The sequence below is a fragment of the Bos indicus x Bos taurus genome, chromosome 13, assembly GCF_003369695.1.
Source record: "Bos indicus x Bos taurus breed Angus x Brahman F1 hybrid chromosome 13, Bos_hybrid_MaternalHap_v2.0, whole genome shotgun sequence".
Taxonomy (NCBI): Eukaryota; Metazoa; Chordata; class Mammalia; order Artiodactyla; family Bovidae; genus Bos; species Bos indicus x Bos taurus.
The window spans coordinates 3,491,279-3,562,756 of record NC_040088.1 but is presented as its reverse complement, the minus strand read 5'-3'; the positions used below and the strand labels follow the sequence as shown (position 1 = coordinate 3,562,756).

At 43.5% G+C, this 71,478-nt stretch overlaps 1 long non-coding RNA gene across 1 annotated transcript; it reads right to left on the bottom strand.

Moving 5' to 3' along the window:
- Positions 1-32,823: 32,823 nt before the first annotated feature.
- LOC113902843 lies at positions 32,824-53,669 on the bottom strand. Its single transcript, XR_003513929.1, has 3 exons — positions 53,574-53,669; positions 34,589-34,838; positions 32,824-33,350 (listed from the first exon to the last, which is right to left on the bottom strand). It is a non-coding gene; the product is annotated as an uncharacterized LOC113902843 (long non-coding RNA).
- Between the last annotated feature and the right edge of the window lie 17,809 nt (positions 53,670-71,478).

Genomic DNA, 71,478 nt, shown 5'->3' with positions numbered 1-71,478 from the left:
TCAGGAATGGCTTTCTCTGTCTCTCTGGTCTGATTTAGGAAAAAATTTATTACATCAAGCTAACGTTTTAAGTTTAGTTTTTCATCTGTGTTATTAAGGCACATATATAAAAGAGCTAGATAATTCTGCAAGGCTTGTTATCAATGAGAGTGATCTCCCCACTCCTGTTTCCCAGACCGCAAGGGAACTGCGGTACAATTATGTTTAGACAAATATTCCGTGGTCACAGCTGCACCATAGGATATTCTGATTACCTTTCCTGTTCTGCACAAGCTTTTGTTTTCTTTAGAGTTAAAAGTTTTCCTTTTCTGTCTACTTACTTATCTGTGTATTAATTCATCTGAACGCATTACCACCGGTTGTGTAAACCTCTTCTCAATGAATTCAAACACTTGACAACTCCCATTGATTTTACCCCCCAGAGAAGCTCTTCGGTGCAGACTGGAGCCGCTGAGGAGCTACTGTCTCAGGACGTCTTCACATCATCCCGGGGCTTTGTTACGCTTCTTCTTCGTGAAGAAGATCTTACCGATCTTACGTCTTCACTTCCTGGTTTATTCCCGACCTTCCACTTTTTTCTTTTTTTGGTACAGTAGATTCCTTTGACAAAGTAGAAGCAAAGTACATTTTAAGATCTGTGTATCCTCCTGCTTTATTGACTTGAGTTTAAAATTCTAGGCTGGACAGACCATGACTCAGCAGGGAAAAGGAACAAATGATGGATACGTGTAAGAACTGGGCTGCGTTCTGGGGACTTCCCTGTTGGTCCGGGGGCTAAGGCTCTACACTCCCAACGCAGAGGGCGTGGGCTCCATCCCTGGTCAGGGAACTAGATCCCACACGCCGAAACTAAGAGACTGCGCCCAAACTAAAGATCCCGCGGGCCACAACCAAGAACCATGCGACCACGTAAGGGAACTAGATCCCACACGCCGAAACTAAGAGACTGCGCCCAAACTAAAGATCCCGCGGGCCACAACCAAGAACCATGCGACCACGTAAGTAAATAAATATTAAATGGAAAAAAACAAACGTGGGTGAATCCCTAGGACACTGGTTGAGTGAAGGAAGCCAGTCTCAAAATGTTACATGTTACAGGAGTCCATTTATATGACACCCTCTAAAAAACAAAACAGATCAGCGAGCGCCAGGGTTTAGGACGGGAAGCTGTGAGTAAAAACAGGCAACGCCATGGCGATTTAGAGGGGGATGGGAATATCCGGTATCCTGATTGTGGCGCTGCTCACCGAAGTCTATAGATGTGTTAAAACTCATAGGCCTGGACTTTCCTGGTGGTGCAGGGGACGAGAATCTGTCTGTCAAGGTAGGGCACCTGGGTTTGACCCCTGGTCTGGGAAGATCCCGCATGCCACAGGGCAGTGAGCCCATGCGCCGCAGCGCCAGGGCCTGTGTTCCACAGCGAGGAAGGCCCCTGCAATGAGAAGCCTGAGCACAGCCACAGAGCACCCCCCGCGAGCACAGAAAGCACACGCAGAGCAGCGAGGACCCGGCACGGCCAACAGCAGATAAATAAGTCCACAGAACTGCACCCGGACGGAAAAAAGTCATTGTCTATATTATAAAGCAAAAACAAAAGAAACATTCTAAGCTATGATTCTAATTGATTCTTGTTGTTGGAGGTGGTGTGTCCTGCAGTCACCATGACCACCAAATTAGCAAATACCGAACCCCTGCTTCTAGGAGAAACACAGAGTTAGGTTCCCTTCAGCCCCTAGCCGTGATAGTGTCATCAACACATCAATACATAACTTTATTTTATGTGTTTCTATTGAAAGACAGCTTATGCATTATTTTTGCGTTACCGCTGAACTCTGCCAACTGTTAATTGTGCGTGTATGCATGCTGAGTCGCTTCAGTCATGTCCAACTCTGTGATATTATGGACTGCAGCCCACCAGGCTCCTCTGACCCTGGGATTCTCCAGGCAAGAATACTGGAGTGGGGAGCCTTTTCCTTCTCCAGGGGATCTTCCCCACCCAGGGATCAAACCCAGGTCTCCGGCATTGCAGGCGGATTCTTTACCCTCTGAGCCACCAGGGAAGCCCAGGTAAAGCTTACACACCACACCGATGTTAGGCGCAGGCTCAAGGCGGCCCCTGCCCTTGGGCTTCCCATGCTGATGATCGTGTGTCTGGACCATTGTGATAGTTGTATTTTTAGATGAAAATTTTGTATTTTTTTCCCACCAGCTTTCAGCTACCTTTCCCTGTCCCTTTGTAATCTGAATTTTAATGATGATATTTATTGTTTGGGTCTATTTCTACCCACTGCATGGATCTTGGCTGTCTAATTACTGAGTGACTCCTGTCCTCTGGATTTTTCCTGTCCCCACCGTCTCCTCTGCTCTTGCCCTGTGCCCCCCAGCGTCTGGCGTTGGAACTCCTGCCCTGCACCTCTCCTTTTCTGTTTTCTTTTAAATTATTTATCTCTTTATGTTTAAAATTTGGTTTTGCTGTGGCTTTGTTGCCTGGAAAATCCCATGGACAGAGGAGCCTGGTGGGCTACAGTCCACGGAGCCGTGAGGAGGTGGACGTGAGTGAGCACACACACGAGGATCCTCACAAAAGGCAGAATCACGACTCCTTCTGGGTCCTGACTGTGGTGGCGGTTATACAGATTTACATGTGAGATACCATTTATAGCATTGTACATTTAACAAAAAAACATCAAGTTACCTGTATTTTAAATTAAAAAAATGAATTAGTGAATAATTTAAGGGAAGGCTTCTGTTCAGTTCAGTTCAGTTGCTCAGTCGTGTCCAGCTCTTTGCGACCCCATGGACTGCAGCATGCCAGGCCTCCCTGTCCATCAGCATTTCCTAGAGTTTGCCCAAACCCATGTCCATCACGTCAGGGATGCCATCCAGCCATCTCATCCTCTGTCGTCCCCTTCTCCTCCTGCCCTCAATCTTTCCCAGCATCAGGGTCTTTTCAGATGAATCAGTTCTTCGCATCAGGTGGCCAAAGTATTGGAATTTCAGCTTCAGCATCAGTCCTTCCAATGAATATTCGGGACTGATTTCCTTTAGGATGGACTGGTTGGATCTCCTTGCAGTCCCAGGGACTCTCAAGAATCTTCTCCAACACCACAGTTCAAGAGCATCCGTTCTTCAGCACTCAGCTTTCTTTATAGGGAAGGCTTAAAAGGTGTATAATCTGAAGCCCTAGAACCGGGCTCTGTGGGAGTGAGATTGAGGTTCAGAGAGGGTGTATGAGTGTTGATAGAGCTTCCATACACCCTTCCTTCTCTGACACTGCACTGGGGGCAGGTCAGTCTCTAAATTCCCATTTTTCCTCCTGTGTAGTCAGAGTAATGCCCTCCCCTTCCAGGACATCGTTATTCCTGGAAACTGTGGACCTGTTACCTTACTTTGCAGGTGTGATGAAATGAAGGATCTTGAGTTGGGGAGATGACCCTGGACTGTCTGGGTGGGTCCAGTGTAACCACAAGGGTCCTTATATAAGGGAAGTGGGAGGAGATGTGGTGACAGAAGAAGAGGTAGAGAAAGAGAGAGATCTGAAGATGCTACACTACTGGATTTGAAGCTGGAGGAAGGAGCCACGAGCCCAGGAGTGCAGGCAGCCTCTAGAGACTGGAAAAGACCAGGAAATGGATCCTTCCACTGAACCTTCAGAAAGAAAACTGCCCTGCCGACACCTTGGTTCTAGGACTTCTGATCTCCAGAACTGTAAGATAATAAGCCGCTTACGGTTTTTTAAAATTTTCATTTACTTATTTACGGCTGCACTGGGTCTTCTTTGGCTGCATGTGGGCCTTCTCTAGTGGTGGCGAGTTGGAGCTACTCTCTGTTGTGGTGCGTGGGTTTCTCCTTGCAGTGGGTTCTCTTGTTTCAGAGCACAGGCTCTAGGCTCATAGGCTTCAGGAGCTGCAGCACATGGGCTCAGTATCATGGCAGCTCACAGGCTTGGTTGCTCCGTGGCATGGGGATCTTCCGGGACTAGGGATCGAACCCTTGTCCCCCATATTAGCAGGCAGATTCTTAACCACTGGGCCACCAGGGAAGTCCCCACTTAGTGTTCCAAAGCCACTACACGGTGGTGATTTGTTACAGCAGAATTAGGAAACCAGCACATCTCTATTCATACATTCATTCAACATTCCTGGTTTCTTTAGATCCTCCTTTGAACTGGTTCTAGAACAAGGACCCAGACCTGCTAATACCTTGAATTTAGTTCAGTGAGACTGAGTTTGGACTTGTGACCTCCCTGGCTGTGAGATAACACGTTTGTGAGGCTTCCAGCCACTGGGTTTGTGGTCATTTGGTACAGCAGCGAGGGGAAGCTTTCCTCTGCTTCGGGACACAAAGGCAGCGTGAGCGCCAGTGCCTGAGATGGAGAGGTGGGTGTGGAGAAGGGCTTCAACGGCTCACTAAGCTAGTAACTTAAAGCGAGCCCTGCAGCCTGAATTAAAGTAAGCTTCTTCATCAGGATCACTTATGCGGTTTTCAAAATGCATTCAAGCCCCCAAACTCCTTTTACTGTAACAGAAATTCAGCTAGAAGTATGAGAAACAAGGATCTCCTTGGGTCAGCATTTCTGTCTGACCATAGTACATGAAAGGTTCCCGAAAGCTCCTACAGTCATAGGAAACAAAGTTGGCGTTAATGAGGCCACGTCCAGGAGGTGTCAGAGGCAGAAGAGAGTTATACAGGGATGGCCACTGACTTTAATCTCTTTTACCACATTGCAAAGATGACTCGATGGTTGAAACATCACAACTGACTTCCTTTTTGATTTTTACCAGAGATTTCATTGTTCGCTTCGTTTTTTTCGTTGGCAGATATGTGACATAAGTTTTTCCAAAAAACTTATTCAGCACTTCAAGGTGTCATTAGTCTTTGGTCCTGTGTCCTAGCACATTTGGCTCAAGTTTGAAAAAAGGATGACTTGGTGAGTATACTTGGCTGACCAGGCCTAGAGCAAAAGGGGAAAGAAAAGTGAGAACTGACCAAGAAGATTTCAATGAGGTCTCGTAACAGCTCATTTCTGGCACACAATTTTTTTTTTTTCTTAAAGCCTTCCAACCTGGTAATGCTTAAAGAAATACACAGATAACTTAGTTTAGGGCACAGTTTCTATCGTGAGTTGAATTGTGTACCACCCCAAAAGTTATGTGGGTTGAATCTCCGAGAGAGCTCTGGAGACAGTTCACTTCAGTCGCTCAGTCGTGTCTGACTCTTTGCGACCCCATGGATTGCGGCACACCAGGCTTCCCTGTCCATCACCAACTCCCGGAGCTTACTCAAAGTCATGTTTATCGAGTAGGTGATGCCATCCAACCATCTCATCCTCTGTCGTTCCCTTCTCCTCTCGCCTTCAATCTTTCCCAGCATCAGGGTCTTTCCCAATGAGTCAGTTCTTTGCATCAGGTGGCCAAAGTATTGGAGTTTCAGCTTCAGCATCAGTCCTTCCAGTGAATATTCAGGACTGATTTCCTTTAGGATGGACTGGTTTGACTGAAGGCAGTTGGGCTGCTGTAACAAAAATGCTATAGCCTGGGGAGACTTCAACAACATCGGTTTGTCCTTCACACTCTTAGAAGTTGGGATGTCCAAGATCAAGGTGCTGGCCAATATGGTTCCTCGTGAGAGCTGTCTGTCTGGTTTGTATATAAGTAGATGTCTTCTTGCTGACAGAGAGAGAGAGAGAGAAACAGGAAGACACAAGCATTGAGTGCATAATGGCTGTCTAGATCTGTTCTGTTCAAGATGGCAGCCCCGAGCCACATGTGGCCACTGAGCCGTTGAAATGTGGTTAGTCCAAATTGAAATGTACTGTAAGTGTGAAATGCACACTGAATTTTGAACACTTAGTACCAAAAAAAGAATGTGAAATACCTCACTAGTAATTTTTAACATTGACTACATGATGAAATGGTATATTTTTGCTATAACGGACTAAATGAAATGCATAATCAAATTTATTTCCACCTGTTTATTTTTACTTTTGTAAACAGTAGCCAACAGAAAATTTCAAGTGACAGAGATGGGTCGCATTGTGTTTCTATTGGATGAAGCAGGTTTCCATCCTTTTACCTGGTCGTTGGTGAAAGGGATTGGTTCAGGCATTTTTCTGGGTCTGTTAGTCTCTCAGTCGTGTCCAGCTCTCTGTGACCCCATGGACTATAGCCCGGGCAAAAATACTGGTGTGGGTAGCCATTCCCTTCTCCAGGGGATCTTCCTGACCCAGGGATGGAACCCTGGTCTCCTGCACTGCAGGGGGATTCCTTACCATCTCACCCACTAGAGAAGCCCAAGGCGTTTCTAGCTCTGCCTAATCCCAGGCGAAACTGGCTTGGGCAGCTTGAAGTAGAAAGAGCCCAAGTGTGGGGCTGTTAGAAGCAGGTGCCTGTCGGGAGTCTGTGTGCAGGAAACTGGGAAAAAGACGCTCAGGGACACGACATACGCACATCACGTGTTCTCATCTGTGCAGTACTTACACCGTGGCTTAGCTTTATTTTCATTTATAAGAACTTCCTTTAAAACAAAAGTTCACCATGAGCAATACTACTGGGTATCACAGGCTTGGCTCCTTCGTGATATTTCCAGGACACATTAAAATAACAATTAAAATAGAATCATAGTTATCTCCCATCCCACTGAAGGTGCACATTTTGGAACATTCTGGGAGAAACCAAGTTTGCTAATCTTCAGCAAAGGAATTCTTTTGAAAGAATAGTTAGTCATTCTCTGATATATTTAATTATGGCTTTTCTTCTCTTCCATTTTACGAAGCCATTTGAATTCTTCCAATGTGTTACTTTGACACTTAACTCAGTGTTTATGCAACAATCATAAAAATTAATTCTCTTCCTTCTTGAAACTATTTAAAACCTTCATCCTTGGCCTGCCTTATTGACATGTGCACATTAAAGTATGAGTGTGTGACAATAATAATTTCACAACAATGAATAAGTGTCAAATTAATTATGTTAAAATAGTAATTTGCCTGCTTCCTTTCTAATATGTATAATTATTAATTTGGGGGGAAGTGTGAAGGAAATATTAAGTATATTGTCAGAGCTGAGGATCAACCTCTGAAGTGGTGTTTACTTTTTCTTCTGAAATGTATTATGTGGGAGCTTCCTTTTTGTCCAAATATGTTACTTGGTGGTCAATAAGTTCTAGGGAAATTCCAGACAATGTCTTAGGTTTCAAACTAGTGGCTAGGACATGTCAATGGCAATATTATGAGAATTTTCTGTTCATGAAAACTTTGTGGTATTTTTTTCAGTGGGAGAAGGGGCAGTGTTTTTTTTTTTTTTTTCTCCGTCATGATAAAGATTGTACCCTCTTCTAATTTGGTTTGTTTGCTGGAACACTGTTGGGGCTAAACATAGAAAACATGTGCTTCTCTTCATTCTTTAAGTATTACCTTGAACGTATATCCTCAATGAATTCTTCCCAATTTAGTCTTAACACTTTTGATAGTGCACATTGACATCATCTAAAATGATATAAACTGAACCTCTCTCTTGTTTGTGTAATTATACTTAGTTTATAACTTATACACAAATAATTTTTCATGTGTGCATTCCTATCAGTTTGGTTCAGTTTAGCCGCTCAGTCGTGTCTGACTCTTTGCGACCCCATGGACTGCAGCACTCCAGGCCCCCCTGTCCATCACCAACTCCCACAGTTTTCTCAAACTCATGTCCATTGAGTCGGTGATGCCATCCAATCATCTCATCCTCTGTCGTCCCCTTCTCCTCCTGCCTTCAATCTTTCCCAGCATCAGGGTCTTTTCCAATGAGTCAGTTCTTTGCATCAGGTGGCCAAAGTATTGGAGTTTCAGCTTCAGCATCAGTCCTTCCAATGAACATCCAGGACTGATCTCCTTTAGGATGGACTGGTTGGATCTCCTTGCAGTCAAAGGGACTCTCAAGAGTCTTCTCTGACACCACAGTTCAAAAGCATCAATTCTTCGGCGCTCAGCTTTCTTTGTGGTCCAACTCTCACATCCATACATGACCACTGAAAAAACCATAGCTTTGACTAGATGGGCCTTTGTTGGCAAAGTAATGTCTCTGCTTTTTAATAAGCTGTCTAGGTTTGTCATAGCTTTTCTTCCAAGGAGTAAATGTCTTTTAATTTCATGGCTGCAGTCACCATCTGCAGTGATTTTGGAGCCCAAGAAAATAAAGTCTGTCACTGTTTCCACTATTTTCCCATCTATTTCCCATGAAGGGATGGGACTGGATGCCATGATTTTAGTTTTCTGAATGTTGAGTTTTAAGCCAACTTTTCACTCTCCTCTTTCACTTTCATCAAGAGGCTCTTTAGTTCCTCTTCACTTTCTGCCATAAGAGTAGTGTCATCTGCATATCTGAGGTTATTGATATTTCTCCCGGCAATCTTGATTCCAGCTTGTGCTTCCTCCAGCCCAGCGTTTCTCATGATGTCCTCTGCATACAAGTTAAATAAGCAGGGTGACAATTACAGCCTGACGCACTCCTTTCCCGATCTGGAACCATGTTGTTCCGTGTCCAGCTCTACCTGTTGCTTCTTGACCTGAATATAGTTTTCTCAGGAGGCAGGTCAGGTGGTCTGGTATTCCCATCTCTTGAAGAATTTTTTCTTCAGTTTGTTGTGATCCACACAGTGATTTTTCCACAGTTTGTTGTGATCCACACAGTCAGAGACTTTGGTGTAGTCAATAAAGCAGATGTTTTTCTGGAACTCTCACTTTTTTTTTTTTTCTGGAACTGCTCTTGCTTTCTTGATGATCCAATGGATGTTGGCAATTTGATCTCTGGTTCTTCTGCCTTTTCTCAATCCAGCTTGAACATCTGGAAGTTCACGGATCATGTACTGTTGAAGCCTGGCTTGGAGAATTTTGAGCATTACTTTGCTAGCATGTGAGATGAGTGCAGTTATGCAGTAGTTTGGACATGATCTCCTGTAGCATATTGGGCACCTACTGACCTGGGGAGTTCATCTTTCAGTGTCCTATCTTTTTGCCTTTTCATACTGTTCATGGGGTTCTCAAGGCAAGAATACCGAAGTCATTTGCCATTCCCTTCTTCAATGGACCGCATTTTGTCAGAACTCTCCACCATGACCTGTCTGTCTTGGGTGGCCCTACACGGCATGGCTCCTAGTTTCATTGAGTTAGACAAAGCTGTGGTCCATGTGATTAGATTGGTTAGTTTTATGTGATTGTGGTTTTCTTTCTTTCTGCCCTCTGATGGAGAAGAGTAAGAGGCTTATGGAAGCTTCCTGATGGGAGAGACTGACTGAGGGGGAAACTGGGTCTTGTTCTGATGGGCAGAGCCATGCTCAGTAAATCTTTCATCCAGTTTTCTGTTGATGGGTGGGGCTGTGTTCCCTCCCTGTTGTTTGACCTGAGGCCAAACTATGGTGGAGCTAATGAAGACAGCGGTGACCTCCTTCAAAAGTCCCATGGTGCACTGCTGCACTCAGTGTCCCCGACTCTGCAGCAGGCCCCCGCCGACCCACGCCTCCTCCGCAGATTCCTGGACACTCATGGGCAAGTCTGGGTCAGTCCCCTGTGGGGTCACTGCTCCTTTCTCCTGGGTCCTGGTGCACAAGGTTCTGTTGTGCCCTCCAAGAGTCTATTTCCCCCTCCTGTGTAAGTTCTGGAGGCTCTATGGTGGGTTAATGGCAACCTCCTCCAAGAGGGCTTATGCCATACCCAGGTCTGCTGCATCCAGAGCCTCGGCCTCTGTGGCAGACCACTGCTGACCCGAGACACTCAGACACAGTTCTGGCTCAGTCTCGTGGGGTCTCTGGGTCCTGGGGCACACAAGGTATGTTTGAGCCCTCTGAGCGTCTCTGGAGGGGAAGGCGTTTGATTCTAAACACAATGTCGCCCCTCCTACCATCTTGCTGGGGCTTCTCCTTTGCCCTTGGTTGTGGGGGATCCTTTTTTGGTGGGCTCCAACATTCTCCAGTCAATGGTTGTTCAGCAGTGAGTTGTAGTTTTGGAGTTCTCACAGGAGAAGTTGATTGCATGTCCTTCTATTACACCATCTTACACCAAACTCAGGCTTAATTGCTCTGAGCCGAGCCTCCAGAGAGACAGGGCGGGGCCCTGTGGCCCCCTGGGTCCCCACCGCGGCCGCTTTCTGCAGAAAGATGTGTTCCCACAAGACTTCCTAATTGAAGACGGATTTGGTGAAAAACATTGTGGATATAAATGGGGGTCTGTGGATGTAAACAAGGGCCCTGGCAGATTGAAGCTTAGCTCTCAAACTCCTCTCTCCTGTGATATGGTAGTATTCCAAAGTTTCTTACTAGAAATTACAAGGTTGTAACGTTTGGCACGATTTTCCTAAAGGCAAAAAATATTGCATTAAAATCTTATTTATCTTGATTACTGACCTTTTTGTTGCCTCCTTAAGTGTTTTACCTGAGATGAGTGTCTGGCCTCATTCTAAACTTGGCCCTGCTATCTTTCCTGATAACTTGAAGTAAACGCAGCACAGTCTTACCGATTCTTGATAATTCTTAAATGTGGATAATGAGTTTACAGAATGTCAGACTATGGTGTATTTTGAATTTTCCAATAAAACATATAACTTTATAAACATAATACAAATATATGTGCAACAGAAGAGCTTTGTCTTGCTTCACTCATGTATTACACACGTGAAAAATGAAAGTCACTCAGTCGTGTCCGACTCTTTGCGACACCATGGACACCCGCCAGGCTCCTCTGTCCGTGGAATTCTCCAGTCAAGAATACTGGAGTGGGTAGCCGTTTCCTTCTCCAGGGGATCTTCCCAATTCAGGGATCGAACCCAGGTCTCCCACATTGCAGGTGAGTTTTTTACTGTCTGAGTCACCAGGGAAGCTATTATGCATATAAACGTAAGTATTAATTATAACATTTTTTTAAAAGTTCCACATTTATATTGTAAAAATTTGGAAACTATCTTTGCAAGTATAATGAAAAAGATTAAATCTCATCTCTCAGAGGATCCCTGACGCTTTTATATACTGCAGCCTCGTACTTCGCGGCCCCGTGTTTCGCGGCCTCGTGCTTCGCGGCCCCGTGTTTCGCGGCCTCGTGCTTCGCGGCCCCGTGTTTCGCGGCCTCGTGCTTCGCGGCCTTGTATTTTGTACTTTGCGTGTCTGTGTGTGGACTACCCAGGTGTATAAACACACGCCACACCTTCTTTATCCACTCCTCTGTCGATGGGCATTCGGGTTGTTTCCAAGACTCGGCTATTGTAAACAGTGCTGCAGTGAACACTGGGGCACCCCTCCCCACCCCCTTTTTTTAAAAAGATTATTTATTTATTTATTTGGCTATCCAGGGTCTTAGCTGTGGCATGGGGGATCTAGTTTCTTGACCAGAGATCAAACCCAGGCCCCATGCATTGGGAGCACAGAATCTTAGCCACTGGATCACCAGGGAAGTCCAAGGGCACTTTCTTAGCATTAAAAAAAGCTTTTTTTTTTTTTTTTTGCTACACCATGAGACTTGTTCCCCAACCAGGAATTGAACCCACACCCTTGGCAGTGAAAGCATAGAGCCCTAACCACTGGACCGCCAGGGAATTCCAGCATCTTCTACTTTTGCTTATCAATTGATGTCATTAAGCATTCACAGAATGATTAAAAATACCCTCTTTTATGTCTAATGTGTATGTGTTCTAATCATATAAAAAGAAATGTTAATTTTAGAAAATTCTATGTTTACATGTGAATGTGTGGTTCCGAAGAACCATCATACTATAAATACTATGTTGAATTATATATTTTTATGGAGCAAGAAATCGTGAGTATTTTTCCTCGTCAGTGATATTCCATGATCTTTAATGGCTACCTGTATCCCATCGGATGAACACAGATTGATATGCTGGTTAAGAACACAGGTTTTGGCAGCTGATCCCTCCACTCCTCTTAACTGGTCGCAGATCTTAGACAAGTGATGAAACAACTTGTGTCTCTGTTTTCTTACCTGTAAAAGTAGAAAGAAACTGTATATCTTATAGGGTTGTTCTAAGAGCACAGGACAGAATGTTTATTAAGCCCTTGGAACTTAACGGAATAATGCCTGGTTCTAATCCACAGTTCTAATGCCTAGTTCTAATCCATCAACGTACGATGAATAAAAATAATGATAAGCCACCTACTCCTCTCTGCCAGATGTTTAGGCTGCTTCCTGCTCTTTGCTTTTTAAAGCACTGCTGTTGGCATCAACTCTTTTCTTAGGCTAAATTTTTACAAGTTGGAATGTTGGATTTAAGAACACAAATGTTTGTGAAGCTCAAGCTATATGATGTAGACATGCTTTCTGTGAAGGCGATGCCGATTTCTGTTCCTACCATCAGCTGGAATAGTTTAAATACCCTTTTTGCCACGTTGGATGCCATGATTGTTGTTAGTTTACATTTCCTTCATTAGACATCCATGTCTTTTTCCTTCTCTAGTTGCTGATTCTTGCACTGATTTTAATATTATCCCCTTTACCTCACATAAATGAAATTTTTTCCATTGTTTGCTGAACCAGTGCACAGACAAAATGAGTATTGTTTAAAGCAATATGGGGTCTTTTGTTTAAAACGAGTAAAATGGACACAGGTAAAAAAGTGAATGTTTTCTCTCTTGTATCATTCTCACTACAAGAACTATTAACAGGTTTTTTGGTATCCTCTGGGCCCTTCAAATAATCATTTGAAAAATAATAAAGCAAGCAAATAATATATTCTTGCTGTAAAAATGTAAGCAATGTTCAAATATATCTATGAATGCTTATTTAAAAATGACATCTTACTATTCTTATTGAATGTAGAACACTTTTTGCCTTCGACACTAAGTCATGCATAAACTTCCACGCTGGTGTACACAGATCTCCTCAATTTTTCAAAATGTCTGCAAAGCATTCTATATCCCAATTATATGACTCTAATCAATATTTATTAGTCATTCCCTATTGATGGACACTTGTCTCCAGCTTGTTAATATTACATTCTGGTGCATTCAGCATCTTCGTACCTATATTTTTGCTTGTTTGATTGTAGATAAATATCTCAATGTTCAGTTGTTGGGATGATTTTTTAAAAATGCTAAAGCAGTCAGTAAGCAAAGATGGATAAGCTAAGATTTGAGGAAATACAGTTATCTCTTGTTTCCCGCCCCCACCCCCCCAAGGGGTGTCTGAGGTATTCTAACTTAAATAATACGTGTGCTTAATTAGAAAAAACAACAAGTCATTTCTACCCAAATTTCAGTTTTAAATTCTTATTTACAAACCTTAATTTTATCTTATTTCTTCCTGCCTTTGTAGTAAAGCTTAATTTTTACCTGTAACCTAAACAACCTTTAAAACAAATCATTTATCCCAAAGGTTTGTATGTCATAATTGCCTGGTTATTTGGATGATGGATGCGTCATATCCGAAAACACACTAGTTATTGTGTGAAATTTATTTCAACATGCATTATCTAAACCACCAAAGATGAGAACACTGCATGGATAAATATGATAAAAATATGATGGATTTAGAAGCTCAATGCTCAGGTTTAGTATTTAGTCATTTTTATTATATCGTTGTCTCAAAAATGTTAAAGAAGACCAGCAAAGGAAGTGTTAACGCATTTTCAAATTTTTGCCTGTTCTCTTGTCTGGGAAGGAAGTAATTCTAGCCTATGAGCTCTTGAATGCTTTACAAGTAATAGAAACCAAGTGGGAAAAGCAGGTTCTATATTTTAATGCTGACATCCTCATAGGAAAAAAAAATGAAAGATTCAGAATACTTGGCTGTGATTCAGTACCTAAACACTTCCTGGTGTTTTCCAGAATCCCCTGGAGACCCATAAAAGCTTCTGTGTTGGAGGTGCCCATTGTCGCTTACACTTAGGCCAGTTTATCAAACTAACGAGCTCAAGAGTGATGCTATTTCCAGGTTCAACTCCATGAGGGAAGAACAGAGAGAAAACAGAACCAAAATTCACGCAGAAGAGTAATCCTAAGGGCCAGCCCGACAAAAAATTGATTAACTCATACACACCAAATCTTATCCAGAGTAATATTCTTTGTGGAGATTTTACTCAACAAATCTTATGCCAGTTCCTTCAGTCAAAGCTTTATAGATAAAGCACTGCGGTTTTTACACTGGCTGATGTGTATTGATACAGACTTAAAAACAGTACCGTATGGCTTCTTCCACTAGCATGATATTTGCAAACAACTGTAAAATGCATAGAATGTATTTTTCTTTTGTTAGGTGCCTAATGCCTTAAAAAATTAACAGAAGGAGAAGGAAGTCCTACAATTCATTTAGACGAAAAATTTCTCTGCCTTGGAATTTGAATGATGGGTAAAATGGGGGGGGAGAATAGTGAGTTTCTGTATAATTTGTGTTTTCAAAACAACCACTGTATTAGAACGTGAGATACAGTATCAACAGATAATAGAAAATGGAACTTACACAAATGTGTATTTCTTAAAAGCTTTTGTTATCTGTTATTTTCTAACCGTGTAGGCAAAATTTAGTCACATGTGGGATACAATTATGTTGATAGTAACATAACATATAATTTAAATAGTAAGTCCCTCTTACAGTTTTGCTTCATGCAGTGTTGAATCATCTCGAAATTCAACTGGTGTTTGTTAAATGGATCACTCAATGCTGTCAATCAAACATTAACACAAAATTCTGAGGTGACTTACTGCAGTTTGGTTCTAGTGTTGCATTTACGGTGTAACCAAATACGAATTTTCTGAGCTGTACAGTTGTTCTTTTAGCATTATAAATTTGCGTTCTTTTTCACTTTCTTTTTTTCTTCGTTTTCCCTTCCCTCTTCTTCCTTCTTCAATACATTCACGAAGTAGGAGAACTTCTGTATTAACTTTATTGCTTATTTAAAAAAATTTCTGGGACTTCCCTGGTGGTTCAGTGGTTAAGACGCCAAGCTTCTAAGGCAGGGGTGTGGGTTCCATCTCTGGTGGGGGAACTAAGATCTCACATGCCTAATGGTGTGGCCAAGAAATAAAATTAAAAAAAAAATTTCTTTCTGGGATATTTTAACATATCATTCGGATGAAGCATTAAAATTTTTTAATTTGTGCTGCATTTTTTCCTTGTTTTATGGTAGAAAAACAAAACTAGTATATACAGATGATCTGCTAATGTTTCTTAACCTTTATGTATGTGCCCAAGAGAAGACATTTTTTCTTGGAACAGCATTTAAACAAAAAGAGTCAAATATTATGTCTATAACTCTTGCATTCATGGTTATATTTTTTAAACTTTAAAACATTATTATTTACATTAATGTTTGAAGTATTTTCTCTTGAGGAACTACCTGTATTTTTTGCGTAATGGCCTAGTTTCAATAGTAATATTTTGTAAATGATGATGGTAAAATTTATGTTCTTGGACTGTCTGGTCATGATTCACTCTATTTTGAACTTAAAAAAGATTTCTTTCCCAACTGAATGGTCATGCCTCACATTTATCCTACCCCGTGACCTACTATTTTCGCCTTGAAAATGCATGATAATCTGATCATGTTTTTATCATCAGTAGTTTCATACACAAATCACAAAGCCCATGGATTTCCTCACATGTCACATACTCTTATTTATCTTTTTGCTATTTATGGTTGATGCTTTTGGGAGAAGAATTTGGATTTAGTATAAATCAAAGCTTGGTGCCTAGGTTTGCCATTAAGTGTCTGTATTTTTGCTGTAACGCTGGGAACAAGAGTGTGAAGAAGCCCTTGGGGGAGCAGATGCTCCCTCCCCATCGCCCTCTGCCACAAATGCGTAGACAAGGCTTCCACTAAAGCTAAGAAAAATGGAATAACCACCACTTTACATTTCGGTGACCTTTCATGTACTTTCCCAGTACTTTCCCCCTCTTTCGACAGGATCCTGTTTTCAGTTTTAGAAATTATCTTTCCCTCATGAGCATGGTTAATCAAAGCCTTCACACTTCCCACTATAGAGGCCAAAGAGGTAGAAACTTCTTATTATTCCAGGGCAGGCAAGGGTGGGCAAGTGAACTAAGCTCAGTAAATCAGACTCTCTTAACCCTGGACTTTGGATTGTGAGTGAAGCGACTCAGAGACCGAAAGAGTGTCCAAAGGCAGTGAGCCCTGTCTGTGGTTCTGCTTGAGCAGAACCTTTGTTCACGCCCGGTTCTGTAGCCTCCCCATAAATTCTGGAGACTCCCAGATCTCCTTCCAAGTGCATTTCCTTTTTGCTTTTGCTGTCCGAACAACAGTGGCCTATCGGTTTTTGTTGCCACTGAAGAACTCTGAGGGAAAGAGAATATACCTCTCACCGCCCCGCTGGAGTGAGGAGCGGGCATCGCCATCCCCACCCCCAGTTCACAGGCTGGGAGCTGGGGTTCAGGGGCCTGAATGACTCGCCCCAGATCTCACAGTGAGGGCGTGACAGAGCTATCGTTCGTTCCCACAGCGTGGATCTCTACTTCAGAGACACGTCTTTGAGGTTCACCTGAAAGACACTATTTCGAACCCAAAGAGGCTGCATTTAAACCAGAAGAGACAGAGATACCTTAAAAAGCAAGCTTTGATTTTTATTTCTGCGCGTCTTCTCATCCGCCCACCCCACTAACTCCAGGGTTTGTTACAGAAAATAAAGATACATTTTCCCTTGTGCCTCTGAGCACAGCTTGCTGAACGTTATTTTTGTTTACCTCAGTTACGATAACTGCGTGCTTATTTGCGTAAGTATTCAGTTAATGTCTGTCTCACCCTCTTGACTGTCAGCTCCCCAAGGCCGGGGTTGTGTCTGCCTCCCTCTCTATTAGATGAAGGACCGAGTGGCACAAGAGTGAGTGCTCAGTATGTATTTTCTAATTGTCCAACGACTGGCACCCAGCAGTTACTCAGGAACCGAATCTTTCTGCCACCTGATAGAGACTGCTGGCTTCATTTGTCTGAGATTCTGTCAAATAGAAACCTTTATTTTTAATAGGTTAAGAGGAATGACTACTGAAGGACAGTTGAAGAGATATCTACTTAACAAATTAAAAGAGTGAATTTAATTTACTTAAAAATGTATAAATATATGATTTCTAGTATTATCTGTATAGCTAACAAACTTCTACAAGACTTTTTGCCAGGAGTGTGTAAAATGTGTACCATAATTTGTTTTTATTTAATGAGCTCATTTAGAAAAGTACATCTAAATGACTATCTGAGTATCCTCTTTGACATGAATGTCTCTAAAATACACATTTGCTGTGCTAAATTTTTCCTAATACACAAGAAGATAAATGTATACCTAGCAGAGTGCAAAGTCATCTTTTATGTCACTTGAATGTAGCAAGTCCCCTACATATGATTGAGTTCTGGTCCAAGAGTGGGCTCCTAAGTTCAATTTGTTCTCAAATCCGACACAGTTAGCCCAGGTACCCAACTAACCCAATCTGCTATGCAGTACTGTATGTGATAGGTTTGTAACACTTCCCACACAACAGCACACAGAAAACAAACGCAAAGAATAAAGAAACTATTTTTAATCTTATAGAACAGCTTCCCTCGTGGCTCAGATGGTTAAGAATCTGCCTGCAAGGTGGGAGACCTGGGTTCGATCCCCGGGTAGAGAAGAGCCCCTGGAGAAGAGAATGGTAACCCACTCCAGTATTCGTGCCTAGAATCCCATGGACAGAGGAGCCTGGTGGCCGACAATCCATGGGGTTGCAAAGAGTCAGACGTGACTGGGTGACTAACACATACGCCTTGAAAAGCACAGTAGTACCAGCTACATCACCTGTGCTTTAACACTGACTTCTGGACATCCTGGGAGCAGAATAAAGGGAAGGAATAAAGGGAAGGAAATAAAGGGAATGGCAAACGCTATGCGTGTGCTGTGTGTGCTACGTCGCTTCAGTCACGTCTGACTCTTTGAGACCCCACGGACTCCTAGGTCATGGGATTCTCCAGGTAAGAATACTGGAGTGGGCTGCTGTGCCCGCCTGCAGGGGATCTTCCCGACCGGGCATCGAACCCCTGTCTCTCATGGCTCCTGCCCTGGCAGAGGGGCTCTTCACCACCAGCACCACACGGAAGCACAACAACTCGTAGAGGACGCAACACGTGACAATGCGCGCCAGACACGTGGACTGACTTATGTGACTGGACACGTGAGCGTGTGTGCATCTTTTAAAGTTGGCAGCTGGAAGGCTTGTACGCAGCGGACTTACTGTCTGTAATAACCTGGGGAACTCCAGGCGCTGCATTACTAGAGCTGTGTCTTACGGATTGTGCCTACGTGTTACACATAGGAGGCCAGGCTTTCTGGATCCCGAACTGTAGCCCCTTCACAAGGGAAAAGTGGTGGCTGACTAGGGTGAGCAACGGGTCCTGGTTTGCCCAGGACTTTGTGCCGCAAGTTCCACCTTCTGGGGAACTCCTCAGCCCTGGCACCTTCTGGCCGGCACACTTGTAACTGAAAGGCACCATAGTTTAGATTTGGCTCAGTCCAAAGACCTTGGGACAAGGAAGCAATGGCAAAGAGGAGACAAATAACACCATCCTAAAAGAAGTGGAAAAGTGGGCTTAAGAAATGGATTCTATTGCTCATTTCCTACTTAACTGTCTTAACTTGAGTTTTTCCAGTGGTCATGTATGGATGTGAGAGTTGGACTGTGAAGAAAGCTGAGCGCCAAAGAATTGATGCTTTTGAACTGTGGTGTTGGAGAAGACTCTTGAGAGTCCCTTGGACTACAAGGAGATCCAACCAGTCCATTCTAAAGGAGATCAGCCCTGGGATTTCTTTGGAAGGAATGATGCTAAAGCTGAAACTCCAGTACTTTGGCCACCTCATGTGAAGAGTTGACTCATTGGAAAAGACCCTGATGCTGGGAGGGATTGGGGGCAGGAGGAGAAGGGGACGACAGAGGATGAGATGGCTGGATGGCATCACTGACTCGATGGACGTGAGTCTGAGTGAACTCCGGGAGTTGGTGATGGACAGGGAGGCCTGGCATGCTGCGATTCATGGGGTCGTAAAGAGTCGGACACGACTGAGCGACTGAACTGAACTGAACCGTAGCACACCCTGAGATACAGATCCAAGTGCAAGTAGATTATCTGGGGAGTGACCCCAAGAAACATCCATAAAGGAACGGGGCAGTGAGACTAGGATTGAGAACAGCCAATGAAAGATGCGCTGTCAAGCAAGCTGACTTCCCTGGTGGCTCAGTGGTAAAGAACCTGCCTACCAATGCAGGAGACGTGGGTTTCATTCCTGGGTCGGGAAGATATCCTGGAGAAGGAAATGACAACCCACTCCAGTATTCTTGCCTGGGAAATCCCATGGACAGAGGAATCTGGTGGGCTACAGTCTATGAGGTTGCTAAAGAGATGGTCATGGCTAAGCGACTAAGCAACAAGATAAAATAGGTTAGTTCTGTGAGTAACATGAGCCTCATCCCTCGTGGGAACCCTAGGAGCTAGAGCGGACTGCATGCCTGCTGGACAGGAGGGAGAGGGAGCTGGGGTATTTATATACCGGTTCCTGTTGGTCACTGGTTGAGAACTGCCCCTGGGATGTTAATTCTCCAGGACTCCTGGTTCAGCCCTGAGTGCATGAGCAGAGTGGGCTGCCACCCCCCCACCCCGCACCCCGTAGGAGCCCCCAGGCAGAGAGACGGGATGCTAGCAGCGGGAAGCTGCCCTAGAGAGCACTGCGGTGGAAACGCCTGAGGGATTGTGGGCGGGCCCCAGCCAGGCCCGCTCCAACAGCCTTGGGCAAGGCACTTTCCCTTCTTGAGTTTTATTTTCTGTGATCATGTGAGAAGCGAGAGTTTGAAGAATGCCTCCTAAAAATGTGGACATGGACTGCTGCCAGGATGAGAGATGATTTTGGTGCTACATGGACACAGCTTCAGTAACACTGAATCCTGATTTGTTCAGTCCTTCCAGAAACATGGATGAGAGTCTACTTGCGTGTTTCTTTGTCCTAAACACTTATCCTGCAATCTCCTCTTTTTCACTAAGAAGGAAGCAAACCCCAATAGAAAACCCAGTTTCTAGAATGTAATATACTACTCTTTTCTTTTTGTGGTTAGTTTCTATTTATGGTATGTGATCTTGGTCTTTAAATAAGTTAAACAGGTAAGAGCTGTACAGATGGAACATTAATCTGGTAAAAATCGCAAGGGTGCGATACTGAGTAAAATAAACTAAATGCTGTCCAGATTCAAGGTCAGTGTTCCTGCGTTTCCTTGAGGGTTTTTTTTTTGGTGAAACTCCTGTTTCTGATCTTTTGGGTCATATGTTCAACCTTCTCGGCATTTGAGGGCTTAAGCTCTTTTCTGCATTCACGTGTGTGTACCTGATAGGGAAAAACTAGGATAAATGGTTGTATAAAGATGGCCGGTTCAGGCACGTTGCTGAAATGTGCCGTGGCAGGCTTCCTCAGCACCTTTCAATTCTGCCTAAAGAGGGATTTTAATTTGGTTGTTATCATTGTCTGCATCAGGCCATAGGACAGCATCAGCAGATTTGCGCTGAAGGCCAAAGGAGACATGTTTCAAAGAGAGGCAAACATGTCCTCATTGTATACTCACTTGGAATCACGCTTGCAAGGCTCAAGGATTTCTAAACAAAGGAAGGTGTTTTAATAGGAAAAAATGATGGTTTTAAGTCTTGATATGCTTTCAAAGAAAAACAATATATTTTAAAGAATAGCCAATTTCATTTAATAGTTGGAGAGAAGAATTGTGAAATGCAGTGATTTCAAAAAGAATTTTGTGATTTGAAGCAATATATTCTAAGGATAGTCTGTTTTATCCACAGCAAATCTGAGATGCAGTATTTTCTGGAAATAGGTCAAATTCTGAGTTTTTGTACAAACACCATCTCCCACTAGAGGGCGCTCTTTAGTTGCATATTTAACGTTTTTCTTGTAAAAATAATTTGAAAAAATGACTATGGGGCTATGAATTCTGATACAATTCTTGTTGAGCATGTTATGAAATTTTCTCCAAGACATTGTTTTATTTTCAGCTTATGTGTGTGAAATTCTACTTTAAGAAGTATAACACGATCCTGAGTCTTTCAATATGTATAGAATCCCCATGGTATTATGCTGCAATAGAAGCAAAGGTATAAGTTTAAATTATTGCAATCCCACAGGTCTTTTGACTAGTGTTTCTCTATATATGTTACTGCACAAAGAAAATTTATTGTAAATATTAATACTGTCTGCTTGGATCCTTTGTGAAAAGACAGAGCAGCAGTGTGGTCTAGGTGGGTGATTCTGCTGTTTTTTTTCCAGAGTGATTTTTGTTATCTAAGCCAGTTTTCCAGGATATTCTTTTAATTTGTTTTTCAAGATTTCAGTCTGTTCAGCTTGTATTGTCTTAGCTCCCTGATAATCATGGCCTACTTTTTTTCTAGATTCTTTCCCTTTCTCCTTAGATTTGGGCTTCTCAAAGCAAACTGTATGAGATTCTGGTGATTCTGAAACCACACGTTTAAAAATAAATTACGACTCACTCCCCCCGCCCCAATATTCAGAAAAGTAAAATAATCAATAAAAGTTTCTCAATTTAAGTTGTTTCACTGCATTACAGTTTTAACTGCTGCAAATTAAGGCTATAACTTACTATGAGACTGACATAACGCAGACAAGCAAAACGTAGTTATTTAAAGTTTTATAAATTGATTCCCATGGTGTTCTACAGAAGACTTCATCTAAACGTGTTTGGGAATTCTAACTTGTCCTAAAATTACAATTCTTTTTTATTTTTATAATCGCACATATAATGTAGGAGAATACATTTTCATAAAAATGCAAACAATAATCATTTCAGGACATAATTTTTAACATAGAGGTATATGCTGCCATCCCTTTTTATCCCTTCCTGAAAATTCTCTTCCTTCCCCAGAAATAATCACTGTTCACATACCCATGTATAGACTACAGATATCTCCTGTATGTATCTGTCATTTAAAAATAAGCTTTTAGTTTTTACTACTTTTATGGAATTTTAGCCTATGTATTGATGTACTGCTTTCTCTAGTTAACAACGTGTTTTGGTGATCTTTTTACTTCACTATGTGTAGGCTTAACTAACATTGTCTTTATAACCACTGGAGAATATTCCACAGTCTCTGTGGACGTTCTTTCACTTATATTCAGAGATTAAGGCTGAATCCAGTTTTTAGAGTAGTTCACACTACCCTGCACGAGATGTCTTGGTGTGTGTCTCTGGTGCCTGTGTTGGTGGGTATGTTGAGTGGATCTCCGACGGGAGTGGGGGTGGAGTATGGGGGCTTCCAGGATCACCTGAAGCTTGTGAGAATGTGGCAAAGCCTCTGAGCTTCCATGTGTGGATTTTGTGAAAAATCTCAGGCTCTGGTTCTTCAAGGATATGGCTGTGCCCCACCTGGTTCGATTTCTCAGAGAGAAGTGTCATTTGAGACCATTAATCTGATAAGGTAAACCTTTGTTAAAGAAAAAAATGAGAATTCAACTCTGAATACTTGTTGAGTACTTGATCCATGTAAGCTACTGTGCCAGTCATGGCTGGAAAAAATAAACAAACAGAGTTGGTGCTCACAGAGGGCAGCAGTGGCAGGCAGGGTTAACTGAGAACATAGCCAAACCTAATCCCATCGAGGAGAGTGAGAGACAGGGGAGCCGGGGAGAGAGAGAGACTGACTTGAGAGATCACCCAGCTGTGGGGACTCCTGAAGGAGGCGGCGCGGGTCTTGAAAGATGGGCTGGCCTTCCCCCCTGAAGATGAAGAGGAGAGAGGCGAGGGGTTGGAGCAGATGAGCTACTGTGGGAAAATGAAATGCATGCACCTAGTAGACAATTGGGAAAACACAAAGCACCTGAGGAAATCCCGCTAACTTGATCTCCCGAAGACAACCACTGCGCTAATTCTGACATATTTGAGTATTTTTCCCCAATGCGTACTTTGTAATGCGGGGTCTGCTCTTCTCAACTGTGGGTGTCCTTAGTGAGCCTGGCTCAGCCGGCAAGAGCAGATGCAGAGGCCCCTCCTACTATCCTGAGGGCATCTGGGAAGGGCCCGATTGCCTGTTACAAGGAGATGATGCAATTGTAACGCTACGGAACAATATCCTCCTTCCTCAAGCTCAGTCTGGGATATACAAGTGTCTGATCACCATTTCTAGAAGGCACCATCCGGTGTACTGAAGAGAAAGTAAAAAATGTGCGATGTACCTATCAAAACACGCTACATCTTTCTACGCTTGTTGAGATGTCAATCAACACTGTGAGGTGATTTTTCTGCCCAGAGCTCCGACATTCTCGTGCCAGAATGGTGCTAAGGGATAGCCAGGCGGATTCCAGGCTTTCCAGGTCAAGGAAGAAGTTTCTATTTGTTCATTAAGCGAACTTAAAAAATAATATAAGTATTAGGAAGACAGGAATCTCTGTTTTAGGGTGTGTGTTTTAGGGGATCTGTCTTCCATCCTGAAGAAAGTTCTCTTTCTTAGAAGAATGTCTCTCACTCCAAGTGTCTTCTAAATGTAGCAACAAAGAAGCAGAGGACAAGTTGTTTTTTGTTTTTTTTTTAGAGACTGTTTGAAACTTCAGATCTTGCGATATATTTTAAGCATAATTTTTATTGGAGTGCAGCCTGGATCAGCAGGGCTTTGACGGGCCGAAGAAAGAGGGCGCACCCTAGAGGGAGGGACAGTGGGATAACAGGTATACTGGGGTCGGGCAGGGACTCTGGGCTGCCTGACTTGGATGGAGCTTCTGAAGGTCCCAGGCACTGCAACACACAGATCTGGTCCTCCAGGACTCTGCTGGGCCCTTGCTATTTCTTCGGCAGCACAAGCCCTTTTTGCATCCTCCCCAGGCATGGGAGATTCGCCACACGTGAGCGCCCACTGTCTGTCATTAGAAGGCTCACCGTCCCAGCCTCCCTGGCAGCTCTCATACAGCAAAACTCAGACACCCACTGCGGACCCTGAGATTCCTGCAGGCGCCCCGCGGAGTGCACTCCCGTGAGTGGAGGGGAGCCCCGTCCAGGTTCTGGAGGCAGCAGCTGCAGAGGCGTTCGGGCGCTGTCCAGAGCCCACCGCAGGGCCAAGCAAGGGGGCCGGCTTCAGGGGCTGAGGCTGCAGGGCACGTCTGTCACCGAGCAGGTCTGCATGGCCGCAGGCGAGCTTCCTGGCTGGGCTGCCTCCAGCCCGCTTCTCAGTCCCTCATGGACATTCTCTCACTATAAACTATCCTTTTCCACTCAAGACAGCCAGAGATGGTTTCTGTTGCAACTCCGAGTCCTGACCTTGGGATGGCTGCTTTTGAGGAGTGGTGAGAGAGGAGGCTGCGTGAGGCCCTTGTGATGTGAGTTCACACGGTGGCTCAGATGGTGAGGAACCCACCTGCAATGACTTGGGTTCCATCCCTGGGTCAGGAAGATCCCCTGGAGAAGGAAATGGCTACCCACTGCAGTATTCTTGCCTGGGAATCCCATGGACAGAGGAGCCTGGTGGGCTACAGTCCAAGGGGTTGCAAAGAGTCAGACACGACTGAATGACTAACACTTTAACATTGAACAAGGGTTTATTAGGACATTGGCTTTATAATAATAAAACTTAATTTCTCAGACAATTCAAAAAGAATGTATTAAGCACATGAAAAATCATGTAGTCTCAGTAATAGCAGAACTGCAAGTAAAATCACACATTATTTTTATTTCAGAGAAATGGGAAAGATTTTTTAAAACGTTCAGCGCTGATAAAGATGTGAAAATAAGACATTTGTGGTTCAATCATATTCCAGAGATCCTTCCAGAAGGAAGTTAGCGATAACTAGCTAACTAACTTTATATGTCCATGTGTCTTGATCCAGCAGTTTCATGTCTAGGAGTTTACTTAGGAAAATAATTAGATGAGTCCAGAGGACTTTCAGATAGATGGAGATATAAAAATGTCAACTTTACTTCTGATGAAAAAAAAAATTTTTTTTTTTTTTAAGGATGTTTTGAGCAGTATGTCCATCTGGGCACAGTTTACCCAGGGAAAAGTTATACTTGTCAAAGGTTGCTGCCTCAGGTTACATGGTTCTGGGATAGAGAAGAAAGGCTGCTGCTGCTGCTAAGTCACTTCAGTCGTGTCCAACTCTGTGCGACCCCATAGACGGCAGCCCACCAGGCTCCGCCGTCCCTGGGATTCTCCAGGGAAGAACAATGGAGTGGGTTGCAATTTCCTTCTCCAATGCATGAAAGTGAAAAGTGAACGTGAAGTCCCTCAGTCGTGTCGGACTCTTCGTGACCCCATGGACTGCAAGCTACCAGGCTCCTCCATCCATGGGATTTTCCAAGCAGCAGGTTCTAAATTAGCTTTTTACTGTTAGCCCTCCCACCTGAGCCTTGTGGACCAATGGCTATCGCCCGTCAATCAAGTAACTCACTTCTCTGGGGGCGGGAGCACGCGTGTCACGTGCTCGCAGTCTCTCTCCAGGGAAACGCGAGACAAGAGAATAAACGTTCCTGGCCCAGTAGCACCGTAGGATTCCATTTCTGTTTTTAAAAAATGCGTGTATGTTGGTGGAAATAGGTATAAAAATGGGCCTGAGATGGATGTTTGATCAGGATTATTCCCTGTGGGTTGGGGCTGGGAGGGCATCTTCAGTTGCTATTATTGGACTTTCAAAAATGCACAATAATTATTTTTCACGAGGAAAAAAACTGAAACATATTAGAAAATGAAGTTTCTGTTCAAACAGAGTGTAATGCTTACGGTATGTAAATGACATTTAGTCATACAACAGCAAGTGTCTTTTATAGTTAGCTAAACATTGACAATCCAGCGACACGGACTCCACGATGAGAGCAGTGATGGGTTCTGCGTGTGTTCTCTGCTGTCTTTTTCTTCGGTGGCACTGGGTCTTCGCTGCTGCGGGCTTTCTCTGGTTGCGGTGGGCGCGGGGGGCGGGGAGGGAGCTGCTCCTCCTTGCCATGTGCGGGCTTCTCGTTGCAGGGGCTTCTCTTGTCGCAGAGCATGGGCTCCAGGTGCGTGGGCTTCAGAAGCTGTGGCGCACGGGTTGAGCTGCCCTGAGGCACGTGGGGTATCCCTGGACCAGGGGCCGAGCCAGTGTCACCTGCGCTGGCAGGCGGACTGCCCACCACTGGACCCCCAGAGAAGCCCTCTGCTGCCCTTTCAGTATCCAGATGTAAACCAAGTCCCTCCTCTGCTCCCCCCCGAGACCTCTCTCAAACCCTCTTTATTAAAACCATTTCTCATGTTTTCATTGTACCTCGAAAGAAAAGTCATCCTCAGTACATTAACGTCCTGCGTGAACACAAGACACACGGAGGTACCGGGATTCAAAAATCAAGCTTTTAGAGTGATTCTTTGCTGGGGACGTGAAGGCAGTGAACCTGGAATCTGGTAAACTTGCATCCCAGATTCTGTTAGGTTAGCTGTTTCAGATGCATGCAGTTCATTAAAATGAAAACGAAAAAAAGAAAAGACAAGAAAAAAGGCAAATGATTGGTCTAAGAGGATTATTGGTCTCTTTCGCTTACCTTTTCATTTCTCTCCTATTCAATCAGCTTGTATTTAATACCAAAAATAAGCCTAATTAATCTCACACTTAGAAATCAGTAGCTTTCAGAGGTGATGGCACAGAGGACTGTGTCTTTTGTCTTCAGAATTTCAGCACCACACCCTGCTCCTTTTGTGTCCACTGACATCTGTGGAAGCCCTACTTTATTGTGGGCACTGGAAGGCAATGTTCGTTGTCTCTCTAACATCTGTTCTTGTTTCTTCCTTGTCAGCAGACTCCGACTCTGCCTCGGCGCTCAGGGTGTCCACATAAACAGACGCACTGTTCTCCCACCTGCCCCGCCGCCAGGGGTGGCCACTAGCAGTTCTAGTAGGGAAGACTGAGCCAGCCTTTCTGCTAAACTTGTTTTCTTTCCGACCTTCCCCCTTTTGTCCCTCTGCCGTTTTTATTCTTCTCACCTGGAATACAGATGTGAGGCCTGGAGCAGAAGCAGTCGCCTTGTGACCACGGGGATCACTGCCTTATGCTGAGAGTGCTGAAGCAGAAAGAAGGAAGGCCTGAGGGCTTGGTTGACCAGCTCTGGTCTATAAACCTCTGGACTTCCTGTTGTCTAAGATGAAGAAATCTCTACTTTTTAAGGTCAGTAGCTTAGGGCTTTCTCTTACGTGCAGCCCAAAGTATTCTTTTAAAATACTGAGGTGAAATCCATATAACCACTTTGAAGTGAATTCACTTCAGGGAAATTTAGCACATTCACAGTGTTGTGCAACTCCTACCTCTGTCTAGTTTCAAAACATCTTCATCACCCCCGAACCAAAGTAATTCTTGACTGACACCGGCGTTAGACCAGTGTTTTCTTATTGAACGCTCTGGACGGGCCTGATAAAGTAGATTCTGGTGCTAGACGTTGTGTGCTGCTGTGCACTGATCACTTCCTGTTTTCCAGTCTTGTCTTTTTTAAGCTTTCATTTTAATAAACTGCATCTGAAACATCTACCCTGACAGAGTCTAGGATGCACATTTACCAGGTTTCGGGTTCACGGCACGAGTTCTTCCGAGTCCTGGCAGCAGCACTCGCTTTCCCTGGGGAACAGCGTCTTCCCCACGTGCCCATGTGTTCTGAGCAGCACCGACGCCTTTAGGGCTCCATCGCGGGTTTCCGGATGAGCAGAGCATCACTGGGTCAGGGACAGGCTTAGGGATGGACACACGACACTGGGCCCGACACCTTTAGGGCTCCATCGCGGGTTTCCGGATGAGCAGAGCATCACTGGGTCAGGGACAGGCTTAGGGATGGACACACGACACTGGGCCCGACACCTTTAGGGCTCCATCGCGGGTTTCCGGATGAGCAGAGCATCACTGGGTCAGGGACAGGCTTAGGGATGGACACACGACACTGGGCCCGACACCTTTAGGGCTCCATCGCGGGTTTCCGGATGAGCAGAGCATCACTGGGTCAGGGATAGGCTTAGGGATGGACACACGACACTGGGCCAGTGTTCAAATGGCTGGAGAGGGCTGTTCTAGTTTTCATTCGAAAAATACAAAAGCCAGGAGCTCCTGGCCACCATCCTGCCCCTATTTGGAACTGGTCAGCCTGAATGTGAAGCTGATACAGTGGAGGGCAAAGCCAAGACACAGGGTTACCAGGTCCTGATGAGATTTTTGAGCTCCCCAAAGTGACTGGGGTAGAAGCCAGCTCTAGTTTCAATATCTTCAAATATCTGAGTTAATCTCCTTTTTCTTCAGCCCATTTGAATAGGATTTTCTGTCACTTACACTTAAAAGAGTACCACCTCTCACTGCAGCAGTATGCCAGCCCATTTTACAGATGTGGAACCGAGCGTCCAGGATGACAGAATTTTCCCAAGACCACCCAGCTGTGAACTCAAGTCAGTGTCCCTCCAAAGTTGGTCAGCTTTACCACTAAGAAATCACTTACCTACTTCTGTTCCATGCTGGCTGCATCCAAGTATGGGAGTCAGGATTTCCCTGGTGGTCTAGTGGTTAAGATCCATGCTTCCACTGCAGGGGGTGCATGTTCCATCCCTGGTCTGGGAACTAAGATCACACATGTCACGTGGGAAAAAAAAAATTTTTTTTGAATTGAGTAAGAAGGAAACTACAGTGTATCAACTTAAAACATTAGATGGGAAAACAAACAAATGAAAAACAAAGATGGGAGTCAAGTTCCACCATCTTGCTAGTGAATGGGAATCTGTGGTTCTCTTGGGTCCCAGGCTGAAAACGCTTGTTGGACGTTGGCAGGAAGAAAAGAAACATTTCCTTGAACAGATTAATTTTTGGACTTGGTATTTATAATTAGCTATTTTTGAGTTAGTGACAGCAACCTCTGTGGGTTATTCATTCATCGCGTCTGATTCTGAAGCAAAACAGCTTTGATTTGGTTTCCCAGTGACCAGATGAACCGTATCGTCGGGCAGTTGGGAGAGAAGTTCCTAACAACAAGAAATAAAAAGGAAGGATCTGAGCACTCCTCCTTCTCCTCCAACATTCTTTGGGAAACATGCTTCGCTAGGTTCTGGACTAGTTCACTCACGTGTCACTAGCAAAATACTGAAGAGGCAGAGGAGCCTCATGGAAACAGTTTTATTGAGTGCCTCTGTGACAAAAATATCTTCAAAGGGAGTTCTATCAATTTTATGAAGCTACATTGCGCACTTTTACACGACAAGCATATCAAGCACAATCGCATTTGAATTAGCAATCAGGTTTTAATAGTATTTGACACTTCCCCACCTTGTACTGGCAGAAGCTGTCTCTCTGAGGAGAGACACCGGGAGAGGAAAAGTCAGCCTCCTGCTGAGAAGTGGGTGGCGTCCGAAAGTTCATTTGTGAATTTGTTAGTTGTTGCTCAGAACACATGTTCCCACAGTCAGAATGGGGTTTAGTTTCCTGTGCTGACACTCAAGGGCCAAGGGAGCCCCTTGTATCAGTTAAGGGGTTTTGGTGTCAAATAATAGAAATGAACTCTGGTTAGTTTCAGCCAAATTACTGGAAGGATGCTGGGAGCTCTGAATGGTGGGAAAGCGGAGGGACTAGACTTTCCACGGGGAAGCCCCAAGAGGCCCACAATAATGACCACCATCGTAATGTCTGTCATCACCCTGTCTACCAAAAATCTGGTCCTTCCTGTGGTCCTCCCCCTCAGCAAATGGCTCCTCAGCCCATCAGGGTGGAATTGTCCTTGACTCTCCCATTTTTCTCACGCTTCACATCCAGGTGTTTGGTAAACCTGGTTAGCTCTACCTTCTAAATATGCATGGTATCTGATTACTTCCCATTCACCCCACGGGTACAACCTTGATCCTGCTGCTGCTGCTGCTGCTGCTAAGTCTCTTCACTCGTGTCTGACTCTGTGCGACCCCATAGACCGCAGCCCACCAGGCTCCGCCGTCCCTGGGATTCTCCAGGCGAGAACACTGGAGTGGGTTGCCATTTCCTTCTCCAATGCAGGAAAGTGAAAAGTGAAAGTGAAGTCGCTCAGTCATGTCTGATTCTTCACGACCCCATGGACTGCAGCCCACCAGGCTCCTCCGTCCATGCGATTTTCCAGGCAAGAGTACTGGATCCTAGGCATCATCATTTCTCACCGGAAACACTGCCGTCACCTCCTTGCTGGCCCTCCCTGCCTTCCCCTCTTAGGCTACGACATCCAGCAGCCAGAGGGATTAAGTTGAAATGGTTTGCTCATGTTTTGGTGAGTGGCTTGATCCGATTTGATCTGGGTCCTGCCTCTTCCCCTGCCTGCTCATCAATCACATTTCCATTCCATCCTTCTGCTCCAGCCACACTGACTTCCTCCTTCCTGTTTCTCAGATATAGTCAGCAGGCTCCTGCCTCAGGGCCTTCGCACTTGCTCTACCTTTTGCCAGAGCTTCTCTGTTCAAACATAGCTTCCTTAGTGAGGCCTTGTCTGATCACCCTCTAAAACAGAAGTCACCTTTCCCCATCTCTCTCACACTCTATCCCCTTCAGTCTACTTTTTCTTCATAGCCTCATCACCACTTGATGTTATATAAGACACAGATGCTTATAGTCCTAGGATATAAGCTACTTGGGGCTTCCCTGGTGGCTCAGACGGTATAGCATCTGCCTGCAATGTGGGAGACCCGGGTTTGATCCGTGGGTCAGGAAGATCCCCTAGAGAAGGAAATGGCAACCCACTCCAGTACTCTTGCCTGGAAAATTCCATGGATGGAGTAGCCTGGTTGGATACAGTCCATGGGGTCGCAAAGAGTTGGACACGACTGAGCAACTTCACTTTTCACTTTTCATCAGCTACTTAGGATATAAACAACTTAAATTTGTCTCTTTTTTTCAATTCCATGTCCTTACATTGGCACCTATTAAACTGCGTGTGTGTGTACTCTGTCTTATCCAACTCTTTGAGACCCCAGGGACTGCAGCATGCCAGGCTTCTCTGTCCATGGGATTTTCCAGGCAAGAATACTGGAGTGGGTTGTCATTTCCTCCTTTAGGAGATCTTTCTGATTCAGGGATCAAACCCATGTCTCTTGCATCTCTTGCATTGGCAGGTAGGTTCTTTACCAGCTGAGCCACCAGGGAAGCCACATATTAGGTGCTCAATAAATTTTTTAGAATGAATGGATGAAGGTATGCATGGATAAATATAGGATCAGCCCTGTGGTGGGAACAGGTTCATTAGTCAGTGTGCTTTCCACTAGGAAGAATGAATTCTGATTAACTTTCCATCTCAAAAATAAAATTTCAGGGAGGGGTTTCTGATGAGTGTAGGTTGACTAACAGGCTCATATCTTAGCAAAAGAACAGGATGCAAATCCCATGAGCTTCCCCAAAGAAGACACACTCCCAAAAGGAAACCAATTTTCAACAAATGGTAGCGGATTCTCGAGATACAGGTGAGGGAGCTCTGCCCCAGTGTGTGAACTTCTGCATAGAAGTGAAGTAACTTTCTGCTGCAGGAATTTGATACTCCCAGTAACCAAAACCCAAGTAACAGAAGCTTAGACATACAAGGGCTTATTTTTCAGGCACAATTAATCACTGAGAAGACAGTTGCTGCTACTGGATCTGGAGCAACAGAATCAGATCTAGGCTGGCATTTCTGGATCTTCTTAGCCTTTCCCTCATGGTCACAATATGGCAGCCATGTGTCCGAGATTCCTGCCTTCACACATCCTTCGAAGGAAGGAAGGAGGACAAATGACACTATGTTTTCTTCTGGTACGTCTCTCTCTAATCCTGGAAGGAAATATCCTTCCTAGGAGCTATCTGAGACTTTCCAATGTCTCCTTTTTGGCGAAACTGGAGGACTTGGGACAATGCTACTTAGACTTTCCAGTCTCTATGGTGAGAGTTGGACATTGAGAGGGGTGTTGGGTGGTCGACCAACGCTGTCTGCTTGAGATCAAACAGCTAGAGGGTTAGGACTTGATTTAATTTGAAATTTCGTCTGGTGCCAAAGCCTATCTCTTGGGCTCTAGGCTAAATTGCCTCTTGGGAGGAAGATTTTGTTTTCCCTTTCATTTTGCTTTGCTTTGTTTTCAGATGCTGTCTAGGTAGCTAGACACAAGTGGCCATATATTACATGGATCTGTTGATATGGAAGGTCCAGAATTGCCAAATCTATAGAGACGGAAAGTAGATCATTGGTTGCCAGGGGCTGGGGTGGTTGCAGTGAATGGAGAGTGACTACTAAGGAGTACGGGGTTTGTTTTTAAGGTAATGAAGACATTTGAAATTTGATGGTGGTGTCAATTGCATAGTTCTGTGTATATACTAAAAATCACTGGATTGTACACTTTGAAATGGTGAATTTTATGGTGTGTTATAATCAAGCTGGTATTTAAAAAAAGATCAGTGCTGAACATATACTGTAGTCTTCATAACCCTCTTCATTAAAAAATATACCAGGCTCTGCAAAACATCACAATGCCCTACCCTCTCCTGTCCTCTCAGAGGTCGTGTGGCTCTTCACCCCCGATGAGCTTCCCAGGTCCCACCTGTCTACTAACTCCCCTGCCCTCCTTCCACAGATCAGCACTCATTTCTCTCGTTCCTCTTAGGTCTTCTTTCTAGGTATTTTTCCATACGTACTCACACATGAAAAACAATTTATTTCCCTCGCACTCTCATGACCTCATTAAATTGCAAATTCCATGAGACGGTACTTGACATTATAGCTAATATTGTTTCTACATAGTAGTTGCTCATGTGTTGCTAAGTGGAGGGCCCGATTATAAAAATATTTGAGAAGGACTTTAAGAAGCTCTATGGCAATATTAGACCAGTTGCTTAGGATGGAAACTCTCAACCTGGGCTACGGTTTAAAAGCACTGGGTAGCTTTTCCAATGCTGGCACCTGGGGTCCGTGCCCAAAGATTCTGATTCCATTGGGATGGCGTCAAGGGTATTCAGCAAGGATTAGAACAGTGGTGTTCAACTGACAGTGATTTTGCCCCTGCCCAGGGCACACTTGGCAATGGCTGGAGCAGTCCTGGTCTGCGCAGCTCCGGGAGAGACATGTGCTCTCTCTTTGTGGACTGAGAGCGAGCAGGGATGCAGCTAGACGTCCTTCAGTGCCTGTGGCGCCTGCCGTGATAAACACACATCCACTCAAAGCGTCAGGGATTCTGAGGGGGGAATTCGGGGTTAGAGGAATCACAGAGGACTGGCCCGTTGCATCATCTGAGTTTAACTCTGGGGCAGGTGGTGGCAAGTAGAAATGCATGAACACTGTACCCAGATAGCCAAGTGGGTAACCACGGAGAGTCATAGCTGCAGTTCAACACGGCTTTGAGTTTGATCTCCTCACGTGTTCCATGGATCCACACCTTTGTCGATAAGCTCACCTGAAAGCAAGACAGAAGTTAGGTTGCTAAAATTCTTGTTATTTTTATAGGCATTCTACAGCTAAAAGCCATCAACTGTCAACCACGATGAGCAATTTCTGTTCAAAATGAAGAACTTCTGACAATTACCACGCGTCTTTATTCCTTCGGCATGTTTTCAGAATTATTGCTTTCATTATGGAGCAAAACTTGGGCCACAGCAACACACTCCGGAAAACAGCACGCCAGTCTTTGTTTTAAGAGGGGAGCAGTAGATAAGAACAACCAACCACGGGCTCACGGGAGAAGTCTTTGTGGGCCTGAATTCAGTGAACGCCTGAATCGGATGCAGAGCACGCCAAAGCCACCGAAGCAACACATATCCTATACACCTTGGGATAAATGTTGACTCTGTGGATTTCTGTTTGTTTGTTTAAAACCAATCACTTGATATGTTCTCATCAGCTATGCGAGCGATTGCTATCATGGATAATGAAAACAAAATGACAGGCAGATAAATTTAGTTACTGTTTAAGAAATCTTGTAAGGTATTCTCAATAGTATAAAGATAAGGAAATCGCATAATTGAAAGAGCTGAAAACAGCATTAGCACGAGAGCATATAAGGAGAGCAAGGAAATCAATTGCAGAATGTAGGCAAGAGGCTCCGATAAGGCCGATTCTCCTTTCAGTGAAGAAAATTGCCCACTATGAAAGTCGGGCGGCCTAGCCTAGTGTTTTTCAACCTAGACTGCACAATCGAACCTCCTAGATAGCTTTAAAAGCTCGAATGTCCATGGTATATTCCAGACCAATGCAGTCTGAACCTCAGGGGTGGGATCAGGCAGCAGCATATTGTAAAGCTCCTCGGATGGCTCCAAGGAGCAGCCACATTTGAGACCCCCTATAGGAAAAGGCAATGGCACCCCACTCCAGTACTCTTGCCTGGAAAATCCCATGGATGGAGGAACCTGGTAGGCTGCAGTCGATGGGGTCACTAAGAGTAACACCACTGAGTGACTTCACTTTCACTTTTCACTTTCCTGCAATGGAGAAGGAAATGGCAACCCACTCCAGTGTTCTTGCCTGGAGGATCCCAGGGACGGGGGAGCCTGGTGGGCTGCTGTCTATGGGGTCACACAGAGTCAGCCACGACTGAAGCGACTTCGCAGCAGCAGCAGCAGCAAGTACTGCTCCCCTCTCCCCATTAACGTGGCGATGCCTGTGGCACAGGGTGTCTTGGCTTGGCTCGGAACGTACCTTGTCGCACTTAAACCCTGGGCTATAGAAGCAGCTCCCTCAGTGAGGGTTGGTGGCAAAGGCACTGGGACGGTGTTGTGAGCCCAATGGCAGAAATGTCCCACAGCAGCAGTGGCCATGGCACTTGGAGAATAGTGTCTCAACAAGAGTTAAAATTCCTCTGGAGTGACCTTGAAGTGGTTCCTCTGACATCACTTGGTTCCTGCTCATTTTTCCAGCCTTCTTGTCTTTGAGGGGACTTCCTGATTTCCTGCCAACAAATAAAACTTCTGCTAAGTTAACCAACCTTGGTTTCTGTTGCTTGGAGTCAAGAATGCTGATGGGTATATTTATTGAATGTTTTCCTTGAAATGGACAAATTTGAAAAAAACAAACAAACAAACCTGTTTTAGCTTCATCCTAAGATAATGGACTTCCCTGGTGTCCCAGCTGGTAAAGAATCTGCCTGCAATGCGGGAGACCTGGGTTTGATCCCTGGGTTGGGAAGATCCCCTGGAGGAGGGCATGGCAATCCACTCCAGTATTCTGGCCTGGAAAATTCCATGGACTGTATAGGCCATGGGATCACAAAGAGTCTGAGCAACTCACTTTAAGTAATGACATCTATGGAATCCCTTTAGATGTGTTAGTTTTAATCTTTCTGAATATATTACATTTCTATGTGCAAACATTCCCACTGTGGCTGATTTCAAACTTACCTGCACAATCTCAACTGACTTCGCAGGTTGCTAACAATTTGATAGTCAGCTTTCATGAGCTGGGAAGACAAGGGAGAGGTGGCAGAGACCACGGGAGAGAGAGTTTCCTAAAAAATTCATCATTCTGCACCAGGATGATGAGGAATAGATGTGGGACAGATGAAGCCAACAGATGTACCCTACTGAGAGTAAAGAAGCTTCAATTTATTTTGCTAAACACCTATTGAGATGTATTTCCATGAATGTGCTAGGAAGTAGGTTCTAGAAGAGAACTCACTGATCTATCACCAAGTATTTATTATCCACCAAGGACAGAGCCTGCCTCAATCTGGGGGCACAGAAATGAACTCATCACCTAACGTGGGAAGCTGACATGTCACAAGAGGTTGTAGAAGATATGGTAAGTGCTCTAATAGAGGACAGGTATTAGGGCGGCAACCGGCAGTCCCTGTTTGGGGAGCAAAGGACTGTAGAAAGTTTCAGAGAGCAGGAATTATCTGTGCTGGTTTTAGAAGGATGCACGGGAACGTGTCAGACAAAAGGGTGGGCACACCAGGCTAAGGGTTCGGGGTTTGCAGTCATAGGTATGAAATAGCTCCAAGTGATTTCAGGTGAACTCAGGTGGGACATGGGGCCGGGTCTTGCATGACGTGTTAAGGACGCTGCGCTGTGCTCCACTACCACCGAGAGCAGTCAAAGTGTTTCAAACAGGAAGAAAGGTCATGATCTGACTGGCATTCTAGAATGGCTGGGCATCTGTGTGGACTGATCCTAGAGGAGTGAATCTGAAAGCACGGAGATCAGCAGGGATTTCAGTGAGAGAAGGTGGGAGGAGCAAGCGGGGGAAACAGTCAACTTGGTGGCCGACTGGCTGTTGAGGGGGAGGTGGATCCAGGAACTCACCCTTTCTGTCCAAGAGGACCTTTAACTAACCCTTTGGGAAGGACAGGAGTACATGCAGGAGAGAAACACAAAACCTACAGGCAAAGGAAGCAAGACCTTAGAAATAAAGTGCCTCACTGGTTTAATATTATCAACAAGGATGACTCATGATCAGGAAGAAGAGAGATCCACATTGCTTGGCACAACTCAGAAAAACTTATGAATGTGGCAGAGAGAGAAGGGTTCTGTTAATAATAGGGCTTGCACTGGTCAGAGTGAAGCAGATGCTGCAGTCAGGCCCCGTGCCCACCCTCTCCTCACTTCTGGGTCCAGGGCTCACGGGATGGCAGCAAGGTTCCACCTCCCCGCCCCGTGCCCTCTCTTTTTCCCTCTGGGTGGCTTCACTCGTAGACAGATGTACCCCCTTTAGCTGGAGGAAAAAAAAGTCCCCCTTTTTCTGGAGAAATTTCAATTTTTGAGAGACTGCAAGTTTGAAAATATTTTTATTCCTAATAATTTGGCTAGTTATGAAATTACCAGAAAGAAATACTTTCACATTAGTGTTTTGAAGACATGTATTGTCTTCCGGGTTTCATCATGGCTACTGTGATGTGTGATGATACTTTTAAAATCTCTCTGCAAAATTTTTAGGATTTGAAATTTTATGATGATGTAACTTGGTGTGGACTTTTAATGTTCTTAGTATTTTCTCTTCATCATCTCTCTCTCTTTTTTTTCCCCCCCTTTGTTCTACTTTCTGGGAGAATTTTCACTATCATCTTCTAAACCACCATTTGAATTTTTAACTGTTGCACTCTATCCTTCAATTTCCAAAAGTTATTTATTGTTGTATGCACTTTATTCATGAAAGCTACAGCCCACTAAAGATATTTCAGAACATTTGATGATTTTTTCTTGCATGCCACACAGTCTATTTCCTTAGAGCTCCTCCTTTCTCCCCTGTTTATTTACATGCCTGAATTTTATCGTAGAGGCTTTGCTCAAATACACGGTGATGCTTGAATGTTCATTTGTATTTTCAAGTAGGACTACCTGATGGCTCGGCAGCTGACACAGGAGACGCGGATTCGATCCCTGGGTTGGGACAATCCCCTGGAGAAGGAAATAGCAACCCACTGCAGTATTCTTGCCTGGGAAATCCTATGGACAGAGGAGCCTGGCAGGCTATAGTCCATGGGGTTGCAAAGAGTCCTAGGTTAATGAGAAGGTTCTGGAACCCAGTCAGTTATCACTTGGTTCATTCACTTGCCATCTTTCAAAATCTGGCTGACATTTCTCTCCTGTCATTGTCTGTTCTTCCACTCTCTTTCTTTGTCCTTGTGGAGTTTATAACTCCCGAGTCCCTTTACTGTCATGGTAGCAAGGTTTTGAGAAGGCGAGAAGATAAACGGGAGAATTCAACCCGCCATTTTAAACCGGAAGTCCTTTAATATACTTTCTATTAATGTTTAACATGTCCATCCATTCCCCTGCTCTCTCGACTGCTGCTGCAGACAGTCAGACACCTTGATTGAGCTGTCCTTGATGGCTTTGTTCAGGTTTTTTCCTGTTGAGTATTTCACAAGGTCAGAATCCACAGCGCTGAGGTCAGCTCCCCAAGAGCACAATCACAGGAGCTTTAGAAGAGCAACTTATTCCTTCTAACTCCTGCCGGTCACATCGTCACCCACTGTTTTCTAATGGAAACTGAGGGAAGGGGAAAATGGGGCACGATGGAAGAGACCCTACAGAGTTTTGTGACAGACCCTATACTCACACAAAAATGGCAAATGGGAGCCACAACATGCCTTTCCATTTTGCAGTTTTACTCTATCTTGAAATCCTTTTAATTTTCTGATAAATCCTTTTGAAAGATACTCATTCAAAAAATACTCCAACAGTGTAGAGGATCAACATAAACTTCCCTAGTCTTTCTCCTCTAATCCTGTACCCCATCCTTTATGCACTTGGTTTGTATCCTTCCCTTTGCATCCCTTAACACACACCTTTTTGCTTGTACTAGCATATGAGCACTCATTTATTCATTTAACAAGTAATTTTGGAGTCTCTCTTTTGTGCCAGGCATGGATATGGAGATGTAGGCAGTACGCTGGTGAGCGAGACAGGCCACAGCCCTTCCCCTGTGGGAATCCACGCATGGTAGTGGACGCGAACACCTTTAACCGGCCGACACACCTCATACCCACAGGTGCACAGACGCCTGCTGGCTGTATCACATACGGTGTTCTGTGAGCTACTTTTTTTTTTTTTCCACTTATCATCCAGTATGTCTTTCCATCAGTACTATAGATCTTTATTATTTTTAATGTGTGGTATCTCATACAAATTGATTATTTAATAATAATCATTTAGTTTTCTTCCAATATTCTGCTGTTACAAACAATGGATCAAGCACAAATTTTTGCAAATATTCCTCTATTGGTCAACCTTGAAGCATTTCTAGTTTTCTCTTTAAAAATCTTTAATCTTACAAACAACTTTCAAGATTGCCTTTGTACATTTAACTTTGTACCCCTGTGCAAGGATGTCAACAGTGTATGTTTCTATAAGGAGAACACTGGGGTCAGCTGGAACAGAATCACACATTTTGAAAGCTATTGCCAAGCTGCCCTAAAAACGGGTGAATTTATTAAAACTTCCACTAGTGTGAAGGAGTGTGTCTGGTTCTGAAAAAGGTGGTTTTCCTGCATATAGTGATTTTTTGCATTTCCTTAGTTATTTTAAATTTGAATGAGGCAGGACAGGGTGCTTCCAGAAACTGCCTGATTTATACCACTTGAAATTTCTTATCAGACACCGCAGCACTTACTGCTCTCTCAAAGCAATGTGGACACTGAACTCTTATCATTTTCCTTCCACTAGATCTTGAACAAACAAGCTAAAGAGATTTGGTCTCAGACCTATCTCTGAAGAAGTCATTTAATAAAAAAAAAAAAAATTAAGAAAATCCCCCAACTATACATCTATGTATCATCTTCAATCACTTTTAATCCATAACAAAACGTTATCCTTCAGTTCTGATTTAGAAAAGCAAAGCAAACTTTATGTATAAGGTCATCTCTATCTACTCTCCCAATGAGACTTCTCAAAGATCTCTGTGCAGGGTGTGGCATGATTTGGTTATAAATGAGTCTGCATTACTAAACATGAAAACCAAAGACATCCAAATGTGGTGCTTAGAACAGGCAATGTTAGACATCACGATGAACAATGGTCACTCACAGCAGCTTCCAGAAGTTATCTCCAATCGTCTACCTTCCTTTAGCTTAAGAGATTTTCTGTAGGGTTCACTCAAATCAGATCCTTGCTCTTTTAATCTAGTTCTAAGTACATGCAAATTGTGCTTGACTTAACCAAGCAACTCTGCTTTAATTTGCTGGCACGATGTGATGTGTAACCAAAATGGATTTCTGGGCTCATCAAATGTCTATGCTATATGGTTCAAAAGCAGAGTGACCTTTACAACTTGCATTGTGCACTGCAAATCTAAAACCAGAGTCCAAGATTGGAAATTCTCACACGATTTTCCTTTCATTAGAGGAGAAAACAGAATTCAGCCGGACACATGCACTAAAATTAGATTCTTAAATAAACAGCCAAGGTCTTAATAATTCATGCAAAGACGCAGGGGAAAAATGAGGAAAATAATTGAGCAATGGCAGGCAAATACTCTGTCGTTTTGTACTGCCTCAAACTGCATCAGTACTGTATATCTCTGATATACAGGTTTATTAATGAAACAAAAAGGCATCTACTAGGGATAAATAATACATCATATGGAGTTCACACGTTCTATATATAATAGAGATCAGTGACACCTGTCAGTTCATTCTAAATCAGGTCATGCGCACTTCACTCAGTCCACAGTTCGTCAGTCTCTGCTTTCTGCTTAATAGATGTTGTGGTTTGCTGTGCTTTACAAGAAAGAAACACTGTAGAGAGGAACCAGGTGAGATACAAAGGTAATTACAAAAAACCGGCACGGCTCACTCCTCCTCCACAAAGGCAGCCTAAACACTGATGTATTTGTACAGTGATCCTCACTAACGTGGGTTCAGCTTAGTGATTTACTGAAAGAAATCAGCAGCCCCAGTAAGAAATGAGGACATTTTGCAAACCTTTTTTTCTTTTCAATGCTACAAACCCATTAGGATATTTATGACTGTGGATGAAGAAGAATTAGCATCATTAACATGAAGAGGTTGTCAGGGGGGTTACACGAAGCCAGGGGTCACGGGATAGGGGGCAGGAAAGAAAGGCGTAATCCCAACTAAGACAGTAGATTGAATACAGGTTTCTAAAAAAACAGAAAACAATTAGTGGTATAACATAAACAGACATCATTAGCTGTAGTAATGTCTATGGCAAATAAATAACAGTTGAAAACAATAAAATTCCTGGTAATGTACTGTGTTGTAATATTGATGACAACATGTGGGAAGCCTCTGACAGCTGTTAAACAGATGTGGCAATTAGCAAACCTTATGGTCATGCCGGTAAGATTATTATGCAACACATTCTCCAGCAAAATTAGATGGTTTCTTTCTTTGTGTGGCTTTATCCACGTGGAGAGTGAGCTAGTCTAATGTTCCATTTAAGCAAAGTCGTTAGCTGATATCGCCTCAGCCACATACATATGCGAGTGTGTGTGCATACATATACATATATATTTTTTGATGTCTTCTGAAAGATTTAGAGAAATTCAGAATTTAAACAAGAACAATATCTATTCAGCTGTGTAGCAGATACTTCAATTATAATCGCTAATGGACAAATTGAGAGATAAAAAGACTTTTCTATCATGTTGAAATTCAATGAACAGTTTTCAATTAGGCTTAGGATATAAAAGGAAAAAAGAAAGCGACTTTTCCTTGATGTTTAACATTGCCGAGAAAGATGAGAGGAACTCTGCTTTTTCATTATACTGAAGAGATGCATATAATGCCGCATATTTAAATTATAAATCAGGTCGCTATCTGCCAACTGAAAGCAATATCAATTAGAACTTAGGTGGATTAAGCTTTAAAATGCCTTATATTTAATGACAAAAGTATGACTGTTAATCTCCACAGCCATCAAAGGGATAATTTAAGGCAGCAAGAAATCAGAGAATGATGTCACAAAAATAGGCCCTTGCAGCTTTTTGGATAGTATTATCGTAATTAATGTACTTCGAATGACTTTTCTGTGGGTTATGGGCTTTCACAAAAGCATTTATTGCGGGCATAAAATATAAAACTCTAAAGAGTGGGTTTGACTAAGGTTGACTGGAGGGTCCTTACCCTTTCTGCTCAGTAATTCCTGTAAAATAATAGTTTCATTTACAGGCGCAATTTATAATGTTGAATTTATGCCAGTTCATCTGATATAAATCATGGTAATAGCATGATCTATTGTATGTCACTTGAGCGAATGCAAATTAAATATCGTTAAATTAAAGAAAAACTGTTAAAATAACATTAGGTTGTAACTAGAGCTGCTGGAATAAAGGAAATGTGGGGTTAAGGATGAAATTTCACTACTTAGGCCTCAATCTAACACTGGAATGTGTTGCCCAAAGCAAGCATACACACACAAATAAATAAATTTTAAAAAATGGGAATGTGGAATTAAGGACAAAGTAATAAATCCACTCCAGAGTGTTCTTTCATTTTAATTTCTAACCATGACTCAAAAATTAAATAGCTGTTTTTCTACTGGGTTTTCTCCCTGCAATTCTTTAATGTCTTATTCAGCAACTGGAAATGAAGTTTCTTTTTTAATTACTTGTGTTTTTGTTTTTGAGCCATAGACCTTCCTCCCCCCCACCCCCCCCCGGATTATTTTCAACAAAGCTATTGTGTATTCACTCCTCCAGACCCCAGCCTCTCTCTGTTGACAGGCCTGGAGAGCTCAGGTTAGCTGGTTGGGCAGCTGCTGCGGATTCTTTTCACTGCTTTTACAGTAATACGCTGTGAGGCCAAGCGCAGCAGAGCCAAGCGCGACTTCAGTTCCTCAATGTGTTCTGGAAAGCCTGGGTCATTAATAAACAGAAATCATTAAAATGCATCTATCAGACAAATCTATTTCTTCCCACAAATCAGAATTCTCTGTATTCCATTTCAGAAGCTGATTACAACTCATGTTCAAAACAAACCAGAAGCGTTGTGCTAAGATAAATACAGGGTGCGGGGGTGGGGGGGGTGCCTGGAGGGAAGAGTGAGAGAAAGAGTGAGAGAAAGGCACAGAGGAGAGAGGCAGGCTGAGACGACACAGGGAGCACAGGAAACATGAGTTCCCTTTTACTTAAAAAATCTACCTTGCAAACCACATTATCGATGGGTCACACTTGGCAAGGAATAAGTTGAAATTCTGGTGTGCGTGTGTTCTGTTTCATGTGTAACCCAGCACACTGTCAGAACTCAATAAATGCTGATGGATGACAGGGTGACATACCCATTATAACATCAATTAATTTGCTGTCAAGAAAAAGTGGGCCCTTCAAATTACCCAGCCATAATTGCCTGGGCTTGGCTAACTTCCCCTCCATAACGGGTTACGTGAGTAGTCATCAACACATAGGCCTCAGAAACATTCAATAAAAGGCTGCCATTTTTGCTTCCACATGCCATGATAAAAAAAAAAAGATATAATGTGTTGTGGTGACTGGTTACCTGTTAAGATGTGAATATGTGGTTATTCCTGATAGACCAAGGAAGCAGTGTAGGGGTTGTAAAAAAAGAACACTTGCAGCTGTGCTGCATGAGCTGGGTTTGAGGATGAGCTGTAACATTTATTAAGTACTTATATGCCAGTGTGTACTAACCAGGACCAGTTCTAGAGTGAGGAAAGCGAGACACTCACTGTGCATACAAAATTTGGGGGAGAGGGCACATCAAAAAAACTCAGGTATCAAGTTAACTCATATTTTACACATTTTTTTAAAAAGCAAAGTTAATATAAAATCCCAAATGAACAAAATATCAAAAATTTAAATAAAGACAGAGTCATATTGAAACCTGAGGCAAATGTGTTTTTCCCATATGCATGCTTATATGTATCTTTTTAATTGTTATTTTTTCCCTCAGAATGTTAAAGTTGAAAAAAATACTGAAAAATTGACAAGTAGGTGTATTAAAATGCATAACATTATTTTAAGTCTAAATATTTTATTTTTACCCCAAACAGAATTGATAATTTCACTTTTCTCTTTGAATGGGTGCAAAACTATCATCATTTTCAAAATCTAATTCTGAAAAAAGTTAAACTTCTAAAAAGTATATAAAAGCACACCTGTGGGAATGCATGTGTGTGTGTGTTTTGATTCAGGATCTAGTGTAGATTCACACAGAGCTGTTAGTGATCTTACTTCTTTGCAAAATTTTGATATTCATCACAGATTTTTTTTAACTTTGGTTTCTTTTTTTACACGTTGCACCAAAATATGATTGATGCTGATTACTGAGTTTTTTGGCGTCCCCTTAAATTCTATGCCTGAGGCAAGTGCCTCACCCACCTCCTTTAGTCTCAGACCTAAAGCACTTAACATTATTATTCATTTAACCTTTCAATATGCCCAAGAGGTAGGCCTTATTATTATGCCTATTTGCAGGTGATGGAGCTGACTGATAGGGTACTCTGCACCCCGCTCCCCTATCTCCTAGGCATTCTGGGACTGTGCCCCAGGGCCTTCTCTTGTCCCCGGGGAGTGCTCTATCTACAAGGGTGCAGAGGTGCTGCCCTGTCATTACCCCTGGCAGCCCTCCACCACCGGAGCAGAGGGCCAACATCCTTCACCTCCCCTTCTTTGCTAGGCGGGATGCTGCTGGTGCCGAGGCTTACTTCCTGGAGGGCCTGGCAGGATTGGCCCAGCTGTCCCCAGGAGTGACCTGCTCCTTGATGGTTTCCATATTGGGCTCCCTCTCCTCCATGTCTTTGCTTCTTACATCCCAACCAGTGCTTCTGGGATCACTTTCCAAATAAGCCCTCAAAACCTGTCTCAGGATCTGTTTTGGGGGAACCAACTTGAGATGCTGATGTACAGAGACGTTGGTTAAATAATTCAATGAGTTGACATATTTAAGATGAAGGGGGGGGCGGGGGGGCGGGGAGGGTGGTGGGCGGGACCAGGAATTCACACCAATGGAGCTGGCCTCTAGAATTTGTCTTCTTACCCACACTCCACCAACAGTTTGGTGAATTCTGGCCTGTGGGCCAAATTTGGCTTACTGCCTTTTTCTGTCTGGCCATGAACTATGATTAATTTTACCTTTTACAATAATTAAAAAATAATAATAAAAAGAAAAATTATATTTTTGACATGGGAAAATGATATGAAATTGAAATGTCAGTCTATAAATAAAGTTTTATTGGCACACAGCCATGCCCATTCATTTACATATCGCCTGTGTATGTTTTCCAACTAAAGAGGCAGAGCTGAGTAGTTGTGACAGAGTCTGAATAGCTTGAAAAGCTAAAAATACTTAAAAACCTTTACAGAAGAAGTTTGCTGAGCCCTGCTCTACTGCCTTTCTATTCTAGCTTTGTAGCTTATTAGTTGGGTGGCCTTAGGTAAGTTCCTTTACTTCTCTGAGTCTCAGATTTTATAAATATAAAATGAGATAAATAATTGCTCCCTTGCAGCACTTGTGAAGATTTAACATTTGAGGAAATATTTGCAAAGCTCCTAGCACACAGTTCACTTCATGTAAACATAATTTCCATTTCTACCACAGAAAATTTTATGAAAATATTGTTATCTAAGTTGTCCCTCAGACTATGAAGGCCCTATTTGGTTAACCAGCAGATTTTTCTAGTGGGTTGGTCTGGAATAGTGTTTACATTCTACAGTTAATGGTGGGCCTAATTGCCTGCAGATTCCTTTAAAGTTGGGCAAGACACAGGAAAGCAGAGAAAACAAATGCATAGAAACAAAGCAGCATGGCAAGTGTCAGGGGTAGTATGTGAGAAACTGGAATCAATATTCAAAATGCATGCATGTCTCAATTTTTCTTTGTTACTATGTCACTGTTTTGAAAAGTCTAAATTATGCTTGCGAAAACTTAACGTATGCATACATATGTATGAAAGTATACAACTTAGCAGGGATGAGACAGGCACACACAAGAGTAGGTTTTGCAAAAGCAAGTAAAGTAGTAAAATTCACTTCCTTACACAAGTGGAGCAGGAGGTCACTGCAGCAGACCCGTCTCAGGGACATCCACAGATGGGTGGGAAACTTAAAGGACGCTCTGCTTTTCTCTTACATCCATCTCCTTTCCACATTCCTGTAGTCCAGGCTGCCTGCATCTCTTTCCTGGCTTATGGCTTCCCAACCTGGCCTCCCTCCTCTCCAGTGGTTTTCAAATGGGCTGATTTTGCTTCCCAGGGGATTTTTTTTTTTTTTTAATGATCAAGAGGATGCTTCTGATATCCAGTGGATACAGGTCAGGGATGGTGATAAAATCTTACAATGCACAGCACAGCCCCTCATCCCCAACAAAAAACTCTCTAGACCAAAATGTCAGTAGTGCCCAGGTCCCTGTTCTAGTCATTCCCCCACAATGGGTTTTCAATTCAGCAGCCAGAGTGACTTCTACTTTCTAAAATGTAAATGTGGGGAGTCCCTGGTGGCCCAGGGGTTAGGACTCAGGGCTTTCACTGCTGTGGCCTGGGTTCAGTTCCTGGTTGAGGAACTACGATCCCAGAAGCTACTCAGCTTGGCCCAAGAAAAGTACGTGTGATCATGTCACTTCCTCGCTTAAGAGCCTTTATTGTGTTCTCATTGCTTGCAGGGTAAGACCTGAATACTTATTCATGATTATAAACCCCCCTCGCCTGTTTTTCCCCTCATCTCTTTTCCCGTCCCACTTTTGTTTTGTACATGCGCCTTGTCCTTGCTCTCCTACAGACGCTTCATAAGCTGTTTCCAAAAGCTGAGTCACTGCTCCACAACCCTCTTCACCTTTTCCTGGCTGATTTCTATGCATTTGAGTGGTGTCAAATATCAACTTACAGGTTAGCTACCCTGGACGGCAGCTACCATCTCTCCAACATGATCCTTAATCCCGTTCATTGTAATTGCTTGATCAATTATCTGCATTTCTATTTAGACTCAATGCTCTTCCAGGGCAGAGACTGTGTCTGTCTTTCTTACTATTACACGTGCCATGTCTGGCACACAGAAGACTCTCAGTAAATACTGATTGATGGATGGAGTGCTTATGCCAGTTTGTTTACATGAAACAGTCTATTTAGAATGTTGTTAAGATACTTCCAAGTATAGATAGTTCTGATAATTTATATTTCGGGATTGTGATAATACTGATGTGCCATGTAGTTTTACCAACTGAAAACTAAGAAAAGGAAGTAGAAATCCAAAAGGGTGGAATTTGAGCAACGTAAATTGATAGGCTGTTCTAGGTACTTTGGAGAGGAGGGAGGAATATTGGTTCATTTAGTAAGTTTCAAAAATAAATTAATTTTAAAAATCACTAAATAATGGCTCATGTTGTTGTCAAGATCTATGGAAGGTCTACGTCTTGACTTTGCTTGCGGGCTGTGAAGTTAGCCTGCCACAGTTTCATGGATGCTGGCAGAAGCCATAAGATGAGGGTCAGATACAAAAGGTTTTGTTACTCGCAGCACAGCTGGAGGCATGAGCTTCTTTGTGTCTGTCCCCCTTGCTTGCAAGTCCCATGTGGGTATTGTGGAGTGGCCTCATTAGAATTTGCACATGCTGCAGGTTTATGGTGCAGCTGAGGATCCCCATGTTTAAGAAACTTCCAATATTATACAGGGGCCATTGGCAAATCTTCCCAAACTTTGCCTTAAAGGGGGGGCATTACCTTTTTATTCTCCAGATAAGGAACAAATCTGTTTTCTGCCCTGGAGGAAGACACTACTTCTAGTTTTCAAGGCTATATGCGATACAAACATCCTTGAGTAGACAGTCTGAGACAACACCTGTCACAAGACATTGAAACACCATGGAGATTCACCACCTCCGCCTGAGAGTCACCATGATGCACTGATCTGTTAATGCTTTTAGAATAAGCTTCAGAGTCAACTTTTTTTTTACCCTTTGAAGTTTGAGGTAACATTTCCTTGTATATTCATTTACATGCAAGATAGATGGGATGAAGAGAAAACGTAGAAACATGCCTGGGTATTTTCTGTATTAAATTATTCTTGAACATGCATAGATAGAACTCCCTGGCAAACATTCACAAATGCATTTCTCTGGGAATGGCACCAGCCACCAAACCATCATGTCCTATTGATTCCATCTCCCAAACATTTCCTGAATTCACCCATTCATCTTCACCTCCATTGCTGTCATCTTGTTTCAGGCTGCAGTTTTCTCTCTTGGGGTTAGAGCAATGGCTTCCTAAGTGGTTCTTCCCGTCTGCTCCAGCCACTGCTTAGCTAGTCTCTCAAAGCCTAGTTTTCTGATCTCTAAAGCAGGAATAGCAACATTCCTACCCCATAGAATTTTTCGAGAATTACACGGAAAAAGGCAAGTCAGCCTGACAAGTACTGAGGCTCAACTAATGTTAGCTCTCATGATTTACTACTTCTATATGCACAGGCCCTGAATTCATATTCTCTAACTTTGATTTCTTACAACCATCATGTACTCTGAGGCAAAAAATCTTCAAAGTGAAATCACTCCTTATGAATGGAATCAAGTAAGGCCAAAGTATTTTCGGCTGAGAGCTGCTATGCAAAGAGAAGGGGTTTGAAATTGGGAGAAAGGATAAAATAGATCAGCTGATGCTTGCCCTTTGAGGAAATAGAATTTGAACTATTTTCCTGTTGTAAGGCAACTCCATGTAGCTGGGAATGTACATTTGCTAAGCACATCAGAATTCTAAAAAAATGATTTGAAAGCTTTTCTCTATTCTGTGATTAATTGAACATGTTTGGGCCAATACAGGAGGAATAAAATTACCACATCACTATATGTATGTGAGATAAAATATATGATTAAAAATATTTATTATACTGATGTGGAAAAGAATAATATGTTAAACAGATAAGCATGTAATAATGCATATTTTCCCCATAAAATTTAATTTATCCCTTGGGCTGGGCATAAACTTTCCTGTTGAACAACTTGCTTTCCAACTACAGATTGCTGAGCTAAACTGCTTAGTTTTACAGCAAATTGATCACTACTGTAATATTTCAGGAGCAAAATGATCCTCACCACTCAGTTTGATTTCAAAGGCCAAAATTTATAGTTTTGTTCCTGATTTAGTGATAAGATTTTTTAACATATTGAGCATTTTATCACCCTCTATCAGGACACGGAGTTGAACTTACAAATGAAAAAAAAAAAGCCAACAAAAGAGGAACCATAAATAATATACTACAGAATGACAGAAGAGTTTAATATTCCCTTTGGACCAGTGGGAAATTACTCAGATTTCTGTCCTTGTAAACATATGTCCTGGTCTCTATGGAAGATGTGTTATACAATCTTTATGCTCCTGAAAAAGCAGTCATAGACAAAGCTGAAAACTCCAAACCACAAGCACTTCGCTAAAGCATAAAGGAGAGTTTATTACACGTATGCTCCCCCATGTCTCTGTTCAACTTTATTCAAGGAAGATAAAATGTAGTTATTGGACACTTTGATATGTTGAAAATAGGTGCAGACATTTAATGATGGGAAAGTTCATGACTCAGTAAAGATTGCTCTCTAGCTGGTAGCTTAGGACAGAAAACTATAAAATCAAATTATGATAATCACTGGAGTCAGGAGAAAAAAGCAGGCCCACTGAGCTCTATTTACTGAATTTTTGACTTCATTATACACCACCTACTTTTCAAGCACAAGGAACAGATTTTTGACAATCTCAGTAGATTTGCAAAGTAAACTATTTTGTGATTACTATGTGAATTTTTTGGGGAGACAAGTTTGTAAGGGAAGGGACTGGGGCTAGATGAAACATAAAATCATAAAGAATAAAAACAACCTGCTTGCACCACAATCTACTCACATGGATCTGGAATTTACCTTTTGAAGAGCTGGTTTGACATTAAAGCAGTGAAAAGAGATGTGGTTGTCTTGGTTTTTACCACTAAAAATCATTTTTTCCCAAACAACATTTCCATCACATAGCAGTGTCTACCTGTCTTGACATAAGAGTTAAACCATTGATCTGAGGCTTAAATAGGATTTTGAGCTGCAATGGTCTATTTTATCACATGTTACTTATGTGTTGAGTCAGCAAGGCCAAATACACTTCTAGTAGACATCAAATCTAGACAGCTGGGGTCTGCAAGTTCTTTATTTTTTAGCCTTCACTCAGATCTGTGTTTCAGAGGGAAGGGTCAACATTTTCTACCTGTGACATTAAGAATATCTATGCCTTGGACAGTGCCCTTGACTGAAAAATCTTGATGATGATTTTACACGGAATAGCAGCCCTTGGTCTGTCAAATTACACAGCTGCTGGCACTAACAGGATGCCTTCCTTTTGGTATGCTTGTTAATATTTATAGAGTTCTTACTCCATGCTTCATTGCCTTTTGTTTGTTTGCTAAATATTATTTTTTTTCTTTTAACCATTCTGTAGCAGTAAGGTATTGCTATACAAGTTCAGTGACGTATACATAAGCATTTGTTATTCCTGCTTGAGGGTGGCCAGTTAAGTGGCCTTTGTCTGGATTGGTCCCATATCTGAGTGTCAGTTAGGGCCACTGGGTGATAGATGATGTGTCTCTGCTCCATGTCTTGCATCCTCTGGCAGGCAGGCAGGTCCTCATGATGGTGGCTGAAGGCCAACCAGGATACATAAGACTCATGAAACCCAGACTCAAACTGCCATCATTGCCAACACATTCTATCAGCCAAAGGAAGTCCAAGGTCAACCCAGATATAAAGGATTCTTCTTCTTTACTGAGAAACACTGTAAAGTGATCTGGCAAAGGGTGTACATACAGAGATGAAGAAGAACTGGGGCCCGTAACTGAGACTGTCATCAGTTCAGTCCCTCAATCGTGTCGGACTCTTTGTGACCCCATGGACTGTAGCACGTCAGGCTTCCCTGTCCATCACCAACTCCCAGTACTTGCTCAAACTCATGTCCATCAAGTTGGTGATGCCATCCAATCATCTCATCCTCTGTTGTCCCCTTCTCTTCCTGCCTTCAATCGTGCCCAGAATCAGGGTCTTCTCAAATGAGTCAGTTCTTCACATCAGATGGTCAAAGTATTGAAGCTTCAGCTTCAGCATCAGTCCTTCCAATGAATATTCAGGACTGATTTCCTTTAGGATAGACTGGTTGGATCTCCTTGCAGTCCAAGGGACACTCAAGAGTCTTCTCCAACACAGTTCAAAAGCATCAATTCTTTGGTGCTTAGCTTTCTTTATGGTCCAACTCTCACATCCATATGTGAGTACTGGAAAAACCATAGCTTTGACTAGATGGACCTTTGTTGGCAAAGTAATGTCTCTGCTTTTTAATAAGCTGTCTAGGTTGGTCATAGCATTTCTTCCAAGGAGCAAGCATCTTTTAATTTCATGGCTGCAGTCACCATCTGCAGTGAATTTTGAGCCCAAGAAAATAAAGTCTGTCACTGTTTCCATTGTTTCCCTATTTGCCATGAAGTGATGGGACCAGATGTCATGATCTTAGTTTTTTGAATGTTGAGTTTTAAGCCAGCTTTTTCATTCTCCTCTTTTACTTTCATCAAGAAGCACTTTAGTTCCTCTTAGGTTTCTGCCATAAGGGTGGTGTTATCTGCACATCTGAGGTTATTGATATTTCTCCCGGCAATCTTGATTCCAGCTTGTGCTTCACTGAGCCCGGCATTTCTCATGATGTACTCTGCATATAAGGTAAATAAGCAGGGTGACAATATACAGCCCTGATGTACTCCTTTCCTAATGTGGAACCAGTCCATTGTTCCATGTCTGGTTCTGTTTCTTCTTGATCTGCATACAGATTTCTCAGGAGGCAGGAAAGGTGGTCTGCTATTCCCATCTCTTGAAGAATTTTCCACAGTGTGTCGTGATCCACACAGTCAAAAGTTTTGGTGTAGTCAATAAAGTAGATGTTTTTCTGGAACTCTCTTGCTTTTTCTATGATCCAATGGATGTTGGCAATTTGATCTCTGGTTCCTCTGCCTTTTCTAAATCCAGCCTGAACATCTGGAAGTTCTCAGTGCATGTACTGTTGAAGACTTGCTTGGAGAATTTTGAACATTAGGTTGCTAGTGTGTGTGAAGAGTGTAATTGTGTGGTAGTTTGAACATTCTTTGGCATTGTCTTTCTTTGGGATTGGAATGAAAACTGACTTTTTCCAGTCCTCTGGTCACTCCTGAGTTTTCCAAATTTGCTGGCATATTGAGTGCAGCACTTTGAGACTATCATATAGCTCACTAATTCTGACCATCATGCTATGAGTTTAGGTAGTGTTATTATTCCCATTTTGCAGCAGAGGAAATTAATGCCTAGGATGCTTAATTAATGCTGTAAACAGAAAAAAAAAAATCTCCAGCTGGAAATTGAGAGAGAATCTGGGCACTTGTTGCTGCACTAGGGAATTTGGTTGTAACAAACAGAAAACCTGTAGCTTGTCGACTTTAGTGTTTGAAAATCTCACATCATCATTGTGGAGTGGGTATCAATTTTAGTTTGCAAAGTGAAATGCACAATGGAACTGTATTCTCTGGATTTCAACCTAATCGTTAACTTGGAGCTCCCATTCTGCTGAATTGTTAAACTAAGTTCTTTCTGCAGATTACCTTCTGTCCTGGAGATTTGTTATTGTTTCTGGTTGCTGAGTGTCTGAGTTCTCAAGTCTGAGGAACCCTCAAGTTTACAAAGCTGAGCTCACCTCCCACTTCTGATGAGGGAAAAGCACTAGATAAGTGCTTCCCCAGCCTCCTTGCAGGTTCCAGATTCTGTTGAGAAGCTTGTGAAAGGAAAGACTGCACAGGATCCATCTGACTGTAGTAAAAGCAGTGCTCATATCTAAGTAGAGGTACAAGCTATTCTGACATCAGTGTCTGATGTCCAGCATGGTTTAAATGACAGTGTCTGTGCCCAGTGCTGGCTGTAGGATGGGTCATCTTGGGACCAGCCTCACAGTTCAGTTTTAGGCTATTCTGACTGCGTACGTGTGTGCTCATTAGCTTGATCATGTCTGACTCTTTGCGACCCCATGGACTGTAGCCCACCAAGCTCCTCTATCCGTGGGATTTCCCAGGCAAGAATACTGTAATGGGTTGCCATTTCCTTTTCCAAGGGATCTTCCCAACCCAGGGATTGAAGCTGCATCTCCTGCGGCTTCTGCATTAACTGGCAGATTTATTTATTTATTAACCACTGAGCCACCTTGGAGGCCCTTCAGAACTTTTGAGAAATTCTGTGAGCTACAGTGGTTGTGTTAGTTGCTCAGTTGTGTCTGACTCTTTGCAACCCCATGTTCTGCAGCCCACCAGGCTTCTTTGTCCATGGGATTTTTCCAAGAATACTGGACAGGGTTGCCATTTCCTCCTCCAGGGAATATTCCCGACCCAGGAATTGAACCTGCGTCACCTGCCTAGCAGGTGGGTTCTTTACCACTGAGCCGCCAGGGAAGCCCATTTTGTATTGGGGTACAGCCAATTAACAACATTGTAACAGTTTCAGGTGAACAGCTAAAGGACTCGGCCATACTTAAGCATGTATCCATTCTCCTCCAAATTCCCCTCCCATCCAGGCTGCCACATAACATTGAGCAGAGTTCCCTGTGCTACATGTAGGTCCTTGCTGGTTATTGATTCTAAATAGAGCACAGTTTAAATGTCCATCCCACTTGCTGCCTCTCTAGTGGGCTATATGAAGTGAAGTATAGGCCTCCCACCTCTGTGACACCACAGACCACCCTTCCCTCTTGCTTAAATTCATCTTCTCCAGCCTGGAAGGAGTCTCTTCCCATTCTGGAGAAACGCCCTTTCCTACATATTTCAACCAATATATTAATACTTTGGGTTTGTTTTCTTTCTTTCTTTTTTCCTTTTAGTAGAAAAATTGGTTTGTTTTCAAACCTATTTTAAAAGTCACATTTGTTAACTGCAGGATTTTGAGAAAAGAGAGCCTGAAAACTTTGAGGACAATTTGTGTTCTGTCCTGACCTGTCGACTGCAGATCCGATGATCTGATTAAAAGTGAGGAAGCCAGTAAGGCAATGCAGGGAAAAAATTCTCCTTTTCCAGGGGGTGACATCTTACAGGGTGTATGTCGGGACCGCTGGCAGAACTGGTCCACTATTTTGACCTCACGCCCCGACGTTTATGCCTCTTTCTGCTCCACAGAACCCATGTTCCTGCTGAACCAAACCATCACGGACAAAACCCATTCACAATTCCCAGGAAATAAAAATAGAATCTGGGTAATGAAGTCTTACCTTTTTTGTCATCCCTTTGCGCTTCCTCTGGTGTCACTGGCTCACAGGCTGCTGCACGCAGAGACCTTGAACCCGGCCACTGAGACCAGAGTTCCTGGCTCAAAATGGCGGCCCCGGCCCCGCAGCCCGGGGCCGTGCGCAGAGGCGCGGCGTTCGACGCTCCATCCAAGATGGCGGCGGGGCTGTGTGCTGAGGCTCCGCGCCTGCGCTGTGAGCTGCAACCTTGAGCCCCGTAGCTTGCCCGCCAGAACTCCGCCTGCTCCGCTCTGCTGGTGAGACCTCACAGAGCAGCCCGGCCCACTGCCTCTCCGGCAGGCCCACTGCCTGTCTCTATAGCGGGAACTCCAACCCCTCCATGCCTTGATCAGACCACGAGGCTTTCCTCTGCATCTTGACTGAGCTTGTCTCCTTCCATTGTCCCGAGTGTCACAGGGCAGGAGGACACTTGAGGTAGAACTGACTCCGGAGGGTCGTAACAAAAGCAGATAACATGTCTCCAGTATCTCTTTGCTCCCATATTTCTCTGCACTATTGTTTTCTCTGTCTGATGTGTTCCTTGTTTACTGGTTCTTAGAGACAAAATCCTAACTACCCTTAAGAAGAAAAGCAGGGATGCGTCGGGCAGTGGAGTGGTTGACTCCCCACTTCCACTTCAGGCAGCACAGGTTCCATCCCTAGTGAGCGAACTAAGATCCCACAAGCCAACAAGAAAAAGAAAAGGAAATGGAGATGGTGTGGGAATGCATATCAGGAACTATGTAATGTTTTAATGTCTTTGTGTGCTGATATATTGTAACTAGACTTATTTTGGAATTCACTTTGAAATATATAGATGTATCAAATAGCTTTGTTGTGTAACTGGAACTGATATAGTTATCAAAACAAACTCAGAAAAAGAGATCTTTTCTCTTTCAGGAAGGGTTGAGGGGAGGGGGAATTGAATGAAGACAGTTGAAAAGTACCGACTTTCAATTGTAAGATAAATAAGTACTAGGGACGTTTGCCAACAAAGGTCCGTCTACTCAAAGCTATGGTTTTTTCCAGTGGTCATATATGGATGTGAGAGTTGGACTGTGAAGAAGGCTGAGTGCCGAAGAATTGATGCTTTTGAACTGTGGTGTTGGAGAAGACTCTTGAGAGCCCCTTGGACTGCAAGGAGATCCAACCAGTCCATCCTAAAGGAGATCACTCCTGGGTGTTAATTGGGGGGACTGATACTGAGGGTGAAACTCCAATACTTTGGATGCGAAGAGTTGACTTATTGGAAAAGACTCTGATGCTGGGAGGGATTGGGGGCAGGAGGAGAAGGGGACGACAGAGGATGAGATGGCTGGGTGGCATCACTGACTCGATGGACATGAGTTTGAGTAAACTCCAGGAGTTGGTGATAGACAGGGAGGCCTGGCATGCTGCGATTCATGGGGTTGCAAAGAGTTGGACACGACTGAACGACTGAACTGAACTGAGGGCCGTTCAACACTGATAAGTATAATTAACACTGCTGTGTGTTTTATGTGAAAGTTGAAAGTAAATCTTGAATTCTCATCATATGGAAAAATATATATATTTTTATTTCTTTCATTTTGTATCTGTATGAGATGATGGAAGTCATTAAACTTACTGTGGTCATCATTTCATACTTGTAAATCAGTCAATATGCTTTACACCCTAAACTTGTACAGTGCTGGGATATGTCAATTATATCTCAATAAACACGAAAGGAAAAAAGGAAATGAAGAGAGGGAATCCCCACTGGGAGGTATGGCTACTATTTGAATAAATGTTTTGAGAAATAGTTTGGCCATTTGGGGGAATTTCTGTAGACAGAGCCCTTATTTTATGGGTGCTTGTGTTTTGATGGAATAATTTATTGAAAACTTGAGACTCTGAAACTCTGTAGTATCATCATACTGTTCTTCAAGGAGAAGATGCATTTCCTAAGGCCTTTCTTCCCTGGATCTCTGGGTTCTTATCAACCTCACCTGTTCACTGGTTTAGTAACAGGAATGGGTGCTTCTCAGGTGGCACTACTGGTAAAGAACCCACCTGCCAATGCAGGAGATGTAAGAGATGTGCATTTGATCCCTGGGTCGGGAAGATCTCCTGGAGGAAGACATGGCAACCCACTCCAGTATTCTTGCCCGGAGAATCCCCATGGACAGAGGAGCTTGACGGGCTACAGTTATTAGGGTTGCAAAGAGTCGGACATGACAGAAGCGAATTAGCACGCATGCATGGGTGCAGAGGAGAAATTTTCAAGTTCCCAGAAATAAATGGAATGATAATCTTAATGCCATTTTAAATTTAAGTGGGCTAGAAATTACCTATGGGGATTTTGTCCTCTTATACTCTCTCTCTTCTCTTTCTTTTATCTTGAAATGGTAGTTTTCAAGGATGTCTTCATTCTTTCAAGGACGTTTATTGAGAATTTACCATGTGTAAGACATTATGCTAAGCAGTGGCTTTATGTATATAATAGAACATTAAACAGGTTAGGAATAATGGGGTGTAAACATAAAGCAATTTTATTTTATCTCCCTCTATCACTTAAAACTTTATTGAGCTGGGAGGGGTTTTCCTCTGCTCTTAGATGATTTTTCTTGGTCATTTATGTTAATAGAAACTTCTGCAGTTGCTCTAGGTTACTAAACACAGTTTTAGTTCCAAAATTAGAATTTCTTTTTACTTCAACAGAATCTGTTTAATTTTATCTTTTAAAATTTTTTATTGAAATATAGTTGCTTTACAATGTGTTCGTTTCTGCTGTACGGCAAAATGACTCAGTTATACATGTACATATACCCACTCTTTTTTTTTGGAAAGACTCTTTTTTCATATAGGCCATTCAGAGTACTGAGTAGAGTTACCCGTGCTGTCCTTGAGGAGGGCGTGGCAACTTGCTGTGGTTTTCTTGCCTGGAAAGTCCCGTGGACAGAAGAGCCTAGTGGGCTACAGGCCATAGGGTCGTAAAGAGTCAGTCACAGCTGAAGCAACTTAGCATGCATGCATGCACCTGTGCTATACAGCAGGTTCTTATTAGTTTTCTATTTTAGCTATATTAATAACAGTGTGTATATGTCAATCCCAATTTCCCAATTTATTCCCCCCCATCCGTTGGTGACCATGAGTTTGTTTTCTACGTCCATTACTCTGCTTCCATCTTGCAATTAAGTTCTTTTGCACCCCTGTTTCTTTATATTCCACATCTAAGTGATATCATATGATATTTGTCTTTCTGGGTATGGCTTACTTCACTCAGTATGACAATGTCTAGGACCATCCATGTTGCTGCAAATGGTATTATTTGCCTCATATAATAAGCCAATTTCTGAACTTGACTTAAATTAAGATCTCCTTCCCTTAGACAAGCCGTCCAGGGAAGTCTACATCCAGTAAATAGGAAAGTGGTTGCCTTGTTCCTTCCTTCACTCTGTAGTCATGAGTCTGTCCAAAGGGGCTTCTGACCCTCTTCTTCAGAGAGTGGGGATGGGGTTGAGGTTGGGTGAGCAGGGAAGTGACTGACAGCGTTGTGAACTGCGTCCTGGTCTCTGGCCCCAGCAGATGTGTACGCTGACTCTTGGCCCTCTGAGCACTGTCCTGCGTTCTTTGGAGATTCTCCTCCCCTTGCTAGGAAACTCACACAAGAACCTTTCTGTTTTTCTTTCATTACTTTTTGCTCAGGGGCCAAGGGTTTCCCTGGCAAATGCTCTCCCTTTCTCAAGATATCCAGACCCCTCTTTGCTCAGAGGGTTTATAGGTACTTCAGATCCTTGGGTCGCACTGTCTACATGGGGACGTGCTCACACTTGGTCTCATGTTCTGCTCTGAGGTCCTGGAGACACAATCCCGTTGGTAATGAATCCTCCCCTGCAGCTTCAGGAAGCCAAGTTTTTGACTCCTTCTCCAAGCTGGGCCCCTCGTCTGCCCCCTCCCCTTCCTCTTTTCCTTCGATCCATGTCTGAGCCCTGTTTCTTGAGAGACAGAAGCTGCCGCTGGAAACACGCATGTAAATCATTCCATCTCGGAGTTAGTCTTGTAGCTTCTCTGGGTCTTCATTTTTGGTTTGGGAGAAAATGTTCCTTGGAATGCCAGTGAGGGAACAAAGGGTGAGGGGGCCAGGCTGAAAACACAGGGTAATCGTTCAAGAGCTGCTCCTGCCACACAGCCTGATTAGAGGGTCATCAAAGGTTTTGCTAAGAGGTGTTGTTTTTGCTGGTACTGAAGGATAAGTTCGTCTCTGAGATAAAGTAAAGAAAAAGGATGTTCTTGACAGAAAGGATAGGGCCCCAAAGGGAAGGTGTCTGAAAGTACACGGAACGTTGGTGGAAACGGCTGCAGCTTTAGCACGTGTGGTTGGGAAGATCCTTAATGAAGAAGCACTGAGTGTGTCAAACAAGGGGTTTGGCATTTACCCAGCAGTCTCTGGGGTTGCACAGAGTCGGACACGACTGAAGCAACTTAGCAGTAGCAGCAGCAGTCCCTAGGGACGCTTTGGGAGGTTGTAAACAGGGAGGTGATGTGTTCCTAAAAGACAGTGACGCCTAGGAAAAAACGAACAAAAATTGTGTAAGATATCTATGGAGAAAATGACAAGGCATGAGTGAAGGACATGAACCAGACCCTCGAGAAAGAGAAGTCCTGAAGCCCTGGGCTGCCCCTGGCAACCCTGTGTTATTTGTTGGTCTGATTTTCAGGTCTATCTCCTCTGTTGATTGCTCTTCCACTGGATGTGAAAAGGTAAGGAATGGAAATAAAACTTATTTAAATACTTCCTCCTCCCTTCTCTGCTCCTCTTCAGTGAGTTGTTGCAAAAGTTAAAACGAGACAAAGCAAGACCATTTGGGCTTTAGAAGTAAGTGGGAAAAAGGAAAGTTGTCAAGAAGGATATGTATTTGTATATTCACTTGTAAAAAAGTGAATGAATAAATAAACAGTACGTTTGGTAGGGTTCGTATGCTCATGGAAACAAAAAATGGAGGAATATACACCAAACTGTAGATATTCGTGTTTTGGTGTATTTTCAAGTATTATATCTGAAATACGGTATTTTTTATTGAAGTATAATTGCTTCACAATGTTGTGTTAGTTTCTGCCATACAATAGCGTGAGTCAGCTCTGTTCGCGTGTAGCCCCTCCCTCCTGCGCTTCCTCCCGCCCCCCTCCCACCCTCTAGGGCATCACCGAGCTGAGCGGGGATCTCTGCGTTGCCGGCAGCTCCCCTCTGCTCGCCGTCTGCTCTGCACGAGACAGTGTATGCGTGTCAGTGCGGCTCTCCCCGCTCTCCCTTCATAGCGCTTACCCGCTACATTGATTCACGTGCATTATCTATCTTTATACCTATCTTTTATCTCAATCTATGTAATCTCTGTGAAAGACTTTTCCTAGAAGAGTCTCTCTGATACATCGTAGGGATTCAATATATATCTGTTGAATAAATGAGTATATACATTATATATATATGTACATATATAGGATCCTTTACTTATAAACAAACAACAATTTTACTTTTGTGTAATAAGGGTTGAGTTCTCAACCTCAGAACTTTTGACATTCTGGCAGGGATACTTGTGTTTGACAGGCTGTTCTGTGCATTGTAGGATGTTAAATAGCATCTCCGCTGCGGCTTGTCAGTCAGTCATGTCGACTTTGTGTGACCCCGTGGAGTGTATCCTGCCAGGCTCCTCTGTCCATGAGATTCTCCAGGCAAGAGTATTAGAGTGGGTTGCCATGCCCATCTCCAGGGGATCTTCCCAACCCAGGGATCGAACCTGGGTCTCCTGCATTGCAGGCAGAGTCTTTACCAGCTGAGCCACCAGGGAAGCCGATAATAGCATCTCTGGTCTCTATTAATTAGATGCCAGTAAGTCCTCCCTCCCTGCCTCCAACCAGTGGTGGCAACCAAACTATCCCCAGATGTTGCTCAATGTCCTTCCGGGGTCAAAACCCTCCCCGTTTCCCTCACCAAGAACCACTGTGATGGGAGAAACCCAGAGTCAGGTACCTCTTTATCGTTGTAAAAACGCGCAGCGCATCATGAGGTAAATGGCAAGTTTCCATCTACTGCTGTGCTGTTAGAGGGGAGTGAGCTGAAAGCTCTGTCATGGATTCCCATACTTTAATGAGAGTTACTCAGGTCTCAGCACCCTCTACATTTTGGTTTTCTTGTTTAGTATAAATGCAATCCAATTTAATCTGCATATAAACACATCCATTGCATATTAAAATCAACATATTATAAGCATCAAGCTGAATGCTTTCTTGAAGGAGCAAACTAAAAAAATTCATACATATTAATATCACAGATAAGCCAATTATTATATGAAGTAGTAAATAAAAAAACAATATGATTAATCTAAAACTGGGAGCTTCATAAAGCAAAATATATGATATTAAGATTAGACTGCTTTAGAGACAATATTATGAATCCTTGCATTTTACATGTAATTTGTTTAAAATTAATTTCCCAGTGTGCTATCTTATTTTTGTTTCACCTAGACCTACGCTAATACGTTTTATGAAACCTTGATATTACTTAAAATCACAGCATGGAGAAGATGCTATTTCTCTACTCTTAATTGAGGCAGAACACACAAGTTAGCTTCACAGTTCACAAGACCCCGAGGACCTGGAGGTCTGCTGGAATTGTTGATTATCTGCGGGAAGGGCGCAGTGATGCGGCTCACCTGGTTTATGAAACACTCAGCATTATTCTTTACATAGCAACAACAACAATCTTTATAATAAAGAATACAGTTTTTGAGCACTTACTGTGTGCCAAGCCCTTAGCATTCTGACTGCGTGTGTGTGTGTGTGTGTGTGCTCATTTGCTCAGTCGTGTCCGACTCTTTGTGGCCCCATGGACGGTAGCCAGCGAGACTCTTCCGACCATGGAATTTCCCAGGCAAGAGTACTGGAGTGTGTTGCCATTTCCTTCTCCAGGGGATCTTCCCAGCCCAGGGATCGAACCCTGGCCTCCAGGCAGATTCTTTACCACTGTGCCACCTGGGAAGTCCCTGATGTGTTAACTCCTTGAGGGCAGGGTCAAGCTTTGTTCATCCATGTCTCCTCCAGAATGCAGGATGTTTTGTTGGTACTTCAAGAAATATGAAGAAACAGCATTCAGCTTCACCTTGGTCTTGCCCCTGGACTTCCCGGGCTGTGTCCTGTACTTTCCTGTCTGTTCCCTCCAAAGACATCATGTTCGAGCCACAAACCTATGTATCCATGCCTTCTTACACTTGAAGGTGCATTACAGCCCTCACCTCCTCAGTGAAAACTACTTCTGAGCCTCCTCTGGGCACTCCGTGTAGCAGTTTAACAGTTTTCTCTTTTTAACCTTTGAAACATCTTATTATATTTGTAGCCTTTTTGCAACCCACCGTAAGTTTCTGCATTGATCTATATTTCAAGAGCCTCTTTTGGTGCTTGGAACATACTAGGCAGGTAGTATACGCTAGCTGTTCTTATTGCATGCTGGTATTGTATACGTGTGTCAGGGGGCATGCATCAGATCCCTGCAGGGTCTGTCCAAATCCTAGCAATGGACTTTAAGCAAGTCACAACCTCTTTGAGCCTCAGTTTCCTCATCTGTGAAACTGGATCATATTAATACCTACTTCATAGAGTAGATGTACAGATTAAATGCACTTAAAATATGTGAAGGGCTTAGAAAATTGCCTGACACATTGAGTTGGTAGCTGTTATTTTTGTAGAGGTGTTAGCTGTTATTTTTATAGGGACCTATTAATGAAGTGAATCAAGCTGAAATTGAGAATTTTTTTTTTTTCTTGAAGCATGTGAATTACCTGATCTGGCTTAATTTCCCCAGTTTTAAAAGAGGTGCGGGTATAAGGGATATTGCTCATTATTTCTTAAGTTCACTATAAGGGCAACAGTAGTGCCAGTGTGATGATAAATGGTTGCTGAGACTCAGCCTCTATGCAGGAGACCTTAGGGAGTGGTGGGGCCTGGGAAGAAATGGAGCCACTCATGCTGTCTGAGGCGGCAGCCACTACTCAGCTCAACTGTTGTGCTGTGGGGTACAGACCTTATCTTATCAGATTGTCAGGTTTTTAAAGAGAAGCCCAAACTGAAATTTTATAGGAAGTCTCCAAATTTTTAAATGTTGGCAGCTAAATAAATAAAATATAATATTTTCTGCAGCTTCCCTGGTGGTTCAGTGGTAAAGCATCTGCCTGTCAATGCAGGAGACCCAGGTTTGATACCTGGGTCAGGAACATTCCCCTGGAGATGGAAATGGCAACCCACTCCAATATTCTTGCCTGGGAAATCCCATGGACAGAGGAGCCCAGTGGGCTACAGTCCACGGGGTCACAAAACAGTTGGACAAGACTTAGCAACTAAACGCATACACACACACACACACACACACACACACACACACACACACACACACAGTATTCTCTGCAGTGTGACAAGATTGTAAAAAACCCTGCATCTCTAACCCAGTTTGGTCCCCTAGGCCACCAGTTTGCAAGCTCCGTTTCATCTGACAACTTCCTCTAGGGTTTGAATGTGAGCTGCCCACAGAAGATAGGCAAATAGACGTGAGTGAAACCACAGTTTGGTCAAAGAACTCTGGAGCATTTTCCATACATAAAATTCGGCTTATGATTTTTCTTTTAATAATCCAAAGGCTATTTCCCACTGTTGCTCTGTTTTCTTCTTTTTCTTTTTTGTCATTGTGTGCACATTGGTAACATGCCCTGAATGCAGAAAAGCCATAAACTAGGTCATTTCCTCAGACAGGGAAATTCTCTGAAGCAAAAGCAGCAAAAAAATCCATCATTTTCCTACTACAGAAGTATATACTTCCTCTCCAAAACCTACACAGAGTTTGACACAATAAAAAACCACGTCTGACAAAAATGCTAAATTCATGCAGTTTAAAATTTTTAATCACCTTAAGCCGAATCCTAAATCGGTTTTCCTGCAAGATCACAAATCAACTGCTTAGCTTCCCTTAAGAAAATGCTGACCTCTACAAGAAACAGTTATTTGTTTTTATTTTTTTCTCCTTCCCTTCTGGATGTTTGTGTGTGTGTGTGTTTTTTTTCATTTTATAGAATTTAATAAAGGGTGAAGTAACAAATGAGGAGATAAAAATATTCCTAAACACTCTAGGGCAACTGTGGGTATGTAAACAGATATTGTAGCCAGTCCCTCAAGTCGCATCAGTATTTGACTTTATAATTCGAGCTCTGTTTATTACTAAATTTAACTTGTATCTGTGTATCTCTCCCTGAATTCAAGTAAATGGCAGCCTGAGACTATAACATGCCAAATTATCCATTTCATCGGGGAGTCTGTCGATTTATGTATCTGTCGGTGCATTGATATCTTTTAACATGGTCTTTCAAGGAAGACATTTCTGTATCTTTCTTTCTTATTCCTCCTTGTTTACGGAGAGCTGGTCCTCCCCTCTCTTTCAAATTGCCCTCTCTTCTCATCTATCTACAAATGTTCATGGTACAGATTTTTTTTATTATTCCCTCTAAACTTTCTCGTTCTCATCTCTGTCTTTTATGATTTCGACTGTGTCATTAGAAACTGACTCCTGAGGCTGCTGGTTAGCCCTTGCCAGCCCTGGTCTCAGCCTCTCTGTGCGCGAGCAGGACGGGAGGGCGGGCGCGATTCCTGCGCACGGCTTGTCCTCACGTGGAGATGCACCATCGCTGAAGGAAGAGAGGTAGGTGGATCCTGATGAGCTGCTGACGAACTTCCTGTTGTGAGTGTGTGGTGGCAGGGCGGTGGGGGGTGGGCAGGAAAGAGAACCAAGTCCTGACCACCTACCTAACTGACCAGGTCCTTTTTCAGCTCTTCACCGAGATATCAGTGGTTCTGAAATGCTTTCCAGCATAATGTTGGCGACCTGTATCGGTGAGCACAAGTGGTGGGTGGGGGGAACACGGTGACAGAAATAACCCACTTTTTTCTACCCCTGGGTTCCATCTGCCCAGCTCGCAACCGGTAAGTGGTTCCCCTCCCTGATGAATATTTCAGGGTACTCTGCGGGGTGCTGTAAGTGAGACCTTGGCCCTGGGTTCAGCATTTAAGGGGGCCCTCCAAAACTCCATCATCATCAATATTTTAATGGAATATTTAAAAAAATAAAGATGAATGTAAAGAAATCTGCAATTAACAGAATATCAAAAATTCTCGGTGAAGATAGGGTCCACACAGCTGCTGTTTTTTGATGCCTTAGGCCCCAGGATGGCTTGGCTATGCAGTGCTATTCCTGATTCTGTCTTTATTTAATATTTTCATGTCTTTCTCAAGGAGGGCAATACTGAGAAACTGGGCCCTCACAGTGCCCAGGTGTGCTATGTTATGTGGAAGGGCCCCCCTGTGGCACCCTCTGACAGAGGGATCCCAGAGTTTCCTGGCACCCCTGTGTCTTACAGAGTTCCTGTGCCTAAAGCATCTTCAGTGTTTACTTGTATTTTCTCAGTTCTCCATCAGACTTGGGGATGAGAGTCCAACAGGGTCTTGGCCAGAAGACAAACCCAAGAGCCCCAAAGAATGTTCTATTCAGGATCATGCCTTCTTTTGGAGGCTAAGGCTTTTGTACAAAGCTAGTCTCACTGTGTTTGAACGCCTGTTCCCTTGGGATGGCTTCTCTTCCTGCTGCTCTCCAGGCTCCCTGCAGCTCTCACCACCTGGGAATCAGGCGTATCCATTGCCCTCATCATCTTCATCTCTGTTGGTCCACATTTATTGAGGGCAAAGGGCACCATCTCTCATTTACTCCTTGCCATAGCCCTGGCTAGTGGGATCCGTGATTATGTGCCTTTTGCCAGTGAGGGAGCTGAGGACCCAAGGAATAAATTCCCTGGCACCTTCTTGCTTGGAAGCAGTGGGGCTTGGGCCTAAACCCACATCTCCCTCATTCTAGATGCTGGGCTCCTAACCTCTTATTTGCCCTGTAGACTTCTGTGAAGTCTCAAGAGCCAGGAGGCTTTTGTAGAACTTTATTTACTCTACGCACACAGAACACACACTCAACATTGCCAACATTCTGGCACTCTGCCCCTGGTTAAATTTCAGATCTTGGCCATACTGTTGATTTTAAGGCAGAGAAACTTCCCTGAGAGAGTTCAGCCCAGTTATAGAATGAAGCATCTTTATCAGTTAGGGTTACTGGCCGTAAGCAACAGAAACTAATTCTGGTTAACTTAGACAAAGCCTGGGTTTATTAAGAGAATACTGGCTTCTCATGAGGCTTCCCTGGTGGCTCCAATGGTAAAGAATCTGCCTGCAGTGGCGGAGACCCAGGTTCAATCCCTGGGTCAGGAAGATCCCCTGGAGAAGGGAATGGCTACCGACTCCAGTATTCTTGCCTGGAGAATCCCATGGACAGAGGAGCCTGGCGGGCTACAGTCCATGAGGCAGCAGAGTCAGAAGAGACTGAGTGACTAACCCTTTCCCTGTCACTGACTTCTCACAGAAGATCACGAGAGTTAGAGACGGGTTCAGGAGCCACATAACACTTGGTTCCAAGGCCCTTAGTCCTTTTGTCTAACTGTTTGCCTCTCTGTACACGTGGATTTGTGGAATACATGCCCGAAATGAGAGGACCGCCAGGGAAATTCAGTAAGAGGCGGCAAATCCTTCCAACAAATGTCCTAACTTGGAATCATAGCCTTTCCTCAAGTTACAAAATCTAATGAGAGGCTGAGTAAGTTGCCTACGATCACACCCCTGCACTAATCCCTATTGCAGAGATGACAGTCTTGAGACCTACTGTGGTTAAGTAACTTGCCTAAGGTTACTTAACTTGCCTGAGGTTTCAGAGCCAATAAGTGACGGAACCAGGATTTGAACCCCAGACTATCTGCCTTCAGATAACTATCTGAAAAATAGAACTTTTTAAACACCAAATCTAAAAATACATCTAGAAACCTTAGGAAGTTGAAATACATCTTTAAATTGGTGTCAGAATACATGCCCTGTGCTGTCTGACTGAGGGAGATCGCTTTGCTCTCATGACGCCCTCTTCTTTAGTTCTTACAGTGCTGCTTAAAATCATTCTCTATGTATATATCATCCAAGAGTTTTCCGGAAAAAAAAGTTCATAACTACTTATATTTACAAGCAGTATTACCTTTGGGGATGTAATTGCTAGAAGTTTACCATCTGTTATGAAAAGGAATTGAGAACTTTAAAAACATTGCTTAGAATATGGCAATTTATGTATATCTGTGAGTTTAGGACAATTATCAGCTTTGGCTTTCTCAACTACCCTGAAATCTCTGTTTCCTGGCCTCAGCAACCAGGGGTAGTAATGGGTACTGATCGCTCACCTGCATCATGGCCGTTACCTGCGCAGCAACACGGCCCCACAGCTCCTGCAACCCGCCTTCTTCTTCAGGAACTTCTGAGCGTCCCCATATGGGGTCCCCCATGGGCATACAAGCTATTAGTCTCTAAGTCGTGTCTGACTCTTTTGCAACCCCCTGGACTCTATCCCGCCAGGCTCCTCCGTCCAGGCATTTCCCAGGAAAGAATACTGGAGTGGGTTGCCATTTCCTTCTTGAGATCTTCTTGGCTCAGGGATCGAACCTCATCTCCTGCGTTGGCACATGGATTCTTTGCCACTGAGCCACCTGGGAAACCCCCACATAAAAACTGTAGAATCACTGTGTATCCCAACTTCTGTCTGGGATTCGTTTGTCATAGTTTCTCTATTTCCATGTGACAATAAGAAGATTAAGTTACACAGCGTTAGGATTTTTTTGCCTATTTTTCTCCTATCTCTGCTATGACTAGTGTTTGTAATTGTTTTGATGAGAATTTAATCTTTTATTGAACCTGTTTTCTTTTTGTGGAATTTTTATAAGCTGTGTTCAGGAATGCAGAGTTCTAATAGTTCTAATGAGCTAGGAAGAATTCTTTTATTTATTTATTTTTCAGTCAAGATGGTATGTGCCATCCAGGCTTGGAGCTGGTGGGCTAGAATATATTTCAAGGATCAGGCAAATGGATAATTATACTCAATGGCAAATGAAGCTCGATTTTGTTCTTTGGAATCGTTCCGGTTCTAGTACCTAAACACTGAATGTTTACTTTATTTCTTGACTGTTGCGTCCCGGTCTTTCCTTTGCATACACTGGCTGCTGGCACGGCCAACACCAAGAGCAGCTCGCGTGAGCTAGTGCTGCCCTGCTGCCAGGCGTGGGGACTCCTGTTCTTGCCCTTCTGGTGGTGCCGCCCGAGGTGGATCGTTCTGCTGCCCGTCCATTGTCTTCATATGTAAAAGTGGGCACGCTATTAAAACCCAGTGTATAGGTCAGTATGTTTATTAAACAGACAACGTATATAAAATGCTTAATCCAATGGCTGGGCCTGCCCTGGTGGCTCAGATGGTAAAGGATCTACCTGTAATGCAGGAGACCTGGGTTCGATCCCTGGGTTGGGAAGATCCCCTGGAGAAGGGCATGGCAACCCACTCCAGTAGTCTTGCTTGGAGAATCCCACAGACAGAGGAGCCTGGTGGGTTACAGTCCATGGGGTCACAAAGAATCAAATATGATTGGGCGACATTCTACCAATGCCTATAATATAGTAAAGCACTTGATCAATATAAGCTTTTATTATGAAACACCGACACACACTTTTTATTTAAACAAAAGTGATATAATAGACTTGTGAGTCTGTATGTGCCTCTAATCTTGAATTACCAGGTGACTTATTCCTGGCTTGTGTGCATATATATGTACCTCGGAGTCTGTAAACAAATGTATATACATGTAACATCTGTGAATCATGTTCTCTTCCCAATGCCTATGGTCTTCATTTTGAAACGTCAGTTATTTCACAGCTTCGTGGGTGTATGCCGTGGCAGTGTGTCTGAGCATTCTGCGACCTTCTCGGTCAGTACCGACCTAGTTTTATCCTGAGTAGCTCTACTTCCCTGCACTGATGTGCGAACATCTCTGAATCTTCTCAAGGAAATGAAATCACAGTAACATCTGGAGAATGCAATGAGATGATTACTCTGAACTAAATCTCTTTGGCCCTTTACTGTTCCCATCACCTGCACTTGTCGCTGTGACTCCCTCTGGCAGAAGGAGGAATGGCTCTCCTGTTTAACTCTCCAGAGGCAGGAGGGAAAAAAATAGGAATATCTAATAGTTATGGAAAACTCCCTACGTGCAAGGACTTTACTGCAGATTCCATACTCCCCTGTACAGTCTGAGCCTTTATTCCCACCGTCGCTAATTGATAAAAGAGACTGGCAGAGTGAACGCTCAGTGATGCTGAATCCGTGGCAGGGCCAAGACTGCATTTCCGATGCCCTATGGTCGGTTCTAGAGCTTGCTGTTTAAGAAAAATAAACTTTGATTTTCAGAATAATTTTAGGTTTCCAACAGATTTACAGAGATAGTATGAGTCTACTGTTTCACCATTGCACTTTACTGTCTCCTGAGATTCTTCAGATTTTACTAGATCACGTCAGCTTTATCACCAGCTCACCAAGCTTCTTTTTAAATTGAATTAGTTAATTATTTTTGGCTGTGCTGGGTCTTTGTTGCTGCACAGGCTTTTCTCTAGTTGTGAGCGGGGGCTCGTCTTCCTCGCGGTGTGCGGGCTTCTCGCTGCAGAGGCGTCTCTTGTTGCTGGGCGCAGCTCCAGGGCGTGCAGGCTTCAGTAACTGTGGCACACGGCTCAGTAGTTGTGGCCCTGGGGCTCAGTTGCTCCGTGGCGTGTGGGATCTTTCCGGATCAGGGATCGAACCTGTGTCTCCTGCATCGTCAGGCTGATTCTTCACCACTGAGCCGTCAGGGATGCCCTCACCTAACCTCTTAACTGCAGCTCTGACCTCAGATAGAGGCTCTGCTTAACTACATCTGAGGCCCCATTGGAGAACACAATGCAAGGTTTATTCTTCTAGTTCAACAAATGGTGATTGAGTGCTTTCTACATGCCTTGCATGGAGTTAAGGACCAGGTGGTGAGCCATGCAGTCCTGCTGATTATCCTCTGGGGAAGTAGATGTTGTGTACACACACACACACACACACACACACACACACACACACACACTCGGCTAAGTGTAAGTCTGCAGGGAGCAAATGCTGAGAGCATCCAACAGTGGAGGCTGACCTGGTCTGTGCATCACCGCGCAGAGAAAAACAGGTAGGAATCGTTTCCCTTAGGAGGCGATATTTGAGCTGATACTTTGAAGGGCAGGGCTTCCGTGGGAGGGGAGGACCGTCCAGGTAGACAGGACATCTCCACACAGGCTCCGGCGTCTGCCATCAACTTTCTTTTAATGAAAAAAAGGGTCAGAAAGGTGAAAAAATATTGCATTTTTTAGAATGCCTGTGAAAGTTCTTTTAATTCTACAATCTTTTCTTTAGGTTTTACCCTCTTTGTGATTTTCTGCCTTGGCCCACTCTCTCCTCCCCAGAATTAACCACCATGTCCTACATCTGAGCCCTGGACATACTCCTATAACCTCACAATATTTTAGTTATTTTCCTGGAAGTATCCATCTCTCTGCTCTAGTGGTTCCTCCTTGAGGAACATATCTTATTTCTCTTTCACATCTCCAAATAATGTGTGCATGGAATTTTTGAGCACTCACTATGCATCAGCATTTTGCTAAATCTTTTCATGCACTATGTTATGTATTCCTTGGGACAAACCTGTGACATTGGATTATTTACTCCCTATCGCTCACTTAGCAGATATTTCTTCTGCATCACCTCCACTATGCAACCCTATGGGATTCTCCAGGCAAAAATCCTGGGGTGGATTGCCATACCCTCCTCCACATAGTGAGGTGTGGCCATATGACAATTCTAACCAACAGAATTGAGTAGAAGTATTCTGGGCCACTTCCAGGCCTGGCCCATAAAACTCTATCTGTGATCTTTCATTGGATGGAGGTGCCTCTTAAAGATGGCAGTTCCTATCATGCTGACCCGAGTGACAGCATGGAGCCGAGAGTCCTCCTTTCCGAGCTAGAGACACCCCAGTCTAGAAGCACTCAGTACTCCTGCCTTAGCAGGTAACAAGTGGAAGCTGTGTTTGAGTCATTTTGTGTTTTTTGCATCAGTTTGTGCCATCAGCTAGAGTTGCTCCAAGTGGTACAGTTCTGTTATTATCCTTCTTTTACAGCCATTCTCCCACTTTATTAAGCCCTGAGCAAGGTCATCCTGCTCAAGGCTGACCTGGCTGATGGGTGGTCAGGAGCGATCCGTGATGCCCACCTAGGTGTCTTCTCTCCTGTGGTCCTGCCATCTGCTAGAGTGATGCTCTTGACACTGTCAGGCCTGGTTCGTGACTGCTGTCTGCAGACGGGGTGCCCAGTTTGTATTTGCTTCGTTTCTCACTTCCACTCATACACTGTTCTCCAATGTGGAGTCACATGGCCACAAAAGGCTCAGAAGGAGGCTGGGGAATGTACTCTCAGCTGGATGTCCAGGGGTCCAGCTGACACGCAGGGACTTCTGTCTTTAAAAGGAAGAAAGGGAAGATGGCTCCTGGGGACGGTTTCCGGTCTTTCACACACATGATGATGACTCAGAACTTGCAGCCAAGACTAAATTAAGTCACTTATAGCCCCAAATAAGCAATTCATAAAAATATCTTTTCACTCTTTTGAAGTATAATAAATCGTATTTAATTTAGAGGTGTAATATTAATAGCTAACAGTGATTGAGAGCTCGAGGCTTCCCAGGTGACTCCGTGGTGAAGAATCCGCCTACTGGTGCAGGTGACGCGGGTTCGATCCCTGGGTCGGGAAGATCCCCTGGAGAAGGAAATGGCAACCCACTCCAGTGTTCTTGCCTGGAGAATCCCATGTACAGAGGAGCCTGGCGGGCTACGGTCCACGGGGTCACAGAGAGTCAGACAGGACTGAGTACACACACCAGTGCTGAGAGCCCATGATGTGTAAGAATCCGGGTTGAGTGTTTCGTGAGTGTTAGCTCCCTGAAGTCTCATAGCACTGTTTCAGATAAAGTGTTATTTCAGTTAACATTTTATAGGTGAGGAAACTGAAGCTTATGGAGGTTAAGTGACTTGCATAAGATCTAAAAGTTAGGAAGAGCCAGACTCGTGGTTCAGCCCTAGAGAGCCAGGCTCCACCACTTCATCCATGTGATGGGGATAAGAATCACCACTCCCTGAGGGTAAATGTGAAATACTTACCTGGAAGAGAATGCAAAACAGCTTATTTACTTATTTTTTTGTAATTTAAATGTAAAAGTCTGCATTTAAAAAAATCTAAAACTAAAATTTGCCCAGTTTTACTATATGGCAGTTAAGTCCTCTAATTTTTTTTTTTCCTAAGTAAGAGTGCTTGTAAAATAAAATCAAATATACAGAGAATCAATACTCGAAGTCTCTCCTCATCCCTCTGACGACTCCCTGCACACATAACACTCATTTCTGCAGAGCAGGGTTTGGCAAACTGACACGCAGACTGCCTCCAGCAGCCCTGTCGCCCCGTCCATTTCTGTAAATAAATTTTATTGGGACCCAGTCACAACCTTTGCTTCATATTGTCTATGGCTCCTTTTGTGCTGCAAGGTCAGAGTTGAATAGTTTTGCCAAGACTGTGTGGCCACAGAAATAGAAATACTCGTTATCTGTCCCTGCACATAAAAAGTTCGTCAAGCCCTGCTCTAGAGCTGGTCAGTGTTTGCATTCTGTCATCTGTTATTTGAGACTCTTCTTCATGTTTTTGAGTGTGTCTGCATATGTATCCGATTGTACAAACACGTCTCTCTACACATAAACACACACATATATTTATGCATATATTATTGTTTAGTCACTCAGTCATGTCTGACTCTTTTGCCGCCCCATGGACTGTAGCCCGCCAGGCTCCTCTGTCCACAGGATTTCCCAGGTAAGAACACTGGAGTGGGTTG